Here is a 72,089-nt window from a genome sequence, read left to right as displayed (position 1 = left end):
ATGATATTGACCTATATATTAATAAGGGAAGTAAATGAACAATAACAAATAAATAAATATTATAAAGAGAAATGAATGAATAATAATAAAAATAGAAATGAATGAATAGTATCGGATATCGGTACTGGTATCAAATTTATCAAACTGAGTGTATTTTTTGTATCCGTTCGGCACCAGTATTAATCGGGTTTTACCCTCAAATACCGGTGTTGTACCCGTACTGACCGTATCAAGCCGTATTGTACTAGGTTTATTCGGTACCGGTATCCACTTTTGGGGATTTCGGTAACGGTATTTTCTGTACCGGTTGGTACCGAGCTCATCAAATCATGTAGCAACGTAGCAATGCAAGTAATTGCAAAGTTTAGATTACTTTTCATACACACAGTAAGTAAACTGTATTTCGTTTGAATGAGGTTTTATATACACAACAATTTATTTTGCTTTATTTTTTGTCTTTTTACGTAATGAATGAATTGTAGCATGCAAATTAACTTGGATATTTAGATTATTGATGAGCAAATCGTATCAAATCCTGTAATCAAACCGGTATCGTATCGGTACCAAATTTACTATACCAAATCATTTTCGGTACCAATTTGGTACCCACCTTTTGGCGTTTTCAGAATCGTTACTTTCGGTTCGACACCGGTCTAGCACCATACCTATATTTATTGACTTTTACCTTCAAATACCATATCGTATTGTACCGAGCATTTTCGGTGCCGGTACCTAATTTCAATGATTTTCCGGATCGGTACTTTCGGTGCAGTTACCGGTACCGAGCTCATCTATATTTTAACGTGTTAGCACTGTAATAACTGAACTGAAAACAACCGAATTTCCAACGTGTAGGACGTGTGGGTCCTATTATTATATATTAGGTTATTTATAAATCTGTTGATACATATATGTGGACGCGACTCGACTCGGTTCGACTTGGCTCGGTTCGACTCGGTTAGGTTCGGCTCAAGCCCGACGTCACGACATTCCTCCGTCGTGCGCCCCAGAGTTCGACACGCGGAGCACGGAGGGCCGCGAGCATTCCCGAGGCGCCACATCACCATGACATCATCATGATGATGTCATGATGATGTCACCAAGTTTGACTAATCATTTTAATTTGATTTTGAGAATTCTTGTACATGCATGAGTATGTTCAACAACTTGGGCCAATCAGGATGCAGCATGGACTTCAACAATTTGGGCCCAAGCCCATGATCAACGTAACAGGAATCATGTCGACGAAACACTTCAGTTTCGTCGACCAAGTTCAGTTTCGTCGCTGTTTCGTCGCATGTTATGTTGATTCGTCAAGCAAGTTTCTGATTCGCCAAGATTAGTTCCGTTTCGTTGTTTCTGTGTGTATAAATAGACTGTCACTAGTCTTAGAACAGAAGGGAGCACATACAGAGAGCGCACACACACACGAGAGTTAGAGAGAGTTTGCAAAATACATTTGTAAACATTGAGCTTGTAACCGAACCTTTCATACGTATTAATACAGAGGTGTTAATCGGTGAATATTGTGTGTTGTGTATTTGCGTGTTCTATCTCGGTTTGCCTTTCCGGTTGGATTCCGCACAACCGGGTTGGTTTGTACACAAGGATTAGGCGACTAGATCCTCTTAGCCGGACCTACAAGTGGTATCAGAGCCTTGGCTCTTCTCCTTGTTAAAACCGAGGTGTTCTTGTTTGTTTTTCGGGTTTGAAAAGTTTATATTTTTCTGAAAAACATTGTTTAATCGGGTTTAAATCTTGTTGTTTGCTGAAAGTTCATATAAAAACCTTGTTGTTTATCATCTTTACATGTTAAAAATGGGTTTTTGGTGAAGTTTTAAGCATTTACTCGTGTTCGGAAAGTTTCGGTTCACCGGAAACTTCATGAAGTTCATGGTGTTCTTCTTTTGTTCTTCACAGTCTACACTTTTTGATCCTTAAAAATTAAGTGTTAAGTTGTTTGTGCATTGAGAAGTGGAAAAGGATTAAAATAATCAAAGCCTTACCTGGTTGGTGAAACAACTTGTCCTGAGCCGAAAGTAGGACTGTTCTGTCAGTAAAGGATAAGGAAAAGTTTACCAACTCTCTGTCAACTTTTTGGCGAATCAAAAATTTGACGAAACAGGATTCCTTCTCGTTGAAATCCCAACTCGACGAAACATATTTTCTTTGTGTTTCGTCAATTGCCTTGTGGGCCTTGAACCTTGTTTCGTCAAGGTCAAAGCCCAAAAAGAACCTCCTTTGTTTCGTCAAACCCAAAACAAGTCAAGTAAAATCCTTGTTTCGTTAAAAAGGCCAACTAAAATTTCAAATTAAAAAATCCGTTTCGCCAAATGTTCATTAATGGGCCTTTCTTTCGTAAATAAGGAAGCCCAAAGGAACCTCCCATTTCGTCAAACATAAGTGGGCATAAGTGGGCCACCGTTTTTACCTATCCAATATTTGGGCCCATATATACCACTGTTTCGTTGACTTTTTTTTAAAAAAAAGGGCCAAAGTGAAAATCATTTCATCATTTGAGTGGTTGAAAAATCCAAAGGAAAATAATTCCTTTGTTTAATCGCAGAAGGTTAGTTGGACCAAGAAAGAAAAGTCCAAAGGAAAATAATTCCTTTGTTTAATCGGGCGTTGTTTTTGTTTCGTTGACTTTAATTTGGCACTTAGTGGGTGTGCCTCATTGAAAAAGTCTTGGTCTTAATTTAATTTTCTATTTTGACAACCGTTAATTTTAATTTTCTATTTTGACTTAGTGGGCTTGTTTGTTGAAAAAGACTTGGGATTATTTTTAAAATTCTATTTCATCAATCATTGGACTATCACAAACTTTGGACCTGTTTCGTCAAGGATTAAAGTTGTTTAATTTGTTTCGTGGAAGGAGTTCTGTTTATTCAAGTCTGTTTCGTAGAAACTTGTTTCGTCTGAAACACTTGTTTATTTTTAACAGAAGGTTTACCATTGTGATTTAACTGTTTAATTTGAGTGTGATTTTCAGGTAATCATTTTTTAGTGATCAAACATGAATCCAAGTTGGTGGGGTACCTTAAAGGCAAAAAGAGTTCCAGTGCCACAAAATCCTGAAATGTATTATGGAACTTCAAGTACTTCTTCTGCAAAATCCATTGTGCCATGCAATCCTGAGATGTATTATGGAACTTCCAGTTCTTCGTCTGCAAGACCCGGTTCACATGCTCCACTTCAAACGGCGTTTGTCACAAGCACGGATTTGTATGGCAATCCAATACAAGTTCCTGTTAAGCCAGCTCCTGTTAAGCCAGCTCCCACCACAGACTTGTATGGAAATCGATTACCCCCAGTTGCTTTACAACACCATCGTTCTACTGTAGAACCATCAGAACCATCATCTCTTGATCCAAGGAACAGTAGTGAGACAAAAACGGCGTTGTATGCCGAAATTGTCAAAGATGCAAGCAATGGTGAATCCTCGGGAAATAATGACAGTTCTGAACATGACAGAAGTTCAGATGAAGATGTTTCAACTTCAGTTGAGGGTGATACGACTTCAAGTTCAAGCGAGGATGGATCTGAATGTGAATCATCAAGGGAGGTTATTAATTCTGATGCAGAAAGGCCAACACCTGAGAGTGATTCCAGTCAGGTATGTGTCGATGAACCCTCTGCTGTAGATTGTGATAATTGTGCTAGATTTAGAGTTAAGTGTGCTGATTTAGAAGCAAACATGTCTGAGTTGCAAGGCAAACATGATGCTTTACAAGCTAGTTTGTTTGACTTGCAAGACAAACATGTTTCATTGAATGCCAAGTGGTGTGAATTGCAAAGCAAACACGAAGCTTTGCGAGAGAAATATGATGTGACGTTTATCCACAACCAGAAGTTGACCGTGGATCTTTCAAAGTGCACTGAAGCCAACATGTTTTATGAGAACCATGAAAAAGAGTTTAAATCGGTAATTGAGAACTTGAAGAAAGATAAAACCGAATTAACAAAAATGGTTTCCAGAAAACAAACTGACATTAATTTATATATATCTCGGCTTGAGATAATGCAAAAGGAGATGGCTTGTGTCAAAACAGAGAGTGAGGTGATCCAACATAAGCTAGACAGTTATTTGAGCTCTAGCTATGTGTTGGATCATATCATTGATGTTCAGAAAGAGAAACGGGATGTCACACGCATAGGCTACAAGAAATGTCCACCACCAGTGAGACACAATTATGATGCAATGCCTGACGAGGAGGATAGAACTTTCTTTGAACCATCTGTTCCTCTAGATGTTAAGGAATTTGCTACAGGACTCGGATACAAGAAAGAAGTATCATCAGATTCAGATGTATCAGCAGATACATGTGTGTCTTCTGCTGAACTGAATCAGGATCCTCCAGTTATCATTGAGGATGCTGAGTCTTCTGATGATGAATCCGATGATACTAACCCAGCAAAGTCTGATGCGGAAATCAAAGAAGAGGACATACCTCTTGAGAATCATATTCTATGTGATCCTCCTGCAAAACCCGCTAAGACTGTTGCAATCCAGTCCTCGTCTGCAAAAGAGTCGGAGAGTGTGAATTTGCTGTACACTCTTGTTGGTGATGATAAAATTTATTCCGACAAAGATTTTCCTATTAAGAATGTTAATCAATCTTTAATCAGTAAAGTCTTTGAAAATTTAACAAGTAAGTTTTTGGGAAAGACAGGATCACGTGTTACGGTAACACAGTGCCCTCTTATACCAAAGGCCAAAGTTCGAAAACAATACGGCAATCAGAAGTTACCAACGGTGCAAAAACAGCAAAATCATACCAAACTCAAAGGAAAATCAACAACTCAAACTCAAAAGAAGCCAAATCAAAAGAAAAAGAAGAATGTGAACTTTGTGAAATCTAAGGGAACGGACAAAATCGAAACTTTTGAGAACAAATCTAACTTAGATTTTGTTAAACAAGCAACAGTGTTGAAAAGAAATGAACCAGACTGTTCAAAACCTAGTACCTCGGGATCACAAAGTTCATCATCGGCAAGACGATCACATGATACTTCGGGGATTGTTGAACGAAGATCATGTTTTGAATGTGGTACAATTGGACACATAATTCGGAATTGTCCATATCTTCATAAGTTGAAAGCAAAGGTTGATGATCCCTGTGAACAAAAACATGCCGCCCAAGAGAATGGAAAAGGCAAACAGGGCGAAAACAAGAAAAAGAATCGGAAGATAACCTTCGTGAAATCAAGAGGGGCTGACAAAATTGATACTTTCGAAAACAAATCCAACAAGGATTCTGTTAAACAAAGTAAAATTTTGAAAAGAAACAGTCAAAACAACTATACACAACAAACAAACGTTTGTGATGTAGGACCAAGTACCTCAAGATCACCACGGAGTTCATCATCCAGCTATAACAGTAATGATACTCCAAGGTTTGTTGAGCGGAGATCATGCTTTGAATGCTGTGAGTATGGCCACGTCATTAAGAATTGTCCATATCTCACCAAGGGAAAGTCAAAAGTTGATGCCCCCCATGGTAACAATTACCATAAAAGATCTGTTTCACCAAAACAGGACCCTCGTCTTGTTAAACAACGAGAAAAGAAACAGAAAAAGAAGCAAAGAAAAGAAATTGAAAAGGCGTTAAAACCGGAGGTTGTCCAAACAAAATCTGTTAAATCGGATGTTAAACATGAAAAACAGAAACAGATTTGGAAACCAAAATCGGTAACTGTTTCAGGGGGAGTCATATCAATTCCGAATCATCGGGGAATGGATGTTACAATTCTCGATGATGACGGACGACCCAAGTCTGTGAAGGCTTGGGTCCCCCTCTCCAACTAATCTCTGAATGAGTGTGCAGGATGTTCCAGGAGGAACTATTGATAGTCTTAGGATTGTTGATAGTGGAGCGTCCATGCACAAGATTGGCGACATAAGGCTCCGAAATATTGTTATATCTAGGAAAATAGTGTTGCCATTGATGGAGAGAAAAGAAAAGGGAAAAGAAGACAAAAATTTCTGATGAAAGAATGTGGTTGAATGAAGTTGCAAAATTCGACCAGATGAAAAATGTGCCAAAATTTGGTTTGTATGGTTTTTGATCGGGTCCTCAGGAAAGAATACGATGAAATGTGTGCAGATGCCTTGGCGTGGATTGAACATCCGCACACCACTTCTGAAAGAGAAAGACAAAGGCCTTCCCTGGTGCAATGTGTAAGACCAGCCGGACCCGGAGGTGTTTGATCTTGTTGCTGTGAAGAGATTTCTCAGTAGCTACAAAAATCGGCTTTGAAGTCCAAACCGGGTGGATATCCAGTTTTGGAGAGCACTCAGGTTCCTTGCAATGCACGAAGCAGTTGCAGGATACGGTTTTGAATTTCTAACCTCTCCTATGCTTGTCGATATTTAAGCTGCTTTATGAATTATATCATCTCATACAACACTCTTTGGCCTGACACATTGATCTCGAATATCACCTCACACGTGATTGTTTCACTATGAAACTCGTCAATGTTGTCATGGTCCGCACCGCTTTCCGACGTGCCAACAGATTTTTCCAAAATTCGATAGATCATTAAATTTTGGTAAACGGCATTGAGGTAAAACAAGAGTAAAACCAACATCGGAAAATCATTTTTGTAAATATTTCTTTGTGTCTTTTAAATTTATTTTAGTTTATTGATTTTAGGGGGAGTAAATCCAAAATCTGAAAATCCAAAAACATCAAAAAATTTCAAAAATACAAAAACAATAGAAAAACAAAAATGAGTTTCCTGGCGAGCAAAAGAGAAAATGATAGTATATCAGTGGTCTAACCAAACCTCTTTAAACCTAAAATGAAAAACGATAAGCAGCCCTATATAAGATGTATCGGTAGGCTCACAATCATTTTAAAGTGTGCAGGGTGATATAAATCTTAAATCGACTGAAGACCAGGTGGGAACGATTCATTGGCATATGGTCTTAGTACCGAAATTTCGTTTGATAGATTGCCGAGGTTCTGAGATATTTGGTCTTTATGCTGCTTATCATATGTGTATCATGGTTGTATCTTTTACCGAAAAATAACGGGGACACAAGTCTAGATCTTCCATGATACCATACATACGTGTACATATTGCATACGACCTCAATAAGTGATAAACAATCACATGTCCAAACAAATAAGTGATAATTATCACATTTATCCGGGAGTCAAGTTCGTCTCTTTGCTGTACGAAAGTACTGACCTGTTCACGGACTTGCTTCTGTGCCCTCATGCATCGAAAATCAAGTTCCTCATCAATAAGTGATTATATCACATAGGGCTTGTTTTCAAATCAAAATAAGTGAGAATCTCACATTATATACGGTCAAACAGATGATAATCAGTATACTCATCGGTAAGATGAACCCTCGTGCATACCTTGATACGGGAATGTGTCGTGATATGGATGAACACCGGTTGGTAAGTATAAATCATACCTTAACGTATCCCCTCGCCATGATTACATCTGATAAGTTGAGCTTATGTGGACAACAATACCGATAATTGTTATAGGATGCTTATCTTAATGTTAACTAACTGAACAACAAGAGCGTTTTGGCATGACCATACACTAATACGATTTTCCTACCCTCGAAACTCACAAAAAGAATGTCTGTAAATATTTATTTACTGCTTTCAGTCTTTACTTTAGAAATATTCAAAAATACCAAAAAGATTTTAGGTGTGTTTTAATATAAATTTTCTAAAAGCCAAAAAGATTTTATTTCTATTTTATTTCGATCGTACGATGTTGGATCTCGAGTCTTCGTTACCTGAAACCTGAACGAAAACCGAATTGACTAAATCTTCATAAACGGTCGAAATTTACAAGTTTTGAAAGTTGAAAACTAAAATTGATAAATTTATTAAACTTTCAAACTGTCGGACGGTGTTTGATTGTGACATGGTCATTGGCGTGTCATTTGTTTATATTAACTATATTCCAGGCAGTTGTTCTCATTACCCGTTTAGATTTCTTGCATGTGCAGATTCTAAAGGCAAGGAGAACATGGTCGATGACAAGCTTCGGAATGAAGACACGACGTGAACGCACTCAAATGATGAAGATGATCGAGTTGCCGCTGACCATCATCAACACCACAAGGATCTCAAGCACTGAAGATCAAGTCATTCACGAGCATAACTCAAGGGGGAGCTTATGTTAAGGGGGAGTTTGTCAACACACTTTCTACATGAAACGGGGAGTTTGTTGATACACTTTCTGCTTTCAAGATGTGAAGACTTTGAAGATCCTCCGGCATACAAGACATGAAAGGCGAATCACGCGAGTAGCGTCCAAGGGGGAGTTTGTTGATACATATATGTGGACGCGACTCAACTCGGTTCGACTTGGCTCGGTTCGACTCGGTTAGGTTCGGCTCAAGCCCGACGTCACGACATTCCTCCGTCGTGCGCCCCAGAGTTCGGCACGCGGAGCACGGAGAGCCGCGAGCATTCCCGAGGCGCCACATCACCATGACATCATCATGATGATGTCATGATGATGTCACCAAGTTTGACTAATCATTTTAATTTGATTTTGAGAATTCTTGTACGTGCATGAGTATGTTCAACAACTTGGGCCAATCAGGATGCAGCATGGACTTCAACAATTTGGGCCCAAGCCCATGATCAACGTAACAGGAATCATGTCGACGAAACACTTCAGTTTCGTCGACCAAGTTCAGTTTCGTCGCTGTTTCGTCGCATGTTATGTTGATTCGTCAAGCAAGTTTCTGATTCGCCAAGATTAGTTCCGTTTCGTTGTGTCTGTGTGTATAAATAGACTGTCACTAGTCTTAGAACAGAAGGGAGCACATACAGAGAGCACACACACACGAGAGTTAGAGAGAGTTTGCAAAATACATTTGTAAACATTGAGCTTGTAACCGAACCTTTCATACGTATTAATACAGAGGTGTTAATCAGTGAATATTGTGTGTTGTGTATTTGCGTGTTCTATCTCGGTTTGCCTTTCCGGTTGGATTCCGCACAACCGGGTTGGTTTGTACACAAGGATTAGGCGACTAGATCCTCCTAGCCGGACCTACAAGTGGTATCAGAGCCTTGGCTCTTCTCCTTGTTAAAACCGATGTGTTCTTGTTTATTTTTCGGGTTTGAAAAGTTTATATTTTTCTTAAAAACATTGTTTAATCGGGTTTAAATCTTGTTGTTTGCTGAAAGTTCATATAAAAACCTTGTTGTTTATCATCTTTACATGTTAAAAATGGGTTTTTGGTGAAGTTTTAAGCATTTACTCGTGTTCGGAAAGTTTCGGTTCACCGGAAACTTCATGAAGTTCATGGTGTTCTTCTTTTGTTCTTCACAGTCTACACTTTTTGATCCTTAAAAATTAAGTGTTAAGTTGTTTGTGCATTGAGAAGTGGAAAAGGATTAAAATAATCAAAGCCTTACCTGGTTGGTGAAACAACTTGTCCTGAGCCAAAGTAGGACTGTTCTGTCAGTAAAGGATAAGGAAAAGTTTACCAACTCTCTGTCAACTTTTTGGCGAATAAAAAATTTGACGAAACAGGATTCCTTCTCGTTGAAATCCCAACTCGACGAAACATATTTTCTTTGTGTTTCGCCAATTGCCTTGTGGGCCTTGAACCTTGTTTCGTCAAGGTCAAAGCGCAAAAAGAACCTCCTTTGTTTCGTCAAACCCAAAACAAGTCAAGTAAAATCCTTGTTTTCACGACATTTTTATTTATGTTTTGACATTCGGTATCTGCTTGCCGTTACTGACATGCGCTTTGTAGTCATTGGGTCTCCGCCGCAACGCGCGGGCGGAAATTTAACTAGTTTACACTAATTTTCTTTCTCTTTTACAATAACTTATTTTATATGAATTAGTTACTAATAAAGTGTTTGTTTACTATAATAGGTTAATTAAAACTATATTAAAAAATAATATGATCGATGATGAAAAAACAAATGTAGACGATGTTGATAATGGGGATTTGAAAGGACGTTTGAGAAATGATGTAACATTGAAATGAAAACGAGAGATTGAGAAAGATGAATGGAAAATTTGAGATAACGACTAACATGGCACGTTTGTAGACATTTGAAATGTTTAGAATCAGAGATGCTCCAATGTATAAACTCACAAATACATTAAATCGACAAATCGGTTTATCCTTCATTTTCCTATTAGTCTCTCCCTCCCTGGGTTGATCTTTCGGCGTCCAAAGCCATAGGCAAGTTACAGCTCAAAAGAACTAAATTTTATTAATCACACCACTAAATACCACAAAGTTCCAACATTTTTTAAAGGTTAGCTTTTTTTTTTTTTTTTTTCAGGTTTTAAACTTTGCTAAGAAAACTAACCTATAAAAAAAAATAGAACTTGTTTGAAACCGTTTAAAAAGGAAAATAATCAACTTTATTATAACGTGTATCAATATATTGTTTGTTAATGGTAAATTAGGGTTTGCGAATGAAAGAGATGATGTTCGTATTATCGAATTGGTAATTTGCAGAAATGTTACAATGATGTATATATACATGACGGCAGGTTTTGATAACCGCCCATATCTATATTATCTATCTATAATACTAATACTAACATTAACGTTACATATTAATCTAATATAAAACAATATTAAATCTAGCTTATATTATAATCCTTCTAATTCCCTCCCGTAAGCTAGATATCGGCAACATGCAGAAGTTCCTTGAGGCGAAGAAAATCCTTAGGCTGCAGTGCCTTTGTTAGTATATCGGCAACTTGCTCCTTCGTAGTGCAGAACTTTACTTCCACTTCATCTTTCTTAATTAGATCACGTATGAAATGGTACTTCACTCTAATGTGTTTACTTTTCCCGTGATATACCGGATCTTTGGCTAAACAAATGGTAGACTTGTTGTCACAGAGGATTACTGGAGGACTATCCATATTTACTTTGAGTTCATTTAGAATTCCTTTCATCCATATTCCTTGACATCCAGCAAGTGATAGAGCTATGTATTCCGCTTCAGTCGAGGATAGTGCAACAACCTTTTGTTTTTTGGATTGCCATGCTATTGCTCCCGAACCCAAGTTGAATAGGTAATCGGATGTACTTTTACTGTCATCTATATTCCCGGTGTAGGTCCCTCGGAGGATGAGGTCAAACCTTATCCTTGTTATGTTTAACACACTAGCAAGTGCGGAATCCAAGCTAGAGTGAAAACCGAGATGAAACAAGCACAAACACAAGACACACAATATTCACCGATTAACACCACTTGTATTAATACGAATGAAAGGTTCAGTTACAAAGCTATGTTTACAAATGTGTTTTGCAAACCCTCTAAAACAGTGTGTGTGTGTTCTGTGTTATATGTCTATCTTTCTTGCTTGCTTCCTATGAAGTGAACACATTACACGGGTATATATACCCAACACAGGTCGTCTGGTCGAAGGATCAGATATGCTGATCGAAGATCAGATAGATGATCGAAAGATCATCTATCGATCTGAAACCTATCGAAGGATCCACATATACACCTCGAATGATGATATCCTTCGAGGTCCATCAATCATCCATCGAAGGCTTATCCTTCGATGAGTCATCCTTCGACAACTCATCCTTCGACACAAACATATGACAACCATTTTCTAACTGTTTGGCCAAGTCAAACCAGGAGGATGGTTGACTTGGTCAAACTTACAGGACTAACAAAGGACATCGTTATATCGTGACGAAATACAGACAAAGTATAGACACAAGTGCACCAACAAACTCCCCCTTGGCTGTAGCTTTGTCTCGATCTTTGTGTCTTCAAGTCTCTGACGTCCTTTCAAGTCTTCAATATCGGAGGATCTTCAAAGTCTTCACGTCTTGAAAGCAGAAAGTGTATCAACAAACTCCCTGTTTCATGTAGGAAGTGTGTTGACAAACTCCCCCTTAACATAAGCTCCCCCTTGAGTTATGCTCGTGAATGACTTGATCTTTACAGCTTGAGATCCTTGTGGTGTTGATGATGGTCAGCGGCAACTCGATCATCTTTATCTTTTGAGTGCCTTCACGTCGTGTCTTCATTCCAAAGCTTGTCATCGACCATGTTCTCCTTGCCTTTAGAGTCTGCACATGCAAGAAATCTAAACGCGTAATGAGAACAACTGCTTGGAATATAGTTAGCACAAACAAATGACACACGTATGACCATGTTTCAATCAAACATCGTCCGACAGTTTGAAAGTTTAATAAATTTCTCAATTTTAGATTTAACTTTCAAAAACTTGCAAATTTCAACCGTTTATGAAGATTTAGTCAATTCGGTTTTCAGTCAGGTTTCAGGTAACGAAGACTCGAGATCCAACATCGTACGATCGAAAATAAAATAGAAATAAAATCTTTTTGGCTTTTATAAAGTTTATATCAAAACACACCTAAAATCTTTTTGGTATTTTTGAATTTTTCAAATGTAAAGACTGAAAGCAGTAAATAAATATATACAGACATTCTTTTTGCGAGTTTCGAGGGTAAGAGAATCATATCAGTGTACGGTCATGCCAAAACGCTCTTGTTGTTCAGTTAGTTAACATTAAGATAAGCATCCTATAACAATTATCGGTATTGTTGTCCACTTAAGCTCAACTTATCATATGTAATCATGGCGAGGGGATACGTTAAGGTATGATTTATACTTACCGACCGGTGTTCATCCACATCACGACACATTCCCGTATCAAGGTATGCATGAGGGTTCATCTTACCGGTGAGTATACCGATTATCATCTGTTTGACCGTATATGATGTGAGATTCTCACTTATTTTGATTTGAAAACAAGCCCTATGTGATACAATCACCTATTGATGAGGAACTTGATTTTCATATGCATGAGGGCACAGGAGCAAGTTCGTGAACAGGTCAGTACTTCTGTACAGCAGAGAGACGAACTTGACTCCCGGATAAATGTGATATTTTATCACTTATTTGTTTGGACATGTGATTGTTTATCACTTATTGAGGTCGTATGCAGTATGTACACGTATGTATGGTATCATGGAAGATCTAGACTTGCGTCCCCGTTATTTTTCGGTAAAAGATACAACCATGATACCCAGATGATAAGCAGCATAAAGACCGAATATCTCAGAACATCGGCAATCTATCAAACGAAATTTCGGTACTAAGACCATATGCCAATGAATGGTTCCCACCTGGTCTTCAGTCGGTTTAAGTTTATATCACCCTGCACACTTTAAAATGATTGTGAGCCTACCGATGCATCTTATATAGAGCTGCTTATCGTTTTTCATTTAAGGTTTAAAGAGGTTTGGATAGACCACTGATGTACTATCATTTTCTCTTTTGCTCGCCAGGAAACTCATTTTTGTTTTTCTATTGTTTTTGTGTTTTTGAAATTTTTCGATGTTTTTGGATTTTCAGATTTTGGATTTACTCCCCCTAAAATCAACAAACTAAGACAAATTTAAAAGACGAAGGTATTTACAAAAATGATTTTCCGATGTTGGTTTTACTCTTGCTTGACCTTAATGCCGTTTACCAATAATAAAAAGTCAAATCTTGATTTCTCAAATGCTTTGGTAAAAAGGTCGACACGTTGGTCATCGGTGTGGACCTTAACAACATCGATTAGCCTTTTATCAAAGCAATCACGTATGAAGTGATATTTGATTTCGATGTGTTTGGTCTTTGAGTGCTGCACAGGATTTCTAGTGATCTGTAACGCAGCAGAATTATCAACGTAAATAGGAGTAGTTAGGAATTCAAAACCGTAGTCGCGTAATTGTTGTTGGATCCAAAGAACTTGGGAGCAACAACTTGAGGCAACAATGTATTCAGCTTCGCATGTTGATGTAGCGACGCACGTCTGCTTCTTGCACTGCCATGTGACTAGGCGATTTCCTAAAAACTAACATCCAGCCGTTGTGGATTTGCCGTCGATTTTGCATCCGCCAAAATCAGAATCACTGAAAGCGACCAATTCAAAGTTATTATCCCTAGGGTACCATAGACCGGTGTCAGGGTAACCCTTCAAATAACGAAAAATCCTTTTGACAGCTGCAAGATGTGAAGCCTTCGGGTTGACTTGATATCTGGCAAGCAGGCACGTTGGGTACATTATGTCTGGCCTTGATGCTGTGAGGTACATAAGAGATCCGATCATTGCGCGGTAGTATGAGTGGCTAACAGCTTCACCCTTCAAGTCTGGAGTAATTCCGTGATTTTGTGGCAGTGGGGTACCAATGGGCGTTGCATCAGACATCTGGAACCGGCTCAAGATGTCACCAACATATTTAGTCTGATGGATGAATATCCCAGACTCAGTTTGTTGCACTTGTAGGCCCAAAAAGAAAGTCATTTCCCCCATAGCACTCATCTCGAATTTATCCTGCATAATGCGCTCGAAATTCCTACACAAGACATCATTAGTAGAACCAAAAATAATATCATCAACGTATACCTGTACCAGAAGAAGATCTCCATCTTGTTCTTTGATGAAAAGAGTACAGTCAATAAGACCTCTTCGAAAACCGTTCTCTAGCAGATAGTTAGATAAGGTTGCATACCAAGCTCGCGGTGCTTGATGTAGACCATAGAGAGCTTTGTTGAGCAACCAAACCCGATCGGGATGGATAGCATCTTCAAAACCTGGAGGCTGTTCGACGTACACCTCTTCTTCAACCACACCATGTAAGAATGCACTTTTGACGTCCATCTGGTAAACCTTGAATCCTTTGAATGAGGCATAAGCCAGAAAGATCCGAATTGCTTCCAAACGTGCAACAGGTGCATAGACTTCGTTGTAGTCGATTCCTTCTATCTGACGAAAACCTTGAACGACTAAACGTGCTTTGTTCCGGATAACAACTCCGCGGTCATCCTTTTTGCATTTGAAAACCCAACGGGTACCAATCTTCTTGTAGCCAGCAGGTTTCTCTACAAGTTTCCAGACACCAAGCTTCTGGAATTGTTGCAGTTCTTCCTGCATTGCTTCAACCCAAGAGTTATCTTTCATGGCTTCTTTCCAAGTTCTTGGTTCTTCCTGTGAAACATAACACGCGAAAGACCAATCGTTTTGTTGCCCGGATTCTCGAATAGCTGCATACAGGCCTGCATTGTTGTTGTTTCACAACATGTTTCTTGTTTGAATGCCACTTTGCACATTTCCGATGATGTTTTGTTGAGGATGGGTATTATGAATCCTTGTTTCTGGATTATCTGGAACTGGAATATTTATACCCAGGTTGTTGAGATTGAGATCAACAACTAAATCAATGCCCGGAATTGACGAAGAGGATGATGCAGTAGCTTCAGCTGTTCTATGGGCATCCACTGGAGGAGTACCTTCTGAAGTACCATGAACTGCTGTTGTTGGAGCTTCTTGATCTGCATCTAGAAATTCATCATCCTCTGAAGATTCGTTCAATTCGGTTGCATCATGAAGATCCTCATTGTCGAGAGTATTATTGTTCACCGAAGATGGTTCTTGATTGACAAGAATTGGACGCACCACTGGTGAAACTGTTGCATTGTCACTCTCGAAAAACATCCTTGCCGCAGCACTTTCTTCAACGTCTTCAACATTGATCGAATTGAAAAAGTCATCGTACTCAAACATCCAAGGCTGGCCAGGACATTTGACTGGCAAAGTGTGCCTTTGTACTCTGACCTCAGACCATTCCTCGACCCTTTTAGTCTCTAGATTCCAGACTCGTAAGTTAGGGGTGGCATACCCAAGAAAGTAGCCCTCAATTGCTTTTGCCCCAAACTTTCCATTAGGATCGATGATTGTACATGGAGCTCCAAACGGTTCAAGATAAGACAAATCTGGTTTCCATTTTTGAAGAAGCTCAAAGCAGGTCTTATTGTGCCTTTTGACTGTAAGGACTCGGTTCAATGTGTAACATGCAGAGGCCACAGCTTCAGTCCAGAATGGAATGGGCAACTGTGACTCTACCAACATTGTCCTAGCAGTCTCGATCAATGTGCGGTTCTTACGTTCAGCGACGCCATTCTGTTGAGGAGTATAAGCTGCACTAAACTCATGAAGAATACCCTTTGAAGTGCAAAACTCCGCCATGGCATGATTTTTAAATTCAGTACCATTGTCGCTACGTATTCGCCTAACCTTTAACTTATACAAATTCTCAATCTGAATGATCAAGTTTTTGATAATGCCAAAGGTTTCACTCTTGTGTGCCATGAATGCCACCCAAGAAAATCTTGAATAGTCATCAGTAATCACGAGACAGTATTGATCATTCCGAATACTCTTGTTGCTTGACAGGACCGAACAAATCCATGTGCAAACGTTTAAGAGGAACTGCCACCGTGTTGATTTTCTTAGTAGGGTGCTTCTTCTTCGTTTGTTTTCCTTTTTGGCATGAAACACAGACGTCTTGAAGATGGAAATTTTTAAGAGGAACACCATTCACCAATTCATTTGAAACCAAATGATTCATTTTGCGTAAGTGAATGTGACCCATTCGTCTGTGCCAAGAGATAAAGTCTTTTTTCTGTGGCTTTGGAAACGAAACAAGTTGCTTGTGCAGACGTAGTAATAGCTTGGCTCATATCAAGGACGTACAAATCGTTTATCCTTGGAGCTGACAAGAGAATCCATTCTTTTGGAATTTTGAAGCCGGGTTTCAGCACATAACAGCCATTAGCATCAAAGTGTACTGTGAATTGCTTGTTACAAATTTGAGAAACACTAAGAAGATTGTGATCAAGTTGTTGCACAAAGTTGATCTTGTCAAAGCTGACAATCCCGTTGGATATCATTCCTTCACCCGTAATATAACCACCCTTATCTCCAGCAAAAGCAACATAACCTCCTCTAATAGATTTGACGTCGTAGAGAAGCTTCATGTCGCCTGTCATGTGCCTGGATGCCCCACTATCAACAATCCAATGACTACTGATAGTTCCTCCTGGAACACCCTGCACATGAACTCAATCAATTAGTTGGAGATGGGGACCCAAGCCATTGTGGTCTTGGGTCTTCCATTTTCATCAATAACAATAACTTCTTGTCTTTGATGATTGGTAAATTGTGATGGTCCCCCTGATTCAGTAACCGTTTTTGGTTTCCAGGTCTGTTTTGTTTTACCAGTGTTGTTCTTTAAAATTTTAACTTCATTGTTGTCTGAAGTTTTTGAATTGTCTGGTTTTACAGAAACAGCTGTTTTGTTAACCACATCGGTTTTAATCGCCTTTTCAATTTTCTTGACCTGTTGGCGTCTCTGTTTCTGTCACACCCCGATTTCCACGTGTCTCACCGGTGGGCCCGGTGGGGGATTACCGTGACGATGTTGGCAACAATATAGTCAAACCACACAATTATATAATGCACAGCGGAAGCATAAGATAAATATAAAAAAACTCAACCTCTGGTTGCAATATCAAATGTATTACAGGGGTTGAATATATCCACAGTGGATCGTAAATAAACATAAAGTATTTGTTCCATCAGATACTGCAATCAAGCTTGCGAGACTTATCACGACGCTAGGGAGCTAATACCAGCCAATTTACGTTTAGGTACCTGCACTTAATCTTTTTGGGGAAAATACGTCAGTTTACACTGGTAAATACATTCAACTGACACATTTGAAAATGTTTATTAAAATTGATTTGAAGGCACAAGGCACAAACTCTTTTATAACTTGGGAAAATTTTAATAAAATCTTGTGAACGTTTTACATGTTCTTTTATGCGTTCAGTAGCCCGGGTCGTGCCGGGTTAAAGATTTATAGACACACCACGTTTGCGTAAAACCGTAGTATAAAAACCAACGGCTACGTCTTTTAATTTAATGTCGACACTTTATACCGGGTGTACGCCTACACCGGGATGTCGATGGTCGTGGCCATTTCGTAAAATGATGCCAAGGATATCCGGGACAACGGTCATTAAACCCCCCAAAGGCTTATAAGCAACAAAACTGTTTAAATGAGCCGATCATATTATTTAATTAACCACCTAAGCGATGGAAGAATATAATGCTCAATCAAGCGGTATTAATATACCGTAACCCAAGCCCATATAGGGGAAATAAGTTAAAGTATTTACCTTTGCAAGTATATTTCCTTATTTTGGATTAAATCACCGATAGCTTTTACTGGGGCTCCTAATCTGGAACGAAGGTTTTAATTAACCTCTTAGAATCCTAACAGGTCGTTATAATGGCCGTAGCCTAGACCGGTTGGTTCCGATATATATAGATATGGTTTAATCGCGCGAAAAGGCGAAAACCGAGAATGGAGTGTGATTCTGACCCAACAAGTTCAGATACTTGTTTTATATGGGTTAATGGTTCACACTCTGGATTTTGGGGTTCAAATGATATTATTTGACCCGTATCGGCTAAATTATGAAAACTAGTTTCATAAGCCGAACCGTGCGCGCAATAGGCGAAACGGTTAACTATGAGAGTCGTACGCTTATTTCCTAAGTCAATATGCCTTAATTGGGTTGTGGTATCAGTAGGATACCTTCCGTGACGCCCGTAACGAGTTTAAGTTAGTATTATGCCACGTAGGGGCTTTTCGGTCATTTTAAAGACTTTAAAAGGGCTTTTCGAGTTCTACAGGAAATCTGAGTTTCCCGAACAGCTTATAAAGCTTAAAATACTTTATTTATTATTTAAAACCAGTAGCAACTGGAATCGGGTCAAAAGACCTTGTAGAACTCATGTTTTGGCCGAAAAGGGCATATTCGGTATTAACCGAACCGTAGCCATAACCGCAGGTTATGAGCAAGGTAAAAATTATTAAAAATCTTTAAAATTCCCAAAATATTAATTTATAACAGTGGGTAAAAGATTTGGTGACGAAATCTTGGTTTAGATAGGCGTTATGCTATTTGCGCCGTTAATTACTAAAGTTTATTTAAATTGCGCTAATTAGCATAACTCTCATTCTAGACCTCGGATTGACGTGAAACTTTAAGGACATGCTTATAATTCAATAAGCAAAGTTTTGGTCCGTTCACGTGTCCGAAATACTCGTTTTAATTTTAAAAGGTCGTTACGGTCAACTTTTAGGCGAATGACGGAATTGCGCAAAAGACTCGGATAACTCATGAACCGATCACAGAGGTTTATACCAACATGTGACCTGGTCCTAAGAGAGTCCTAAGGTATATCTATACCTCACTAAAACGGGTCAGAACTGAAGTCAAAGCAAAAGTCAAACTTTTGCGACATTCGGCTCCGAACCGGCTCAATATAGCAAATGATCGATTCAAACGAGCGCAAACAAGTTTATATACTTATTATCATGTTTTATGATTATCAAAACAGGTTCCATAACATATACATTACAGATTATGCATAAATCGCTAAAATAGCTTTCTGTTGACTTTTTAACCGCATGTTTGACTCGACATTTGACATAGTTAGAGTGGTGATCAGGGGGAACCATTTTAGAGGTTTATTACCCACATAAATACCAACTCATAACCACTTTTGATTCGTCATAAGACTGAACCATTACTGATTGATTGTAAAGTCAAACCGTAGTTACGACGGTTTGGTTCTTAGCCATTTACTAAGGAAATGTGAAACCACAAAGGGTTAGATCACTTACAGAAGTTGTGTTCTTGCTTATAGAGCAGAGAAAAGGACTTGAGAGCTCTTGCAATGATCAGAGATGTGTGTTTTTGATGTTGTGAATGTTATGTGCATAAGGTGGCTATTTATAGCAAATGCCAAGCAACTATGATCATTGCAAACACTCACAATAGTCCAGAGATGATGGGTAGGTGTCCCTGAGAGCTATGGGTCAAGTGTAGGGTGCCCATGCCTCATTGATTGAGGTTTGATCGTTCAAAGGCTCCAAAAGGCAAGTAACTACAACAATTCTGCATCTAGGCACCTTACGCGACCCGCATGGAAGTTCCATGCTCCTTTAACGCGGGTCGCCTAAAGTTCAAATATCAGGCGTGTTATTTAGGAGGCTCGCGGCCCGCCTACACTTAAGCCTAACCTTCACGCGGGTCGCGAGAGGTTAAGATTTCAGAAATTTTAAATCTTTTGTCATGATTGCGAAATCCTGGTAATTAATAACGAAATCTTTCGTAATGATTTACCTGACCTTTCGGGTTTGAAGGGGTAACTTTGCGGTTTGGCCCTCGGTTATTTACCGATAGGGGCCTCGTGTTATTTACCCGCGTTGTTAAGTCCCCGGTTAGTTTATTAATTATTTGGAAAGCCTTAATTTCCACTGTTGACGCTTTTAACCCTTCTCATACGAATTTGAGTATAACTCTTTCGTTTTAAGACGGAACTTCACGGAATTTATACAGTATATTCTAGTGAGCGTATAATACTGTTACGAAGTCTTGGGAACGTTAAAGGGTCACTCAGAGGTATAATTAAACATGTTGACACAGTTAACCCCTGTAGTTCGTAATCTCTCACTTTCTTCCGCGTTTCGCTTCCGTACGATTTATGATTTATTCGTTTGAAGGTACAAGCGTTATTTAGGGTTACTATACAGTATATTTACCCTTGTTGACGTTTATAACCCTCGAATTTATATACTTTCAAGGTTTGTCAAAATCAGTCCTTTATTTATTATCAATGCCACGTGTAAACAAATGACACGTGTTAACACATTATTGGACACAAAAATTCGAGGTGTTACATCCTCACCCCCTTAAAGTAAATCTCGACCCGAGATTTACTCAAATAAATAGGGGTACTTTTCTTTCATTGTAGCTTCGACTTCCCACGTATATTCAGGACCTCTACGAGCATCCCATTTGACTTTTACAATCGGTACGTGCTTTCTGCGAAGCTTCTTTACCTGTCGATCTTCAATCGACAAAGGTTTTTCTATAAATTTTAAGCTCTCATCTATATGCACATCTGTATGTGGAATCACCAACGATTCATCGGCGAAGCACTTCTTGAGATTGCAGATGTGGAACACGTTGTGAATTCCATTGAGCTCTTCAGGTAAGTTCAACTTATAGGCGACTGACCCGACTCGTTCAATGACCTCAAAAGGCCCTATGTATCTCGGACTCAGCTTGCCCTTCTTGCCGAAATGCATCACCCCCTTCCAGGGTGATACCTTAAGTAATACCTTTTCACCCACTTCGAAGTGAAAATCCTTACGCTTTGGATCAGCGTAGCTCTTCTGCCTATCGCGGGCAGCCTTGAGACGTTCCCGGATTTGGACAATCTTGTCCGTTGTCTGGAAAACAATCTCTGGTCCTGATAGTTGGACCTCCCCTACTTCCGCCCAACAAACAGGCGATCTGCATTTCCTACCATATAATGCCTCAAAAGGCGCAGCCTTTATGCTGGTGTGGTAGCTATTATTGTAGGAGAATTCGATCAGGGGTAGGTTCTTATCCCAGTTACCACCTAAATCGATCGCACATGCACGAAGCATGTCTTCTAGTGTTTGGATAGTACGCTCACTTTGACCGTCCGTCTGTGGATGGTAAGCCGTACTAAAGTTTAAACGCGTGCCCAAAGATTGCTGGAAACTTTTCCAGAAGTGAGATGTGTATCTAGTATCCCTGTCGGAGATAATAGACACAGGTATGCCGTGTAAGGCTACAATCTTATCAACATAAAGTTGGGCTAACATATCGGAGCTATACGTCTCCTTGATGGGTAGAAAATGAGCTGATTTAGTCAGCCTATCGACTATGACCCATATTGTATCGTTTCCTTTCCTGGTCTTGGGTAACTTGGTTATGAAGTCCATAGTTACGCATTCCCATTTCCACTCGGGAAGTTCAGGCTGTTGTAGCAAGCCAGATGGCTTTTGGTGCTCGGCCTTGACTTGAGCACAAGTCAATCACTTTGCTACGTGGGCGGCTACAGACTTTTTCAAGCCTATCCACCAATAATTTGCCTTTAAGTCTTGGTACATTTTGTCAGCACCAGGATGGACCGAGTATTTGGAACTATGGGCTTCCTGGAGAACAACATCTCGTAGTCCTCCATAAATCGGAACCCATATACGTCCGTTCAGCCTCAAGATTCCATCCTTGCTAAGAGTCAACTGCTCCTCAGTTACTCCTAGCTTTTCATTAGGGTAATTAGCTTCCAACACAGCCTCTCGCTGTGCAGCTAATATCCTTTCCATCAAATTATTCTTAACCTCAATGCTCTTGGCATTGATTCGAATGGGTTTTACCCTTTCCTTCCTGCTCAAGGCATCGGCGACCACATTCGCCTTGCCGGGATGGTACCTGATTTCACAGTCATAATCATTCAGGGTTTCCATCCAACGGCGTTGCCTCATGTTCAACTCTTTCTGGTTGAACAGGTGCTGGAGGCTTTTGTGATCAGAATAAATCACAAATTTAATGCCATAAAGGTAGTGCCTCCACAACTTAAGTGCAAATACAACGGCACCCAACTCCAAATCATGGGTGGTGTAATTCTTTTCATGCACCTTTAATTGCCTTGAAGCATAGGCAATCACCTTGCCCTTCTGCATAAGCACACACCCCATGCCTGTATGTGATGCGTCGCAGTAAACCACGAACTCATCAGTACCTTCTGGTAATGTTAACACAGGAGCGTTGCTTAGCTTCTGCTTCAGGATTTTGAAGGACTCTTGCTGCTTTGGGCCCCAAATGTACTTTTCTTTCTTCTTGGTCAAGGAAGTCAAGGGCGCAGCAATCCTTGAAAAATTTTCAATAAACCTCCGGTAGTATCCTGCTAATCCTAGGAAACTACGGATTTCGGTAGGCGTCTTTGGCTCTTGCCAGTTCATAACCGCCTCTACCTTAGCGGGATCCACTTGGATACCACGCTCGCTCACAACGTGACCTAAAAATTGAACCTCTCGTAGCCAGAATTCACATTTCGAGAATTTGGCGTAGAGTTTCTCACGCTGTAGTAATTCGAGAATGCAACGGAGGTGCTTCTCGTGGTCAGCTTGGTTCTTGGAATATATAAGGATATCGTCGATGAAGACTATGACGAATTTGTCCAGATACGGCTTGCAGACGCGATTCATGAGATCCATGAACGCAGCCGGTGCATTTGTGAGCCCAAAAGGCATCACTAGGAACTCTTAATGACCATAGCGAGTCCTAAATGCAGTCTTGTGTACATCTTCATCTCTGACCCTTAGTTGATGATAACCCGACCTCAAGTCGATCTTTGAGAAGTAGCTTGCTCCTTGCAGCTGATCGAATAGATCATCGATCCTTGGTAAAGGATATCTATTCTTTATGGTAACTTTATTTAGTTCTCTATAGTCGATGCACAACCGCATCGATCCGTCCTTCTTCTTTACAAATAGGACAGGAGCTCCCCAGGGAGATGAACTAGGTCTGATAAAACCCTTCGCTAACAGTTCATCCAACTGGGTCCTCAGTTCTTTCATTTCCGTTGGAGCTAGCCTGTAAGGTGCTCTTGCTATCGGAGCTGCTCCAGGAATGATGTCAATTCTGAACTCCACTTGTCTATCTGGCGGCAAACCAGGTAGTTCTTCGGGAAAAACCTCGGGGTATTCAGAAATGACGGGAAGATCCTCGATCTTCGGCTTTGGTTCTTTTATTATCACCTGAGCCATGTAAATTACACAGCCTCTGTTCAAACACCTTGAAGCTTTCAGCATAGATACGTCTTCGGGCAATCCGTACTGCGTATCCCCTCGAATGGTAAGTGATTCACCACTCGGAGTCTTTAGCACTATCTGCCTCTTGCCGCAAATGATTTGGGCCTGATTACGAGATAACCAGTCCATGCCTAGCACAATGTCAAAACCCGCAAGTTTGAAAGGAAGTAGAGATAAAGGAAAAGAATGGTTCCTAATGGACATTTCACATCCTTCTAGAACAGTAGAGACGGTTTCTATCGTGCCGTCTGCTAACTCTACTTCGTACTTCACGTCAAGGGTTTTGATCGGCATATTTAGTAATTGGCAAAATTTCTGGTCTACAAAGGATTTATCAGCGCCAGAATCAAATAGTACTCTTGCAAATATATTATTTACGAGAAAAGTACCTGTAAGCACATTGTCGTCCTTAACCGCTTCCTTTGCATCCATGCGAAAAACTCTCGCATTCGACTTCTTCGTCTCTTCCGCCTTCTTGGCATACTTTGGGCAATTACTCTTGATATGCCCCTTTTCATTACAACCATAGCAGGTTGCATCCTTTATCTTTTTGCACTCCACGGTCTTATGATCCTTGGACTTGCATAGCCCACAGGATGTAGTCTTTTGTTGCGACTGTGAACCAGACGCAAACCTACACTTCCCGGAGTGAGGTTTCTTGCAGACCTTGCAGTGAGGTCTTCCATCAGCTTGCCCCTCCTTCTTTGCCTCCGACCCTCTCTTGCCCTCACCGTTTCCACGGTGCTTTTTCCCAGACTTTCGTGAGGTATCATCCTCACGTTTTCGCTTTTCAGCCTCCTTGTTCCTTAGTGTCCTCAGACGGACAGCATCAAGTGTAAGAGACAAGGAGAGGTCAGTAACTGACCTGAAGGTCGTCGGCCTAGAGGCCTTCACACTGGCCTTGATCGCCGGCTCTAAGCCCCCAATGAAACGGGCAATCCTTCGAGGTTCTGGTGTCACAAGATATGGCACCAGGCGTGACATGGTGTTAAAGTTTGTCAGATATGCTTGACAATCCAGGTTTGTCATCACTAGTGAGACAAAATCCGCCTCAATCTTCTCAACCTCGTGCTGAGGGCAGTAGTTTTCTTTAATGAGAGCAATAAATTCCTCCCATGTCATTTTGTACAAAGAAGACTTACCAGATGCCTGCACCAACGCCCTCCACCATGCCAGGGCCTCGCCCTTGAATGACTGCGACACATACTTCACCACATCCCTCGCTGCACACCCGCTGATGTCCACAATAGTGTCCATCTCGTCTAGCCAGGTGATACAGTCAACCGCACCTTTTTCCCCTGTAAATTCCCGGGGCTTACATGATACAAAGTATTTGTAGGTGCAACCCTTAGCACTGGATGCATCAGTATATTCTCTATCGCGATGAACGCTGTGCTCAGTGGACGAGTGTTTGTCGTCATCTTTCTTGGGTTCAGAGGGTGGTTTGGAGTGTGTCTTTGGTTTAGAGGGTGGTTTTGACACGGTTCTGCCTTGGGACTCAGTATATTGACGATCGATAGCTGCCTGAACAGCATTGTCAATCAGAGCCTTCAGTTGTGCGCCTGTCAAATGCACTGACGCATTGTCGTAGTCATCTTCATTTGTGTGGCTGTTCTCTCCATTGGGATCCGCCATTGTAACTTGAATCTGTTACAGAAGATAACAAAATTTTATTTAGGAGATTATTATATAATTTTCTTTTATGACAATTTGTCAACCATGGTACAGAGACCATATTTGGTTAACTTTTTATTCTATTACATGCTAGGATTTGAATATATCCTATTTCAGCTATATAAATAGTATTGGCGGCATAAAGCCTAATCATGATGATGTTTTATAATATTAGTCGAGATTTCAGAGAATCAAAGGCATAGAGATTTGAACCGTAGTCCTTTTATCTCTTTCTGACAGAGAGTCATAGACTACCACTGTCTTTTGTCTTTATAAGACAATTATTATGGCCCATAGGCACTACATCTCTAATGGATGTTTTAATATAGTTGGCCCGTAGGCACTACATCTCTAATGGATGTTTTAATAATATTGGCCCGTAGGCACTACATCTCTAATGGATGTTTTAATAATATTGGCCCGTAGGCACTACATCACTAATGGATGTTTTTATAATACTTGCCCGTAGGCACTACATCTCTAATGGATGTTTTAATAATATTGGCCCGTAGGCACTACATCACAAATGGATGTTTTTATAATACTGGCCCGTAGGCACTACATCTCTAATGGATGTTTTAATAGTATTGGTCACCTTCATTGGTGATTTAACCCACGATTCATAAATCAATTAGTTGGGTTTTGAAATCCTTAAAGGATTATTGTATAAGAATGACGTGCGTGATTTTAACTAATCACATCTGCCATGATTGTTAACATGCGTACAGGGGTTAACAGGGAATCAGAATCTTTTCAATTAGGTCATACCATCTTGACTGGATCTTAAAAGACACCAAGCTAGGTTTCACCTTTCAAGATTCTTTATTTAGGCAGATCAATATAAAAGGAATGGTTTTGATTTATTTTATATATATTAAAACAAAACTCGTAACATACATTCCAAAATCTCAAATACAGTTACATACTGCCCTAAACGGGTCTTTTAAATAGTACATACCTCCATAGAGGTTTAAAATAAGTGATAAGTCCACGCAGGGACTAATACAAGATAGGTGTCCATGCAAGGACTAAAGATAAGTCCACGTAGGGACTGAATACCATAAGTTGTCCATGCAGGGACTTATTTCAAAGTAGAAATTACATTAGTACAACTATTAAGGGCTAGTGGTCACGTTTCTTCTTTTTGCCCTTTAGTAGGTTCGCCAAGCCTTTGAGAAATCCTCGGTGGCTTTTCTTTTCTTCCTCGAACTCCCTCTCCACACGATCTAGTCGATGGAGTATTTCTTCCTGTTCAGGAGGAGAGAAACGTGGTTGTGGCGCTTGATGCGGAACAGGAGGTCTGGGAGGTATTGGATACCCATGAGCTGAGTAGTCCGGTGGTCCCATGTTTCCATGTGCTCCGTCAGGGTAGCGCGCATTATATCTTGCCGACACCACATATGGGTCGCGCTCATAGCCGTAGTTGTATTGTGCTTGTGACGGTGCGAACGGGTTGTAAGCCGTTGGACCCGTATAAGCAGGTATGGGTTGGTCATACCCAAATGGTGGCGAATTTTGTGCAGCTGGTGCGGAGTTCGCCTCCTGTATAGGACTTGAAGGTCCTTCTTCTTGTAGCGGCGGGTAGTGGCTACTACTAGAATGTCGAGGAGTGCTGAAGTGGATACCCCCTCCTCCTCGTGTAGACATACGAGCATTTGTCCTCCTACGCCTCGGCGGATCAGGTATTACTGGTTGTGCCGGTGGCGGAGGTGGTGGCGTAACTGCCTCAAAGCGTGAATCCTCAGAGGGATCCTGTGGATGTCTCGGTTGTTGAGATGTTTGTTGAGGTGGCGTGTAGTACCACTCATGTCGGTCAAACATCGCTTGGAAACTGTCAGGTCCTTGATAGGGCGTTCCATGGAAGGATGACCCATCAGAAACTTCTATCGGATGCGTGGGCGTACCGCGCGCAGGTTCAGTTGGATCCTCATCTTCCTCCATGGGATCTTCAGAAAAGTGGTCTTGTGGGCCAAGCGGAACAAAACCTGAAGGTTCCTGTATGTAGTCAGCCGGATTAAACTGACCTATGTAGTAGGGAGTAGGGTCGTCATAATTCCGGTGCGAAACCGAACGTTGTAGAGGTATGAAGGAAGGTTGTGGGTTGTTGGGATCATTTTCTGAATCTGGCCCAAAGGAGTGCCGGTAGGATGGCGTCGAGCTGTGCGAAGTGGAATGCCTCGCGGGTTCGTAAAGATCTCTTCGTCGTTGTGGCTCTTCGCTCCGTGTCATCGAAGGATGTCTTGTACCAGATGGTCCAGCCTCGTTATCGTGATGTGTCACGATTTCTCCTCGGCCTCTTCTTCCCCTTCCTCTTCCTCGGAATATAACAGGTGGCATTTTCCTGCTCCAAAACTTATTAAAAATCGAATCGAAAATAAAGACAAAAAGGAGTAATAATCCGAATTTGTCCTAAGTTATTGTCTAGACTCAAGTATGTGCAATTGTGTCATTGAGATTAAACACAATAGGATGGTGTTTAATTCACTCAATGTTGGCTCTGATACCAACCTGTCACACCCCGATTTCCACGTGTCTCACCGGTGGGCCCGGTGGGGGATTACCGTGACGATGTTGGCAACAATATAGTCAAACCACACAATTATATAATGCATAGCGGAAGCATAAGATAAATATATAAACTCAACCTCTGGTTGCAATATCAAATGTATTACAGGGGTTGAATATATCCACAGTGGATCGTAAATAAACATAAAGTATTTGTTCCATCAGATACTGCAATCAAGCTTGCGAGACTTATCACGACGCTAGGGAGCTAATACCAGCCAATTTACGTTTAGGTACCTGCACTTAATCTTTTTGGGGAAAATACGTCAGTTTACACTGGTAAATACATTCAACTGACACATTTGAAAATGTTTATTAAAATTGATTTGAAGGCACAAGGCACAAACTCTTTTATAACTTGGGAAAATTATAATAAAATCTTGTGAACGTTTTACATGTTCTTTTATGCGTTCAGTAGCCCGGGTCGTGCCGGGTTAAAGATTTATAGACACACCACGTTTGCGTAAAACCGTAGTATAAAAACCAACGGCTACGTCTTTTAATTTAATGTCGACACTTTATACCGGGTGTACGCCTACACCGGGATGTCGATGGTCGTGGCCATTTCGTAAAATGATGCCAAGGATATCCGGGACAACGGTCATTAAACCCCCCAAAGGCTTATAAGCAACAAAACTGTTTAAATGAGCCGATCATATTATTTAATTAACCACCTAAGCGATGGAAGAATATAATGCTCAATCAAGCGGTATTAATATACCGTAACCCAAGCCCATATAGGGGAAATAAGTTAAAGTATTTACCTTTGCAAGTATATTTCCTTATTTTGGATTAAATCACCGATAGCTTTTACTGGGGCTCCTAATCTGGAACGAAGGTTTTAATTAACCTCTTAGAATCCTAACGGGTCGTTATAATGGCCGTAGCCTAGACCGGTTGGTTCCGATATATATAGATATGGTTTAATCGCGCGAAAAGGCGAAAACCGAGAATGGAGTGTGATTCTGACCCAACAAGTTCAGAGACTTGTTTTATATGGGTTAATGGTTCACACTCTGGATTTTGGGGTTCAAATGATATTATTTGACCCGTATCGGCTAAATTATGAAAACTAGTTTCATAAGCCGAACCGTGCGCGCAATAGGCGAAACGGTTAACTATGAGAGTCGTACGCTTATTTCCTAAGTCAATATGCCTTAATTGGGTTGTGGTATCAGTAGGATACCTTCCGTGACGCCCGTAACGAGTTTAAGTTAGTATTATGCCCCGTAGGGGCTTTTCGGTCATTTTAAAGACTTTAAAAGGGCTTTTCGAGTTCTACAGGAAATCTGAGTTTCCCGAACAGCTTATAAAGCTTAAAATACTTTATTTATTATTTAAAACCAGTAGCAACTGGAATCGGGTCAAAAGACCTTGTAGAACTCATGTTTTGGCCGAAAAGGGCATATTCGGTATTAACCGAACCGTAGCCATAACCGCAGGTTATGAGCAAGGTAAAAATTATTAAAAATCTTTAAAATTCCCAAAATATTAATTTATAATAGTGGGTAAAAGATTTGGTGACGAAATCTTGGTTTAGATAGGCGTTATGCTATTTGCGCCGTTAATTACTAAAGTTTATTTAAATTGCGCTAATTAGCATAACTCTCATTCTAGACCTCGGATTGACGTGAAACTTTAAGGACATGCTTATAATTCAATAAGCAAAGTTTTGATCCGTTCACGTGTCCGAAATACTCGTTTTAATTTTAAAAGGTCGTTACGGTCAACTTTTAGGCGAATGACGGAATTGCGCAAAAGACTCGGATAACTCATGAACCGATCACAGAGGTTTATACCAACATGTGACCTGGTCCTAAGAGAGTCCTAAGGTATATCTATACCTCACTAAAACGGGTCAGAACTGAAGTCAAAGCAAAAGTCAAACTTTTGCGACATTCGGCTCCGAACCGGCTCAATATAGCAAATGATCGATTCAAACGAGCGCAAACAAGTTTATATACTTATTATCATGTTTTATGATTATCAAAACAGGTTCCATAACATATACATTACAGATTATGCATAAATCGCTAAAATAGCTTTCTGTTGACTTTTTAACCGCATGTTTGACTCGACATTTGACATAGTTAGAGTGGTGATCAGGGGGAACCATTTTAGAGGTTTATTACCCACATAAATACCAACTCATAACCACTTTTGATTCGTCATAAGACTGAACCATTACTGATTGATTGTAAAGTCAAACCGTAGTTACGACGGTTTGGTTCTTAGCCATTTACTAAGGAAATGTGAAACCACAAAGGGTTAGATCACTTACAGAAGTTGTGTTCTTGCTTATAGAGCAGAGAAAAGGACTTGAGAGCTCTTGCAATGATCAGAGATGTGTGTTTTTGATGTTGTGAATGTTATGTGCATAAGGTGGCTATTTATAGCAAATGCCAAGCAACTATGATCATTGCAAACACTCACAATAGTCCAGAGATGATGGGTAGGTGTCCCTGAGAGCTATGGGTCAAGTGTAGGGTGCCCATGCCTCATTGATTGAGGTTTGATCGTTCAAAGGCTCCAAAAGGCAAGTAACTACAACAATTCTGCATCTGGGCACCTTACGCGACCCGCATGGAAGTTCCATGCTCCTTTAACGCGGGTCGCCTAAAGTTCAAATATCAGGCGTGTTATTTAGGAGGCTCGCGGCCCGCCTACACTTAAGCCTAACCTTCACGCGGGTCGCGAGAGGTTAAGATTTCAGAAATTTTAAATCTTTTGTCATGATTGCGAAATCCTGGTAATTAATAACGAAATCTTTCGTAATGATTTACCTGACCTTTCGGGTTTGAAGGGGTAACTTTGCGGTTTGGCCCTCGGTTATTTACCGATAGGGGCCTCGTGTTATTTACCCGCGTTGTTAAGTCCCCGGTTAGTTTATTAATTATTTGGAAAGCCTTAATTTCCACTGTTGACGCTTTTAACCCTTCTCATACGAATTTGAGTATAACTCTTTCGTTTTAAGACGGAACTTCGCGGAATTTATACAGTATATTCTAGTGAGCGTATAATACTGTTACGAAGTCTTGGGAACGTTAAAGGGTCACTCAGAGGTATAATTAAACATGTTGACACAGTTAACCCCTGTAGTTCGTAATCTCTCACTTTCTTCCGCGTTTCGCTTCCGTACGATTTATGATTTATTCGTTTGAAGGTACAAGCGTTATTTAGGGTTACTATACAGTATATTTACCCTTGTTGACGTTTATAACCCTCGAATTTATATACTTTCAAGGTTTGTCAAAATCAGTCCTTTATTTATTATCAATGCCACGTGTAAACAAATGACACGTGTTAACACATTATTGGACACAAAAATTCGAGGTGTTACAGTTTCATTTCCCTTTCTTTTACAAGTCGGGGATCTTGTTTTACCGAAATAGTTTGCCTGCGGTCAGTTTGGTCACGGGGAACATCAACTTTTCCTTTTTGTTTATGAAGATATGGACAATTTCGAATTATATGTCCAATTGTTCCACACTCAAAACATGATCTTCGTTCAACAAACCCCGAAGTATCATGTGATCGTCTTGCCGATGATGATGAACTTTGTGATCCCGAGGTACTAGGTTTTGAACTACTTGGTTCATTTCTTTTCTGTACAGTTGCTTTCTTAACAAAATCTAAGTTAGATTTGTTTTCAAACATTTCGATTTTGTCCGTTCCCGTCGATTTCACAAAGTTTACATTTTTGTTCTTCTTTTGATTCGGCTTCTTTTGTGATTGAACCGGTGATTTTCCTTTTGGCTTGGTGTGATTTTGCTGTTTTTGCACTGTTGGTAATTTCTTATTGCCATATTGTTTTCGAATTTCGGCCTTAGGAATAGGAGGACACTGTGTAACTGTAACATGTGGTCCTGTCTTTCCTAAAAACTTACTTGTCGAATTTTCAAAGACTTTACTTATTAAAGATTGATTAACATTCTTAATAGGAAAATATTTATCTGAATAAATTTTATCATCACCAACAAGAGTGTACAGCAAATTCACACTTTCTGACTCTTCTGCAGATGAGGACTTGATTGCAACAGTCTTAGCGGGTTTTGCAGGAGGATCACATAGAATATGATTCTCAAGAGGTATGTCCTCTTCTTTGATTTCCGCATCAGACTTTGCTACATCAGTATCATTGGATTCATCATCAGAAGAATCAGCATCCTCAATAATAACTGGAGGATCCTGATTCAGTTCAGCAGAAGACACACATGTATCTGCTGACACATCTGAATCTGATGATACTTCTTTCTTGTATCCGAGTCCTGTTGCAAATTCTTTAACATCTAGAGGAACAGATGGTTCAAAGAACGTTCTATCCTCCTCGTCAGGCATGGCATCATAATTGTGTCTCACTGGTGGTGGACATTTCTTGTAACCTATGCATGTGACATCCCGTTTCTCTTTCTGAACGTCAATGATGTGATCCAACACATAGCTAGAGCTCAAATAACTGTCTAGCTTAAGTTGGATCGCCTCACTTTCGGTTTTCACACAAGCCATCTCTTTTTGCATAATCTCAAGGCGAGATATATACAAATTAATATCAGTTTGTTTTCTTGAAACCATTTTAGTTAGTTCGGTTTTATCTTTCTTTAACTTTTCAATTACCGATTTAAACTCCTTTTCATGGTTTTCATAAAACATATTGGCTTCAGTGCATTTTGAAAGATCCACGGTCAACTTTTGATTGTGGATGAATGTCACATCATACTTCTCTTGCAAAGCTTCGTGTTTGCTTTGCAATTCACACCACTTGGCATTCAAAGAAACATGTTTGTCTTGCAAGTCAAACAAACTAGCTTGTAAAGCATCATGTTTGCCTTGCAACTCAGACATGTTTGCCTCTAAATCAGCACATTTAACATGCAAACTATCACAATTATCACAATTAATAGCAGTGGGTTCGTCGACACATACCTGACTTGATGAACTATCGACATTAGCCATAAAGGCTGAATGGAGAGAAGACGAAGAATAAGCAGCTTGATCCACCAAGATAGATCTTCTTTGAGTTCCTGCTGCAGCTTCCTCCAAAAGCTCATCAATATCTGCATCGACTGACGCATTTGATGTCTCGCCCACATGATCATCGCCTGAACTTGAGGATTCTTCATCTGAACTCCTGCTATATCCCGAAGAGTCTTCATCCTCAGAAGATTCACCACCATTGGCGGAAGATTCTCCACCACTGGTGTGAACTAAATCCTTAACCACTTCAGCAAAACATGCTGTTCCATCCGGAGCATCACCACTCAACTGAATTGACCAGTCACAACCTTCATCCACTTGAACCACAAGTGCCCGGTTGGCATTTGATGTTCCAACTTGGCTCTGGTTGTTGACAGGTATTAATGTACGCTCATTGTTCCTGTTCTGGTTCTGCTGGTTGCCTTGGTTTCTGAAGGGATTCTGGTTCCCATGCTGTGCTGGCTTTGTACATTCCCTTTTAAAGTGACCCCGTTCACCACAATTGAAGCACTTAACTGCCTGTTTATCGAACCCATACTTGGTGTCTTTCTTGCTTTCCAAGCTGGTTCTGCCAGTACTTTCCATGAAATCCTTTGCTCTTCTTATAGCGCTAGCAAAGGCCCACTTGATATCCATCAAGTCCATCTCTTCCTTGTCAATCTGCCGATAGTCTTCTTGTGTCAGATTAATGTTGCTAATCTGACCTTTCACTAACCCACAGTACGCGCTCACTATAGTGTTAAGCAGCTCCATGTGTTCCCTTGCTACTTCTACACTGACCTTAGAGAAACTTGAAGTGTCGAGCTGTACTGTATTTGGTTTTGATTGCTGACCAGCAGATGATGTCCCTCCATAACACGCTTGTTGTTGAGCAGGAGGAGATGGTTGTAGAGGATTTCCATACATGTCTGTGGTGGGAGCCGGCTTAACAGGAACTTGTACCGGATTGCCATACATATCCGTGCTTGTGACAAACGCCGTTTGAAGTGGAGCATGTGGACCGGTTCTTGCAGACGAAGAACTGGAAGTTCCATAATACATCTCTGGATTTTGTGGCACTGGAACTCTTTTTGCCTTTAAGGTTTCCTCCTGATCCTTGTTTTCTAAAAGCTGCACGAAGTCGTTGATGTTTGTAGTTCTCAAAACTCCGTTATACTTCAAGATTTCCAAGAAACTATTCCATTGGGAAGGCAATGCATCAGCAAACTTCTTCACCACCTCTGCTGTAGTTGTCACTACTCCAGAATTGTTCAACTCTGTAAGCAAATGATAAAACCGGCTTGTCATATCTCCCAAAGATTCCTTATCCATACACATGAAACCGTCAAATTCTTTCTTGAGAAGATCATGACGCAATTGACGTGTTGCTTCATTCCCTACTCCTCTGGTTTTCAACGCATCCCACAACTTCTTCGTTGTCTTGAAACTGACAAACTGATGGTAAATATATTTGCTTAACGCCTGAGTGAGAATGGCGTATGCTTTCTTTTCCATATCATACGTCTTCTTTTGATCTTCAGGAAGATCGGCAAACGTGCCGGCAGATGAAGCGGCAACCTCTATTGTTTGATCGAAATCTGTGGTGAAACGTAACCACAATTCTGTATTTTGCCCTAGCACGTAAGTGTAGAACCTATCAGCCCATCCCGGATATTCATTTAAGTGCATCAGCTTTGGAGGTCGATTCAAACTTCCGGTTTCGCTTTCGCTCAATAAGATACTTTGAATGCTCGGAGTTTGATTTGATACTAATGCCCATTGACCAGTCGATATGGCATTTGCTTGCGAAGATGTCGACACCGGAGATTCGGCCCATGAGGGAGATAGACTAGTATTTGTGTACTTTCCACTATCTGGAGCCGGTGTACCCCACCATGAGGGAGTTGAACCTGTACTCATGTATTTTCCACTATCTGGAGCCGGAGTTCCCCACCAACTTGGGTTCATGTTTGATAAGAAAAATGAATTCTATATAAATATCTCGAATGATAACAGCCACCGAAGGATCCCTGATCGAAAGACAAGACAAACACAGGCTTGTTAAACCTAAACAGACTAAGATCGAAGGATCAATACTTGGTCGAAGGATCAACAGTGTTCGAAAGATCACTGTTGAATTTCGAACAATGATTTCGAAAGATTCTCCAATTGAAAGATCCTTATCTTTCGAATATATATATCCTTCGACAAGATTCCCTGGATCGAAGGATAAGTCTCAGACTTCGAAGGATGTTCGAAAGATGATTATCTATCGAACTTCCTTTGATCGAAAGATGATCTTTCGACTTCGAAGGATATCCTTCGATCTCTACTGACACAGTTGACAAAGAGTGACAGGTTGGTGAAAAGGTGATGGGTTGGTAGAAAGCTTTCGGCAGAAAGGTATGTTCAGACCATACCTTTTTCACCAAAACCAATTTGACCAATAAAATATTACCAAAAATGGAAGATCCTTATCCAGAAACCGGTCACCGGAGTAAGCCGGAATTTGGCCGGAAATCACCAAGTTTCTTCAAAAACAAGTTTTTAAGTTACCCAACCCGTCCTCAAACACACCCGGTTAGTTTAGAACACGTTTTTACGTCAAGAAATGCGAGAAAAACACTAAAAACGGGTGCTAAACCATGTGAGTTTTGTCCAAACACACCAAAGTCTTGTATAAACTCGGTTTTTAACAAGGAAAAGAGCCACGGCTCTGATACCACTTGTAGGTCCCTCGGAGGATGAGGTCAAACCTTATCCTTGTTATGTTTAACACACTAGCAAGTGCGGAATCCAAGCTAGAGTGCAAACCGAGATGAAACAAGCACAAACACAAGACACACAATATTCACCGATTAACACCACTTGTATTAATACGAATGAAAGGTTCAGTTACAAAGCTATGTTTACAAATGTGTTTTGCAAACCCTCTAAAACAGTGTGTGTGTGTTCTGTGTTACATGTCTATCTTTCTTGCTTGCTTCCTATGAAGTGAACACATTACACGGGTATATATACCCAACATAGGTCGTCTGGTCGAAGGATCAGATATGCTGATCGAAGGATCAGATAGATGATCGAAAGATCATCTATCGATCTGAAACCTATCGAAGGATCCACATATACACCTCGAATGATGATATCCTTCGAGGTCCATCAATCATCCATCGAAGGCTTATCCTTCGATGAGTCATCCTTCGACAACTCATCCTTCGACATAAAGATATGACAACCATTTTCTAACTATTTGGCCAAGTCAAACCAGGAGGATGGTTGACTTGGTCAAACTTACAGGACTAACAAAGGACATCGTTATATCGTGACGAAATACAGACAAAGTACAGACACAAGTGCACCAACACCCGGCATAATCACTGTCGCTGAAACCGGTTAACTTCCCTTTACTTCCTTTTGAATATACAATCCCATGATTTATCGTTCCTTTTATGTATCTTAAAATTCGTTTACCTGCTTCCCAGTGACTTCTTTTTGGTTTCTCCATGAACCTACTTATTTTGCTAACCGCAAACATAATATCCGGTCGAGTATTTGTTAAGTACATAAGACCTCCCACTAAACTTCTATATAAGTTTTCATTTACCTCGTCTTCAAAGTCATTCTTCAAGAGTCTTTCACCATATTCCATAGGGGTGGATATTGTATTACATTTTTCCATATTGAACTTCTTGAGTAAACCTTTAGCATATTTTTGCTGAGCTAATATCACATTTCCTTCTTTATATTTAACTTCCATGCCCAGGAAGTAATGAAGCACTCCCAAGTCCGTCATTTCAAACACTTTCTTCATTGAATCTTTGAACTGTTTTATCATGTGCAGAGAATCACTAGCTATTATAAAATCGTCAACATATAAGCAAATCACCATTGTAGAATTTTCTGTGTTCTTAATAAATAGTGTATGTTCATACACACATTTCTTGAAACCGTTTGTTTCAAAAAAATTTTCTATCTTGCTATACCATGCCCTTGGGGCTTGTTTAAGTCCATATAAAGCTTTCTTGAGTTGACATACTTTCTGTTCCTCTCCCAATTTGACGTATCCTTCCGGTTGCTCGATATACACTCGTTCTTTTAAATCTCCATTTAAAAATGCCGTTTTGACATCCATTTGATGTAGGTACCACTTGTTTCGGGCCGCCAATGCCAGTATTAGCCTTACCGTATCAAAGCGTATAACTGGTGCAAACACGTCTTGATAGTCCACTCCATATTTCTGATTGTAACCTTTAACTACTAATCTCGCTTTGTACTTGTCTACATTTCCATGTTCGTCGTATTTGGTTTTGTAGATCCACTTAACTCCAATGGGTTTTTGATCCTTTGGAGGATCTACTAATTCCCATGTATCATTTTTCCTTATTGATTCCATTTCCCTATCCATTGCATCTCTCCATCTCATTTCCTTGTTGGCTTCTTTGTATGTGATCGGATCTGCATCAGCATACAATACAAAATTTGTCATGTTTTCGGAAGCTTGTTGAGAGTTATACAAATCTTCTACTTGTTCTGGTGTGAACTGTTCGGAATTGGCATATATATCGGCTAGATTTTTAGTTCTAAGTTCTGCATTCTCCGAGGAAGTTGACGATGAGGAATCAGCACCCTCATCATTCTGACTTTCTTCGTCATTGATCTCACCGCCGTGATGACCATTTTCGGGTATGTTAGGTTCATTCGCCTGAACTTCCGGTTCCTCTTCATTTTCTATAATACTAGTGTCCGGGAAGTTCAGTTGCACACTTGTATCATTCTGATGATCATTTGATCCTTTCCAGTCTTGATTTTCATCAAATATCACATCTCGGCTTATAATAGTTTTGTTGTTTATTGGATCATATAGCTTGTAGGCTTTGCTTGCTTCACTGTAACCTATCATGATTGCCTTCTCTGTTTTGTCATCAAGTTTCCCTCGGTGTTGTTTTGGAATGTGAGAATAAGCTACACATCCAAAAATTCTTAAGTGTGAAACGTTGGGTTTTCTTCCACTCCAAGCTTCTTGAGGAGTTATATTTTGCACTCCTTTGGTTGTTGCTCGATTGATGAGGTAAGTAGCACATGACACTGCTTCAGCCCAATACACGTGTGACAATCTTTTCATTTTCATCATACTACGACTAAGTTCCATGAGTGTTCTATTTTTCCGTTCCGCCACACCATTCTGCTGGGGTGTGTAACTAGTAGTGAGTTGATGATGTATGCCATTGTCTTTGAGAAAATTTTGAAACTCATGTCCACAATATTCTCCTCCCCTATCAGTACTTATAGTTTTTATCTTGGTATCTGCTTGATTCTCCACCATCCTCTTGAAAATCTTGAATTTTAACAAGGCATCCGATTTTAATTTTAGAAAATACACCCAAGTTTTCCTTGAGAAATCATCTATGAATGTGATGAAGTATCTACAACCACTTATAGATGCAGTTCTCATTGGACCACATATATCGGAATGAACTAATTGCAAGGGTTTTGTGGCATGCCATGTAGCTTGTTTAGGGAATACTTTTCGTGCATGTTTACCAAACAAACAACCCTCACATATATTCTGCAATAATTTGGCAGCCGTCTTAGGTAGCCCCTTCACTACTTCCTTTGCTCCCATATTGTGAATTGTTTCAAAATTTATATGTCGATATCGGCGATGCCACAGGACTGAGATATCTTGTGTCATTACATTACATACTCTTGGTGTAATACCATAGGTTAAGTTCAATGGAAACATTTTATTTCCGGTCATTCGAACCGAACCTACATGTTTTCCAGCAGAATCCTTAATAACACATTCATTGTTGAGAAAATTTATCTCATAACCCTTCTGCACTAATTGTCCCACGCTCAGTAAATTGTGTTTTAAACCTTCAACATAAAATACGTTGGGAACTCTCTTCTCTATTCCTCTTACTTTAATGGTTACATCACCACTTCCTAATACATTAAGCCTCTTATCATCTCCTGTTCTTACTTCTTTCTTCTCGGATTCGTTTAGTGTAATAAACAGATCTTTGTTACCTGTCATATGATTGCTACAACCACTGTCTAAATACCAGCAATCCTCTTTTGTTATCTCTTCTACATTGAATATCATAAATAGTGTCTCATCATTACCATCTTCGGACCCTTCTTTATGTAACAGAGCATTGTTGCTCTTATCATTCTCTTCATTCCTTTGACAAAAACGTGCCGTGTGACCCAGTTTTTGACAATTGTAACATCGAATTTGGCCGCTAAATCTTCCTCGTCCTCTACCTCTTCCTCTTCCATTGAAATCTGACCTAAATGATCTCGATCTAGTTTGATTTGTGCCTTGCATTTGAAATGCTTGTTCTACAGGGGATTCATCATATTGTTTCAATCTAAGTTCATGCGACTGCAGGATCCCTAATAATTCTTCAGTGGTCATGGTTGTCATGTCTTTCGATTCCTCTATGGCTACTACCACAGATTCGTACTTTCTTGTTAAACTACGAAGAATTTTCTCAACGATGCGTTGTTCCGTAATGTTTTCTTCATTTAGTCTTAATTGGTTTACTATAACAGTGGTTCTGTTTATATATTCTTCTATAGATTCACTATCTTTCATTCGTAATGCATCAAATTCACACCGTAGAGTTTGTAATTTTACCGTTTTGACTCTTTGCTCTCCCCTGTACGCCTTGTGAAGGATATTCCACGCTTCTTTTGACGTTTTGCTTGTTGCAATTCGTTCAAATACTGTCTCACTTACTGCCTGGAATATAATATGAAGGGCCTTCTTGTCTTTCTTAACTTTTTCCCTGTGAGTATTCTGGTCGTTTTCGGATGCTCCTGCTGCTAATTGGTTATATCCTTCTTCTACACTGGTCCACAGATCTTGAGATTCTAATAAAACCTTCATTTGTATGTGCCAATGATAGTAATTTTGTCCCAACAGTTTAGGGATCTGGGTTTGAATTCCGCCGTTTGTGGTTGTCATTTGTAACCAAGAGAGATTGATACGTATTTGCAGCGATTTGAAATATTTATGGTTACGGATCATTGTGGCTCTGATACCACTTTATTGTTTGTTAATGGTAAATTAGGGTTTGCGAATGAAAGAGATGATGTTCATATTATCGAATTGGTAATTTGCAGAAATGTTACAATGATGTATATATACATGACGGCAGGTTTTGATAACCGCCCATATCTATATTATCTATCTATAATACTAATACTAACATTAACATTACATATTAATCTAATATAAAACAATATTAAATCTAGCTTATATTATAATCCTTCTAATTCAATAATCTTCTTCAAAGGTGAAATTTTTATTTGTATCTTTATCAAGATAATTTTTTTATCCGGATTACCAATTCTTTTCTTTCTTTCACATTCTGTATGTTCAACAATTTTTTTTTTTTGGATTTTGAGTGTACATATAGGGTTTTGGATTTTGTTTGTTCATATGGCCTTTTAAAAGTGATTTCAATTTCAACATATCACAATTGTAAAACTTTGTTTTCAACTAATTATTGAGTACTGACCTTAGACAATTAACTGATAGCTTAGCTGATTGTATTTCAACCAAGTATAATAGAGCTCCAGGGGCAAGTATAATTGACCCTGGTATCCAAAGAATGTGTTTTCCCATGTATACATTAGTTAAAAAATTTAACCACACTTGCCCCAGGTATCCAAAGAAAGTGTTTTCCCATGTATACATTAATTAAAAAAATTTAACCACACTTGCCCCAGGTATCCTAAGAATGTGTTTTCCCATGTATACATTAATTAAAAAATTTAAGCAAGATAACAATTTGAATAGATGTTTACAAGGGAGTTTCCGGAGACCAATTCTTAGTTAAACCATAAATCACTTGGTAGACAATTAACATAAATGGATTTGCTCATCTATTCTTTTCTAATCTTAATTTGCAACTTTGATCTAGCCACCACTCAAGAAGAATTCAGCGGACCATTCTGCGGTCTCTCCGGTAACTACACACAGAACACGGACTACAGACACAACCTGGACGATGTACTCTACACCTTAATCAACACAAACAACGGGTTTGGGTTTTACAATTCAACATCTGGCCAAGCAAACGCAGCTGCCCTTTGTCGTGGAGACATCCAGCCCGAAAACTGCCGAAGATGTGTAGACGATGCTACTCGTCGAATAAGACAACAGTGTCCGGTTCAAATAGAGGCTGTCGGATGGTATGAAACTTGTTTCATAAGGTACTCGAATCGATCTATGGGTTCCATAAATGATCTGGTTGTGTTCTACGCGTGGAACGCACGTAATGTTTCGGATTCCAGCATTGTTCAATGGAATAAAGGGGTGGCGGATTTGCTGAGTGCGTTGTTACCGGAGGCTGCAGGTGGTGGGCAGTTTCGGAAATACTCTTCTCTCAACATAACGCCGCCAGGATTTTGGACAATCTATGGAATGATGCAGTGTACTCCCGAGTTATCGGAGATGGAATGCAGTGACTGCTTGTATGGAGCCGTTAGCTTGGTTCAGCCCTTAAATAGAAGCTTGGGTGCAAAACTTTTTAGGCCTAGTTGTTTTCTTCAGTACGAGAATTATTCGTTTTACGATTCGATGTGGTTTCCGCCTCCCATACCATCATCTCCCTCTCCAACATCTTCTGGCAAGTGATTTTTAGAACTTTTCTTTTTTGGATGATTGTGGACGTTTAGTTCTTTCTGGTGTTAGATTGCTAGATTTTCATGTTTACAGGTAATACTAACATTGGAATTATCGTTGGCCCAATCTTAGCGGTGGTATTCGCGATGATCATGGTTGTAGTCTTCTTTACTTTCCGCCGACGACGGTTGAAAAGGAACCTCCTATCCTCTTCATCTATTTTGGAAAGGGAAGACGAAGACAACGGAGAGATGAATTCCTTCAATCTAAGTACCATACAGGTTTCTACCAACAATTTTTCACAGGAAAATAAGCTTGGTGAAGGCGGTTTTGGTCCTGTTTACAAAGTAATAGATGATCTTCAGAATCATTAAAATGCTCTTTAACTTGAATTAGCTTTTATAGTATTTTAAAACTCACTTTGTAGGGTACACTACAAGATGGAAAAGAAATAGCAGTGAAGCGGCTAGCTAGGAACTCCAGGCAAGGACTAGTAGAGTTCAAGACCGAAGTAAACTTAATCATAAAGCTTCAACACAAGAATTTAGTTCGGCTATTGGGTTACTGTGTAAAAGGGCCTGAACGGCTTCTCATCTACGAGTTTATGGCTAACAATAGTCTTGACACCTTCCTCTTTGGTTCGTATTTGTCACAAAACCGTTGCATATGTTTAGCTTACGTGAAACTTTAACAAGTTAAATCATTAATGCAACAGATGCTAACAAGTGTAAAGAACTAGATTGGGCTAAGCGTTCCAATATTGTGATTGGAATTGCAAAGGGACTTCGATACCTACACGAAGACTCACGCCTTAAAATTATTCATCGGGATATGAAGGCGAGTAACATTCTTTTGGATAACGAGATGAATGCAAAAATATCGGATTTTGGCACTGCTAGAATTTTCGGAGGCAATCAAATGGAAGCTGCTACTGATAGAATTGTTGGTACTTAGTAAGTTCACATGTCCTCATACTTCTAACGTATATTCACTATATGCGGCAACCATGAACCATTTTCAAACAATAGCTTGGTCATCTCAATTTGTCAACCGAAAAATTTATCTCTTGAACTAGTCAAAACAGAATGGTATCATAAAACTTGTTAGCTTAAAACTGGGTATGTAATCAGTAAGTAATCGTCACTAATGCGTTTTACCACATAACTTTACCTTTATTTTGTTAAATTTGATCTTACTTTTTGTAATCTAATAACATATGACTTTTGTAAATAGTTAGACAAAAAACATGCATTCAGACATAGAACATCGTTTAGTAATTTTGAAGCGATTCATTTTGTTTCTTCACAACATATCTTTTCTTCCTGAAAATTTATACTACTGATGATGATGAATCTTGAGCATGACAGTGGATACATGGCACCAGAGTACGCGATGGAAGGACTATTCTCGACAAAATCCGACGTCTATAGTTTCGGTGTCTTGTTGTTAGAAATCGTTTCTGGACAAAGAAATAATCTTTACTTTTACCAAGATCAACCCCAAAACCTCCTCTTAATGGTAAGAAATCTACCTTTTCTTACCTCGTGTAAATCATAGGGTATATGTTGTGTATCATGAGTTTATAAATTTCAACGTACTTGATTATGATAGGCGTGGCGCTTGTGGAATGAAAACAAAGGCGAACAAATTGTAGATCATCGTCTAATTCAGACTTCTGCAATTGACGAAGCTCTTAGATGGATCAACATTGCGCTATTATGTGTTCAAGAAGACCCTCAAGACCGCCCAACCATGTCAACAATTATATAAATGCTCGAAGGTCAATGGTCTGCCAACCTACCCACGCCATCGGAACCACCATTGTCCTATGCTAGATATGCATCCGTCTCGGAACAAACTAAGACTAGTGACCTTAGTGGTGAAATCACTAATCATATACATCCTCAAGTACAAGGGTTATTGTGTATATAGTTAATATTTATTTAGATGGCGGTTACATGGCGGTTACAAAGTACGAGGACCAAAGTTGACAAAGTGGAAATTGGAAACTAACTTCATAACCGAAAGGGTGTGTCTCTCTACACACACCCATTCGAAATCAATGCAAGGCAAAGAACAAGGAGACGCAACTGTTGGATCGAGTGGCCAAGATTCAACACACCTCTTCAAGATTCAATCTCAACCACACATCCAAGAGACACGACTTTTCACGAAGAGACGCGTCTATTCACTCGTACCCGTAGGAAACTATAAATAGGATAGATTGTTTTCATTTGTAACTTACACTCTCAATTCAATTTGTACATACATTCAAGTTATTGTTTATGCAAGTTTGTTTATCACGTTCTAGAGATCAAAGATCCATTTTGGGGCCAACAATTGGTATCAGAGCGTCAGGCTCTAGGCGTGGGAATCGCAAGGCATCGCAGGGAATTCGCGATCAGGTTTCATTTTCGTTTTCAATTCGCAAGTTCAATTCATTTTTAGTTTCGGTTCTAGGGTGATCGGTTGAACCGAAGGGTTGGTTAGGAATCTAGGGTTTGTTTGATTCCGGAGTTTAGTGCGAATTACATTGTTGATTACTACGCGTTGTGGTTATTCGCGGGTTAAGATTTGAAAGTTTATTAAATTCAAGGGAATTGAATTTTACCGGTACGGGTGGTTCGTATTGGTGGACAAGAAGTTTTTTAGAAACAAAAAGTGAAGGGTTGTTTTGATTACAAGTTTGTCAAAGTGAAAATCATTTGGTCAGAAACCATGTCGGGAGCAACCGGACCGAATCAACAAATTGTAATTCAAAAGGAAGGAAGTTCTCTTTCCCAGTTTCAGTGTCCGATTCTGAAACCAACAAACTATACAGTTTGGGCTATTCGTATCAAGACGATTCTTGAAGCGAATGGTTTGTGGGAAACGATTGAACCGTCAGAAAATGCAACGGTAGACACCAAGAAAGATAAGTCTGCAATTGCATATCTGTTTCAAGCAATACCAGAAGACGTTGTATTGCAAGTTGCAAGTTGTAAAACTGCAAAAGAGATTTGGGATAATCTAAAGGTTAGACACGTTGGTGTTGATCGGGTACAAAAGGCGCGTATGCACACGCTATTGTCAGAATTTGAGTTATTGCAAATGAAGGAAGATGACACAATAGACGAGTTCACTGCAAAGATTAATAGTATTGTTACACGGGCAAGCGAGTACGGAAGGACGTTGAATCAATCCACTCTGGTACGAAAACTTCTAAACGCCGTGCCAGATAGATTTATTCAAATAGTTGCATCAATCGAGCAATACTCCGATCTAGACACAATGACGCTAGACGAAGCTATTGGTAGATTAAAAACGTATGAAGAAAGGTTAAAGTTGAAGAAAAAGGAAAGCCCCGTGAACAATCTAGAAGAACTCATGTATGCGGGTCATGGACAACATGTTGGAAATCATGGACGAGGGAGATTCCGTCCATCACGAGGCCGAGGGAGAGGCAATTATCAACATAGGGGTGAAGGAAACATCTCTTACGAGTCGGAAGGAACCGACAAACCACGAAGGAATGATAGCAAGCAAGAAACATCGGCTATGAGAGATAAGTCAAAAATCACTTGCTACAGATGTGAGAAACTTGGGCACTATGCCTATGAATGCCCAACCAAGAAAACCAAAGAAAGTGAGACACTATTGGTCGAAATAGAAGAAGATGATGATGAACCGGCACTTCTGATGTGCCTAGACGCTGAAGAGAAATAGAAACGTGAAACTTGGTCGTGTGAAACGATCAAAGGGAAAACCGTGTGATGCGGAGGAAGATAACCTGTGAAAGGTATAACAAAACAGTCCAGTGAGTGGATCAGATCAAAGCGAAGAATCCGTGAGGGAAGCAATCAATGATGAAGAACTCGTTGTGAGAGACAACCGTGAAGAGGATATTTAATCTGTGATAGATCAAGAAGAAGACGCGCGTATCCTGTGACTGGGTCAAAAGAAGAATTGTTGTGTGACACAACCGCAAGGGAGATCTGAGTGAGTTAGATTATCCAAAATCTATGCGAGATGGATGCAAGTCATGTGATATGATGGTGGGCAAGTTAATCAAGACCGGTGAAGTTCGTGTTGAGACAACTACACAAGAAAAGATTCGTGTGATACAAATCAAGTGCGGTCAAGGCAAGTGTGAAGCAAAGTATTCGTGTGAAGCAAGGTTCGTGAAGAACATGGTTCGTGAGGAGCAAGGTTCGTGAATAAGAAGATACATGTGAAGTGTTAGGTACCGAGGAGACTCGAGATGATAAAGCTACTCGGAGTTCAAGATCTACAACTTAAGGATGTTCATGATTAGGGGGGTGAATGAAATCACTAATCATATACATCCTCAAGTACAAGGGTTATTGTGTATATAGTTAATATTTATTTAGATGGCGGTTACAAAGTACGAGGACCAAAGTTGACAAAGTGGAAATTGGAAACTAACTTCATAACCGAAAGGGTGTGTCTCTCTACACACACCCATTCGAAATCAATGCAAGGCAAAGAACAAGGAGACGCAACTGTTGGATCGAGTGGCCAAGATTCAACACACCTCTTCAAGATTCAATCTCAACCACACATCCAAGAGACACGACTTTTCACGAAGAGACGCGTCTATTCACTCGTACCCGTAGGAAACTATAAATAGGATAGATTGTTTTCATTTGTAACTTACACTCTCAATTCAATTTGTACATACATTCAAGTTATTGTTTATGCAAGTTTGTTTATCACGTTCTAGAGATCAAAGATCCATTTTGGGGCCAACAAGTGGTTGACGCACATCCCTCATAACAAGTTCCACTATGTCTTCTATGTAGCTTGTTGAAGGTCGTCACCAAAAGATCGTAATTCGTTGCTTTTGTGTATACTAGTAAAATTTGTGAATCAAAAACACAAACTATCAAAGATTGTTTGAAATCAAAAGGACAAATAAATTGAACAAAGAAACAAATTAACACTAGATCATTGAAATGTTATTATCACATACCATTTAATTAGTTCATACATCGACCCATTATATATACATTATGAACCATCACAAGTTCGCAACGCTTGCTAAACACCGGTATAACCTAATTTACCTGATTACAAATCAACCCCTACCAATTATAACATAAAAAAGTTTCACCCTAAACATAATTTACAATGCAGAAATGAAATACAATTATACACAACTAATATGGGGAACAAGCTAACAACTTCTCAAAAGCGATACACGATGTATATCATGATCACATGGATAATCATATCGATCTATTAACGCACGTCTTGGCCTTTTGTCAACAAAAAGAAAATTCTGCCCCATGTATATATGAACTATGACATAAAACAATATGTATCAGTATACTGTAATTCATCTTTTAAGTGCAGATGCACTATACTAAGTGTTGATTCAGGCCCCAAAATACATACACTCAACACACACTATTTGGGACTTTTCTATATATCTCAAACTCCAAATAACAATTACAAGGGTGCTAAAAATGAAAGCATGATACTACTATTTATAATAAACAAACAAGAAAAAAACACATGCTAAATAAAGCCACTAGTTGCTGAATTTTAGAGCTACTCCAACGTTCCCAAGCTCACACGATCACACCCAACAAACCCGGTACTACTAACTACCCGATCAAAACAAACAACACATACTCATAACTTATCCAAAGGATCACTGACCGTGGACCGTGAATAAAACGATTAACACAACACTAAGTGCAATGCAAAAATTATCTTGGAACCATCTCAGAATTAGTAACATCATTTACAGAAACTAGTGGTGACTCGGATCTGTTACTATCCTCCTTTGAAGCATCAATAGTACTGTGATAGAAAAATGCAGGCTCTAGTGGTACTTGTAGAGTGAGGGAGGAACTACCGAGCATCAAAACGACTTGAGACATAGTTGGTCTGTCGATGGCATTTTTTTGAACACATAATAATGCTATGTGAACGCTTCTAAAGATGTCATTTAAAGAATTTGGCCCTTTCAACAATACGGGGTCGATTATGTTTGCTAGTGTTCCATCTCGCCAACTTTTCCAGGCCTAGAAGAGATCAATATATTTTTTTATGATATGATGTAACATTGCAAAAAAAACAATGAAAACATATACCGGTTTCAATTTCGAAATGAATCAAACACTTACATAGCTGAGTAGGTAGACACCATCCTCTTGTTGGAAATTTTGGTTGCTTTGACCTGTTATAATTTCTAACACCAACACTCCAAAGCTAAAAACATCTAATTTGATTGAGAAATGACCATGCATGACGTATTCAGGTGCCATATAACCACTGCAAGATTGAATCAAGAGAATAAAAGTTAATACTTATAAGAGGACTATGATAACATAATAAGCCACAACACTTGCATCTGATAATGTTTTATTAACTTGTAAGAAAGTAGGTGGTGAACACTATGTCGTTAAAACTATGTCCCTTTAATTAAATATGCGAACTATTATGTCACGTGTGTTTGGAAATAATCAATAATCTAGGCTCAAATTGTTGTATACTTACTAGGTTCCGACAACCCTGCCAGTATTGCCTTGTGTTTCATTAGGTTTAAACAATCTTGCCATTCCAAAATCTGTGATTTTAGCATTCATATCATTATCCAACAAAACATTACTAGCTTTGAGATCACGATGGAGGATTCTTAGACGTGAGTCTTCATGAAGGTAAAGTAGTCCTCGAGCAACACCTTCTATTATGTTGTATCTTTTTTCCCAATCGAGAAGTGCGCTCTTAGTTGGATCTGCAAATTTACACGTTAAAAACACATTAAAAATACTTCATTACCAAATTCATTTGTGCATTGAGAAGAGTTTCATTACCGAACAAAAACTTATCTAGGCTTGAATTTGGCAAATAATCGTATATGAGGAGTCTTTCCTTTTCTTCTAGGCAGAAGCCAAGCAACCCAACTAAATTACGATGGTGAAGTTTAGCGACCAAAAGTACTTCATTCTTGAATTGTTGTTCACCTTGTCCAGAATCTCTTGATAACCTTTTCACCGCTATTAGTCTTCCATCTTCTAGTTCTCCCTTGATAACATTAGGCCACAATTGTTTATTCCATTCGTTTTACATGATGAAATTGAACCCTACTCCAGTGTCGTTTATAAAAAATAATTAAATTACCTTGTAAACTGATCCAAATCCACCTTCTCCGATCTTATTATCTTCACTAAAATCATTTGTTGCTGCTAACACTGTATCCAAACTGTATTCCAAAAATTCCAGAATGCTGATTTCCGTAATTTTACCTAGGGGGATTGGGAACAACAATATCAAGGTTTAGGTTTCATTCATCGTGAACCAACAAACCACAACAATCTTTTGGTGTGTTCAGTTTCACTACCAAAATGGTTTTACTAGTGTTATTCCCTTTGTAGTAAAACTAAGATATGTTTTGGGTGAATGGTAAAGATTATATTCAAAAACTTACTTTCTAAACTTGCTTGAAGCAATTTCTTCTTCCTGAATATTGCGAGGTTGCAAATAGTAACGGCTATTATAGCACATGCAGCGGTTGTTATAACGATAGATGACACTATTCGAGTCAGGTTTTTTGGTTTTCCTCCTGTCACTATAGTAAAAGAATAGTGGTCACATAAATGTTTGGTAGATTAGTTTAAATGGCTCACATACCTACAAATTGTCTTTTGGAGTCTTTTTTAACAAAACCCATGGTAACATTCTTAACCATACCTTTGTATTAAAAACTTGCCAAAAATAGATGTAATGTTAGATTTATTTCAAAACTCAGTAACTTTCTATTAATAACTCAACATCAAAACAATTCTTAGTAATTATAAATATAAGTTCGCTACTTCTCTAATTTCTTGATAAAGTAATCAAATTTGGTCAGGATTGACTCTTAAAAGACGAATATTGGGGTTTAATTTAATCATAAAAGTGCCAAACCAACAAATTACAAACAAATGACAGGTAAACGGGTAACAAGTTATGCCGCAACCCCCCCTTTTGAATTGCAAAACTGATCCTATCAAAGACGAGCCACTCTTAAGGGTACGTCAAGAAATTACTATTTATAACCCGCTGGACCTTGTTCAGATCATTTAGGTAATTAGACATGTACTTAAAAATATATAAGCTCACGATTCAACAACACTTTGACATATACAAATGTGTGTAAAGTAAATTTAGTAGTCCATAGATTACTATTAAAAATGAAAATATAGTGTACCAGATGGAGGTGGAGGTGGAGGAGGAGGACGTGGAGGAAGAACCGCAACGTCGTTATAAAACCGATTCGCTTCATACCTTAAATTGCACAGAGGGAGAAGCACCCTCGCCCCAGTTTTCCCGTAACAACATTTAGCAAGTTGGCCAACCGCGTCCTCCAAGCAATTAGTACACTGTTGATTCGATAGATCCGGAGTACACTGCACAAGTCCATACGTGACAGTGGCATTAGGTCCTATCACTGTGCCAGTAGCATACTTAAGCAGACCGCCATCAGCCGCTTCAGCTGTAAGATTTTCAAACAACTTCACCACATCCTGATGGAATCGGGCACCGTCAGTGGCGTTATTCGGACTAGCATGCGTTATAAAGTTTTTTATTTGAGTTTTCCCCAAAACAGTCACATTGGAATACTTGACCATACAATTATCATAATATACAGCTGAATCCATCTGATTGGGGCACTCCTGCCTCAATCTCACAATAGACCTATTCAAGCAATCACCACATGCATTCCTTTCGGTGTCACCTCGGCAAAGGGCGATGGCATTGGCTGTGTCCGGTTTCGGCCTGAAGAGCTGTTGAAGAAACCATACCCAGAGTTGGTGGTGGGAAGAATGGCGAGTGCCCGATCGAGATTTGTTCCGAAAGTACTGTCGGAAGTGTAATTGAAACCTATTTCACATAGTTTATCAACGAAATCAGTATCAGTTTGAGCTAGCACGGAATATATGAAAATAAATGAGAAAAACAAATGAGTGAGTTTTGACATGATTCTGCCACTGTTGTTGATGGTAGGAAAGAAGGTGGTGAGTTAGCCATTCCTCGTGAAGCTTATATAGAAGAAGAAACAAAGTCACAATTGAGTTAATTAGTAAACCGATTAAACAAGGACACGTTATACGATAGGGACAGACTGATAAAATCTTTTGAAAATTCATATTGCGGAAATTAAAGGGAAAATTACGAGAATATACTTTTTATTTTTTTATTTTTATTATTTTTTTTTGAAATTTTATTAAAAAACAGAGATCAAGCCCAACAAGTCCGACACAACACCACAACTTACAACATTTACAAAGGAAATTTACACCATATAGTTGAATAGAATTTTTCTTGACTTTCAGCCTATTAAAACTAAACCAGCTAGTTATTATCTCTCACTTGTGGCCTAGTGGTAGGAGACTTGGATTTTCCAATGTAGACTCAAGTTCAATTCCCACTTGTGTTATATTGGGCTGGATATTGGGCAATGATGGTGACAACCCCACCGAGGGGGTTCGATCCTGAGGCGCACCCCGGTTTTCATCCGGCTGTTATTTCAGCGAGACAACTCGTGTGGAGGCAGTACGGTTTCCGGGGGAACGCCGTAACCAAGTCTGGCCAACCTAGCGCGGACCTGGTTAAGACAACGTAAGTCTCAGAGCCGTCCCCGAAAACTCTTGAAAAAATTTAGGCTGGCGACGAAAAAAATTGGGCCAAAAATTATGGCTAAGGGTAAGTGAATTACAAAAACAAAAACAAAAACATAGTGATGGAACAAAGACTCGAACTTGAGACCTTTACATTATTTTGAGATGGTTTATGCCACTACACCACCAATATATTTTTGCATAACAAACGAATGAATATACTAAATATATACAAGCTTATAAAGACTTTTCAGGCCCTTTGAAATCTTGGGCCTCGGGCGTCGGCACGGGTTTGCCGGACCCAGAGTCGGCCCTGGTAAGTCTGGGCAGACTTGGCTAGGGTCGCCGATTAGACAGTGTGATATTGGGTCTCTCAAAAAGAAAGTCACCGTTCAAAAAAAAAACAAGCTAATCATTGTGCGGCACCTAAGATCTCAAAAAATAAGGTCCTCACTTTAACAAAAATAAATCTAAATACTATATATATATATATATAGGGAGGGGCTCATGCGAGAACCACCCTTATTGTGAGAACCTTGAGAACCAATGTGAACACAACCTAAAATAGCTAAAAAAAACCTAAAAAAAACCTAACCCCCCCCCCCCTAAAAAAAACCTAAACCCCCCCACCCCCCCCCCCAAAGCTAAATGCTAAAAACTAAAACCCCCAAAAAAACAAAAAAAAAACATAACTACATAACGTTATTTTACTAAATTGTGAAAATAACGTTAAAAGAGTCGGATGGTTAATCATGCATCATGTGGTAGCGTTGATAGTCGAAAGACAAGGGGGTACATACACTAATCGGCATTTGTCTCAATTGGTGAGTGTTATGTGCCTTATGTCTAAGGCTTGATACAAAACTACAATCGACGGAGGTTTCACTGGAAGCAACTTCTCTATTTCTACGGGATAGAGGTAAGACTGTCTACATCTTACCCTCCTCAAACCCTACACTACAAGAAAAGACCACTATTAGCGGCGACAGGCCAGCTGTCGCCGCTATTGGTCGATCAACGTCAAACCCAAACCCCAGCCGTTGATCATTATTCATTATTCTGATCTAACGGTTGGGGATTAAAAAGGCAATACCGGCGACCGAATAGGATCAATAGCGGAGACATTCTTTCTCCGCTAAAGGTAGGTGTCCCACTTTAATCCCCAGCCAAACATATCTTATCCTGGTTAACCCTAGTTAACCTAATAGCGGCGACAATCGATCAGTAGCGGCGACAGCCCATCGCCGGTAAAACTCTTTCCGTAAAAAGCCTATACAGCGCGATTTCTTCCCTCCTCCTTCACTTTTCCCCCCAAATCTCTTCATCTTACCGCCGGAGAACCGCATTTTTTCATCAAATCGGTTAGTTTAACTTATTTTTTGTTAAACCTCTTCTCTATTTTGTTATTTACATGTTATAGACTTTAATTTTTGCTCGTTTTTGTGTATATTTATATTTATGGAAGAAAATTCGGATCACCACCATCACCTCTCCGGTCACCACCATCACTTCTCCGGTCACCACCTCGTCTCCGCGGTCTACATCTACTTGAAAGCTTGAAATTACGGTTAGTTTTATATGATTTATTTCAAAGTTTAGAAATTGTATAATTTTTTGTTTAGTTATGTAAATGTATATGTAAGAATGTATGTTTGTATGTAAATGTTTGTGAAAATGTATAATGCAGGTGTATTTGGTGAAAATGAGTATATGTAGGTGTATGTAGGTGTATGTATATGTATGTAGGTGTATGTAAGGATGTATATTTGTATGTAAATGTTTGTGAAAATGTATAATGTAGGTGTATTTGGTGAAAATGAGTATATGTAGGTGTATGTATTTGTGTATGTAGGTGTATGTATGTGTATGTAGGTGTATGTAACGATGTATATTTGTATGTAAATGTTTGTGAAAATGTATAATGTAGGTGTAATTGGTGAAAATGAGTATATGTAGGTGTAGGTGTATGTATTTGTGTAGTCTCACTAAAAAAAGTTATTGTAATTTATATTGATTTGTATTTGATAAACACTTGTTTGAAATATTTATTTGAATTTGAGTTACACTTGTTGTACTTTCCCTTAATTTCTATTAGATACACATGCTGTAACATTTGTAACTTTACAGGGATTATGTTTTCGGTATTGCTTATATTCGCTTATCTGATGGCGGATGTGGCCCCATGGGGACATGGGGGTGACGGTGCTGGTGATCCACCGCCTCCTGGTGGATTTCGTGGCACGCACGAGACTGACGGTAAGTTTTTTACTAAATTATTTTGTAGTCCTTATATCTTATATATATTATAAATGTTGTTACTAATTATTTTGTTTTAATTGCAGCGGTTCCCCCGAAGAGTTGTATTTGTATAAAACATGGTATGTAATTGTAAAATGTAAGTTTGTGAGTTGTAAATGTAAGGAAATCGAGATCACTAATGTTTTGCAAGGAAATTAACATGTGTGACGACATAGGAAGCATCCAACCCTAGACAATTTTCCGTCGTTTCTCGACTTAAGACCCAAAAGCACTCTTAGGCAAATGTAGGGGCCAAGAGTGAGGCTTCCTTAAACCCATTAGATCTAACATTTCGCTTCCCGGTCTAAATGTATACGTGATTAATGGTGCTTAAGTTTCACCCTATTCGTAACATGATCATTCCTTAGTTTTGTTTCAATATACCACATAGTACATGTATTTTCCCCAAACTTGTGAAAACAAGAAAATGTTTAAAAGTGGGGACATGAACTCACTGTTTTGGCGTCTTCAGCGTCTAAACTGTCTAAACTCCATCGGTGTCTGCTTTGTATGCGACGTGACCTATAAATGTTCTATGTATGTTATTCACCTAAACTTGTAACTAACTAGGTACAAATTACCATCTTGAGTTATGTATTTGTTTTGTTTTGATCGTATATATTCGTCACATCTTGAAATATAAGTAGAACATATCCAAATCTAAGTATAACATATACAAAGACATGATTAAGTTGACAGTAAGTTTATTGAGTTCACTATAGTCGATGATTATAGATGAAATATAAGTAGAATATATACAAATCTAAGTATAACATATACAAATACATGATTAATTAGACAATATGATTGATTCAGAAAAAAATACCTAGATGAAGAAGAAATCAATGTAGATGAGCAGGGGATGAATTAGTTGCGAATGTAGAAGGATCGGCTTAGATTTAGGGTTTTTGATTTGCCATAAAGATTGAAAGGAGAGGTTGTAAACATTATGGAAGGTATTTTGTGAATGAAATTAGGGTGAGGAAAAAAGTGGACATACGATCCTTTGGTTTTAGCGCTCAAAATCAGTCAAGTTTGAGTATCACTCTGCCATGTGACAATAATTGGTGTAAGAGGCTGAAAGGTGACCATAGTTTTTGCTTTAGTATAAGGTATAAATTTAATGTAAACTTTTTATGTAACCAATTATGACTTTTGAGTCGTTCTAAGTCTATAACCTGATATATCTATGTTTGTCTTATTTGACAAGAATCTCGATAAGTATTAGACCACCAACTTTCACTCCACATCACTGGCACATCATAAACTAACTGTCACCTTATTGACACATCACCACACCATTTTCCTTCACTTTTTTTCATTAACCACTACTATGGTTTCACTAGTTTTCACTCACCCATTTCATTTTTTAATCATTATCCACTTTTTAAATCTTTTTTTATATAAACTAATTTACTTAAAAAATTGAATAAAATCACACTCATATTAAAATAACTAAAATAAAAATGCATAAACACTAAATTCGTAAATTAAAAATACATTAAGCATAAGAGTAGTAGAATAATAATAAATTAAAATCAATGGCGTCTTCATCACATGCACCATAAGACTGACGGCGTCGGACTTTTGTTGTTTGAGGGCTAACAATTGTTTGATACTCTCATCGAGTTTATTCATTTTGGCTCCGAGATAAATAGTTATAGTTTTATAAAATTTTGAAAAAGATGAAGAGAAAAGAGGGTTGAAAATGTGTGTTGTGTTTAAAAATAGCAAGTGGGGTAAGTGTTATATACATTTCTGATTTTTATAAAATTACTCTTTTTATGGTTGAATAGTCAAGTGACCGTTGGAGTGGTCCCTACATGCACAACCCGTCCTCATGACATAGCGAGCCTCATGAGAAGCCCCCTAACGCCGGCCAGCTAACCACCTGACAAAGGGGTAAGCCGATAATAAACCGTTTAATGAAAGGCTAGAAATCATATAGTTTATAATGACACAATAAACTAGTTTGTCGTACGTACTTTTTTTACACATGTGAGATTATTCTTTTTAACTTTTTTTGTTTATCCGCAGGAACAATGCATAAAATTTAAGTTTTTTTTTTTTTTTTTTCTTTATCTCCATCTCATCTATAAATAATCATCCTTTTCTAAATCTATCTTTTATGTTTTGTTAATTATTCTATGCCATATTCTCCATCTCTATCTCTACAATATCTTTTACTACAATTTATTTATCTTTCTTCCAGGTTTGAGGTACAAACTGAAATACTTGAGATAAAATCTTTAAACTTTGAAGATATAAATAATGACTTTCTATATAAATAAAGATTTTTATTTTTTTGGAGATGGATATGGAGATTCCTGAATGCATAAGAAATATAAGATAAATATAAAATAGAGATATTGATCCCAATGTGAATACTATGTAATAAATATAAAATGTGAATGCTATGTGGGGTATTTTTCGCATAAAACTTTTAGGAGTTTCTACCTTTAAACTTTCGTACACAATAAAAAACCTTGTTTGGTTGAAGGAACTTGAAGTTTTAGGTTAGGAGCTTGAAGCTTTTGCTTGAACGCTTCTACTAGTAGCGTTTAGAAGGAGTTACAAGCTTTTAGGGAAAAATGACTATTTTAACCTCTAAATATAATAAATTTTTTAATGCACAAACTTTTTAAATTTTTAGTTATGTCCGTTTTGATCATCTTATACATTTTATTAAAAGATACAGCTACTCTTTCAAACACCAAATATATCTAAAAAGTTACAACTACTAGCTATCAGCTTCCAGCCACCAGCAACAGCCAAAAACTACTTTTGCCAAGCATACTCGTAGTATGAATAGTGAATTTCTATATAAATAAAGTTGGATAGTGGAAGAAAAATAATGATTGATAAGTGACATGTAAACGAACCAACGAAGCAACATCATCCAACCAAAAGCCATGAACACGTATCTTGGAAAATATTAGCATTCATTGATTCTTGACCCAGGTCAAGCAACCGCGTAGTCTTTCTTATCAACCAAATCAAAGAGTACCGAACACGGTGGTGATCGGATGCCTGATTAGAAAAGAAAAGACATTTTCATATTGATTAAGTTTCGGGCTATTTTACAACAGTAACATATTTTTATATTCCAAGAAAGTGTTTTTTAGAAGAGCATTGTTTTAACAGAAAAACAAATCAACCGTAAAAGGATAGCCCCCTAGAACGAACAACATCAACAAGATACAAAATGTATATGCGACCAAAGATACACAATACACCTCCCTCATAGCAAGAATGGATTGGATACACCCACGGCTATAGAATGCAATAAAACACAGATTGTCTCCCGTGTAAACAAATACAACTAAAAACTGTAAATATTTATTAATAACTTCACCTTGTAGTTAAATCTGGTTCGACAAGTGGACCGGTAACACGACTGGTTTGTTGTACGATCTAGTCGGTGAAAGTAATACGTTTGTTATTTAAAAGCAATAAATAAACAAGTAAAAAATATTGTTGGCGCGTACATGTCCATTGTATATTACTAGCATAGTAGCATGCTTGTAAAAGTCACGCCTAGGCTCCGAGTACTCCTCGAGTGCTTGCTACAAGGTAGGCTGCCGAGGCCCAAGTACTGATCGCCTACGTCGATAACTCCCCGGGTAATCTCCGCCTATGACGAGTACTTCTCGAGTACTCTCAAATTCAACTAGAGAGCGCCTAGCGACTTTTACAACCATGATTACTAGTTTATACCCCGTCCGCGTTGCGGGGCGCTAGGCCAAATATTTCTCTACCAACTAAAACAAAACACTATCATAGTTTTGAGAGAAAAAAAATAAAACAATGAGAAAACTGTAATTTTAAACTAAGTGCAAAACTGTAATTTGTCATGACCAATGAGCGAGCGCTAGCGAATAAAAATTACAATGAGTCGACCAATTAAAACAAAACACTATCATAGGTTTGCAAGAAAAAAAAACGAAAACGATGGCAAGACTGTAATTTTGAACCGAGGGAAAATCGTAAGTTTGACTGGGGTAAATTCACAATTTATCAAAAGCTACAATGATGGCAAAATTGTAAATTTGAACCGGGGGCAAAATCGTAATTTTGAACTGGGGAGGCAAAATCGTAATTCTAAGTTGAGGTAAAATCGTAATTTATTCGGGTCAATCGAGAAATGACAGGCAGCTCCCCTCTATGGCTTTTGTGTATATATAAATTTGATTTGTTATGTAAAAATAAATATATAGGTTAAACTAACCATAAGATGTCTATACGTTTATAAGATATTAATCAAGTCAAAATGTAATCATCTGAAACATTATACAAAGCAGTAGCCGGAAGACATGGCCGTTCCGTGATTGTATGGTGGATTGGCAACGAAGACTTCGTCCAAGGCTCATACAAGATCACACCCCATGGTCGCTAGTACAGTCGCACTGTGAAGCGACAGACTTAGTTCAAGCCAAGTAATCTACATACACAAGATCATTAATGCAACAAAGATATGTTATAAAATATAGAGTTAATTGCTCGGATGGTCCCTGTGGTTTTACGTTTTTTCACGTTTAGTCCCCACCTTTTGAAAATAGCATGTATGCTCACTATGGTTTGTCATTTTGTTACTCGGATAGTCCCCCAACATTTACTCTGGGGACTATCCGAGTAACAAAATGACAAACCATAGGGAGCATACCTGCTATTTTCAAACTAATTGACATCTACTCAGGGACTATCCGAGTAACAAAATGACAAACCATAGGGAGCATATCTGCTATTTTCAAAAGGTGGGGACTAAACGTGAAAAAACTTGAAACCACAGGGACCATCCGAGCAATTAACTCTAAAATATAAGGAGTCATACATATACTCTATAAACAAAAATAAATTTTAAAATCCTACAAGATTTTGTAAAAAAATGTACCTCTTCATATAATTGGCTTTTATAAAACATGTTTGTCAAGGATAAGTCTTTCCCCAAAATGTATGTTTCAAAATTGGTAACAGGGAAATATCCAGCAAAAGAGGAACACAAACAAATAAACATTTCCTTTAAAATCTCACACATAACCAAACCATCAATAGAGTTTGTGAAGAGTGGGATAGGAGTAACATCCCCTCCGTCCCGATTGATAGAAAGGTTTCATTCTTTGAGATCCCTAGCTCCCATCCAACTAAAGAGGAATAAAAAGAAAACTAATACCATGGTTATATAATAGATACTTTACTGTCTGAGCATTTTGCCTCAGGCTCTCTCCTTATTGTTTAACTCACATCGCATTAGCATCACATCAACGCCATGTAAGCAAGTATAGGGGATGTATTATTAACTTGTAAGGTATGGAATATAATCTCTCTCATCATTAATTTTATTTTGATTTATAAACATTAACAAATTAAAATAAAATTGCTTAAGTAAAAAAAAATATTTATGATAAAACATAAAAAGTACCATTAAACTAGAACTAGACCACTAGCTCACGATTTTCTAGTGTATAATAAATTCTGTATACATTAATATTTTTTTTTTTAAAAAAAGAAAATACACCATAAAAGCGAATACTAGTATCATATTGCTATAGTTTATTTTTATTTTTAATTTAAAAAAGTTACATTTTACGTGATTACCGGTGTTTATGTTTCTGCTACATCGAGCAACTACCCTTCAACGTATGTGTATTTATAATAATAATTTTTTAACTGAGGATATAAAAAAGCAAATCAAGTAAAAGAATAAACAAAATTAAATATCTAGCTATTTTTTAAATGAAATAAAATAAAGTAGTCAACATATGTGTATTTATAATAATAATTTTTTAACGGAGGAAATAAAAAAGCAAATCAAGTAAAAGAATAAACAAAATTAAATATCTAGCTATTTTTTAAATGAAATAAAATAAAGGAGAAAAAAAAGTAAAAACTATGGTAAAATAAAGGAATTACTTTAAATTATTATTATTGTTAATGTTAATTTGACTAAAATAGTGTGATGACATTGGTTAGTTGCTTGCTTTAGTAGAATTTTTTGGGTTAGGTATGCTTAACTCCAAAATATCCTATCAATTTTTTTTGAACGACAAGCCAATCACTGTAAAATCAGGCGCTATAATCAAGGTCGATTATTCGACCGTCGCCAGCCCCTTGGCTCTCTTCAGATACGTGGAAACCCAACCTCCACCCGCCCGAAGGCATAACATCTGAATAATCGGTAAAAACCACGCCTCCCATCCAAGTCGAACCGGCACCACCCGTATTCTCTCTTCACACCTGGATGTGCAGAAAATAATAAGGAGAGTGGTAAACTTGGCATATGAACTATGGTAAACTTGGATGGTTTCAACACTTGTGGGTTGTTTAAACCTTATCAAAACAGAAAGTTGATGTTTGCATCTCTAAACTCATGAGAATCAAGCATACATAAGCTCTCAAACCAGGGACTTGATTAGAGACAAGGTAGGTACAAGATTGTATAAGTTAAACAAGTTCATAAAAATTTAAATAAGATTTCTTCCAAAACAGAAAGTTTGGACCTTAAAATGGTGATGTTCCACCTTAGTTTACCATGGTAAACTTGTGAAAACTATAACACCCATAATTAATAAAGACAATATTTTGATACTTTGCGGAAAATAGGCCCGGATTTTTTTTTAACTATACACAATATAACATCACTTTCATATAGTTGAACCACCAGCTAATACAAAACTACATACACGACGCGCTAGGATTTTTATAAAATTTCTGCATGACCCGTTCGTTTAACGAACAACCCTTGCGAAAACCAAAACCTGTGTTAATAACCAATGATTTATAACCAACATAACTTTTTAAAATATTGACGAACTGGCAATATGCTAAAACAAAACACAGTAGAGTACAAAAGACTAGACTCGATAGGTTCAATAACCAAAACATATAATTGTTGGGCAAATCACAACCCAATCCTCCTCTTATTGGCCCGCTCCCAAGACTTGATCACTCCCTCCTTAGATCAGCCAAATTCTTAACCACATTCAACTTGAGTAACTCGTAGGTCACTCCCATCGTTCTTTTGTCATTCAGTTCCAGCTTATTAACTCGGATCTCATTTCATTTATCCCTAGTTGCTCAGTGTCCCATCTGTTCTTGAAGTCCATTCCTATATTAGAATCACTAAATCCATTTACTCTTCACTTGTAATTCACCTAAGATGTACAACACCATAAGTTAGTCATAACAATGTTTGGATTTGTTAATAAAACATTTGTATTTAATTAACACAATTTATAAAACTTGACAACAAGGCTCCTTAACTCCCAAATACGGGATTCAAACTTCCTTATGTTTAAGCTTGCATAACAGCTTTCCCCACGTACTTACTAAGTACGTGACTCACAAACCTGCAGACAAATAATCATTATCTCAATCCCCTTTTAATATTACAAAAATCCCATACTTGATACTTACCACCCCTTGGTTTAATCACCAACCCTGTTTCCATTAATCTTATCCCTATTAGTTCCAATTCCTTTACTTCGTATATTAGACAAACTAAATATATATAAAGATCACATACCTTATACTCAGTACTCAATATTAACGATCTTGTGGTAAGTCTACACTGCTTATTACTCCCAATATCTGCATCTTACTCCCATCACCTTGTTTTTTATTTAATCATACTAATAAACTCGGATATTTCTATCATCGACAATAATTACCATTATCACACAACTTCGTACTAAGATTAACCCTCCTTTACAATTCTTACCGCACACCATATAAATATTTTCACAAAGGTATTTGTATATTTAATAAAACATGCTACTTGAGTAAAGCGTCACTCACTTTTTCCCATAGAGGTGTTGCCGTCCATGCCATCCTCGTGACCCGTTGTTTCCCATCTATGTCATACCTGCTAAACAACAAGTCAACTTGCAAATCATTAGAACACATAAAGACCATTCACCCCCTTTTTAATACGTAAGTATTATTTATCCAACTCGTTATATGTGTTCTTGAAGATTTTCACCATTAGTCTATTAATTAGGTCAACCCTACCCATTTGACCCGTTTTCACCCATTAGTGCAAGTGCTTGCAATGCTCTTAAAGCAAGTACTTTAAACACTTCTAATATACTAAGTTAGATACACATAAACAACTAAAACTAACCATTTATGTTTAGTTCTAACGTGTTCTAACATCCTTCTTTATTTAGTTTTACAAAAACTTTATTTTAGTGCACCACTATTCTGCGCTACTGTTGTATTCGGCCTATTAGACCCTTGTACAGTTTTAGTTGGTTCGACATCTTCAAATATGATATGTAAAACATTCTTATATCTTTTCAACCCAAAAAAATATCACCCCAATTGGAATTTTCTATGATTTTATATGATTTTCAGAAGAAATAGGACTGATTCATAAATCAACTAATAATTCAGTTTTAAACCAATCTGCTAAGCTGTTTTGTACTGCAGTTTTCGTATATCTATCATTTTTATTTCCTCTCATTCTAAACATATTTAGAAAATTTACTCCTAGGGCTTTCCAACCATATAAAGAACACCCCAAACGGACACTCGGTTGATTTTATATGATTTTTCGAAGTCTGCCCAAAATCTGATTAAAAAGCTGCGAAAATCATGTTTGTGGTGCTTCTAACTTCGACCCAAACCATAAAACGCAGCCCTCTTTTATGGTTAAAACTTATGTTGAACTCTTATAAAGGGTTAGGAACATCAAACACATTTATTATATATCAATGAATGGTAAAACATTACAAATTTGCAAACAATCATTCCAAAACCATCCAATTTCCAAAATCCCCAATTTAAATCAAGAACCCTAATATTCATAGATCAAGTACAACCATAGCTAATCATCAAAGAGGTAATTACAACTTACTAACATAAACATAAAGTCATAAAATTCAGATTATAGTCATATCTTGTTCAAATAACAAGAAACCCTAACATACATATTAATCAACAATGGAACTTCTAAGTATCATCAACATCAACATGAAATAACTATAATAGAATCATCTGTAATTTATGAATAGATCATCTATCACCAAAAACCTTAACTTTCATCATGATTACACTTTCAACTCAAGAACACATGAAAATCTAGGGTTTTTGTATAGATATTACTTACCAGGCTTCTACACAACAAAGGATGTTTATAAGCTCTTCAATTTCTTTAATCAATCACCTAAAATTGATGTATTGAAGCTTCCCATCGATTTTCTTCTTGACCCATGGCTCCCATGGCACCCACACAAAGATACGTATTTTCTTTTTTCTGGAATTCTCTACACCTCAGGTTAATAGAGAATCTTTCACAATTTGGCAAGATAAGCCCCTCCATTTTCAAACCTCTTTATTCTTGCAATCCTTGTTAAGTTTTATAACTCTACCATAATTTAAATACTAAATGTAGCTTAACATGGTAAACAAGGTTAAGCTATTAAAATTAAGTCACTAAATTCTCAAATAGAATTTCTCATTTTATAATTAACTAGTTCAACATACATAAAATGCTACATAAATCAAGATGTGTCAATATATGAACATCCCAAAATTTGGGATGTTACAAATCTACCCCCCTTAAAATGGGTTTCGCCCTCGAAACCGGATTATACTAAATACATAAGTTATAACTCAATGATTCACCCGAAACTTTCATGTACAATCATTAAGTTATAGATCACAAAGCTTGGAATGAATTTTTTTTTTCAATCTATTCCTCTGTAATACTTAACATTAGCATCAACTGTTTAAGTGATGAACCACGTACCTCGTTATTGGTGAGAATTCTCTTATCATGTTTTAGTTAAGTATCATCCATTTTTCTTGGATGATTCAACTCTTGTATAACCGATCTAACCTGTTAAATACTAGACATTTTCATATAGGACATATTCTCAACATATATTCGCTTTCACCAATTGTAATCATATAAATCCTATAACAAGCTTCATTGTGCACTCATTAAATGGGTCACCATATATCCATGTTATTCACGTAACATGTCTAAATTCTTATATACTATCACACAAACCTTAATGTTAATCCATATTTTGATCATGTAATCTCATAAGTAAGCCATTTATGTGTCTCTTTAGGACTTGAATATTACTCAACTATATAAGTCTATTCTTTTAATGACATTATACTACTGCATCTATTTTGGTTTTAATGAGCCTTGAATCTCACTTGCTTCTTTATTTACATAGCAAGTATGCATGTATCAACATGAAGGATAATACATTACCCTACGTTATGGTCTTATGGTAATAATCAATCACCATCCCACTTGTTTGCTCCCTTAAGCTTAAGCAAGGAGTTATTCTATTATCCTGCTATTATCAAAACTAAAGTATCTGTTAAATGGATTTCTCATTTAGAATTTACTTACGTGCGCGATCAAGTAGAGCATCATCCATGCTTGTTTGAGTCTCGTTGCACACCACCTATGCAACTTGCACCCTCTTTCAGCTTTTCGCTCTCAGTACCTCTTAGCCACCACACACACATATTTTATAGGTTTCTTGCTAAAATACTGCAATAACTTAACACAATTGTCCATAGCAATATATAAATTATCATTTTCCTTATTTATCCATACCTCTAACATTTCAAGTGCCCCTAGAATTCTCACAAATACGTTGATTAAGGCTTCCAATTTTGTGTTATTCGCTTCTATTGAGATTGAACGATCTTGTATTAACTACATCTTCTTTGGCCATCATTCGACCCCAAGCACCTGAACCTCCATCTTCTTATCCACTGTTACAATCCTTACCATACTCACATTCTTGTGATGCTTTATCTACTTTGCGAGGCTTTTCACCTCTTTTTTTTTGTCATTCCACCTGTACCATACTTCTTTATTTAAATATAATTAAAAATACATGTCCCATATTAAGCACGAGTTCTAATATGAACCCCTTCTTTTATATGAGGTTACACAACCTCTAGTGTATACATTATTTCAATCTGCCTTTTCTTGGTGTTGCAACTGATTTGAGAGCAATTTGAGAGTGTATAGGACTTGGGAAAGTGAAAATGGGAGGATGGAGGCTTGTTTATAAAGAGAGGAGGCAGAGTTTGTGTTTAATAAAGGTTAAATGGTGATTGGGGAGTGAAAATGGTGGCCAATCCATGCACAAGTAGCAGCATTCTTCAGATCGAGGACTCTGGCAGCCCGAGAAGGAAAAGGGCAAGGGGCTCGCGCCCCGCGGCGCTACCTTTAGTTCCAACAACTTTTTTTATTACATTTTGGTCCCTGAACTTTCTTTTGTTATTATTTTATGCTATAACTTTGCATTTATGACATGTTTTCAAGCACGAAACGCGTATGTAAGTGTAATTCAAGTATCATGAATGTAAGCGTGAATAATTTCACGTATAAAAAGTGTTGATTTGCGTATAAACACATATTTAAACGATCGAATGGGCGAATAACAAGTATGTATAAAACATAAATTTCATTATGATCAAAGTCTCGAATTAGAAAACTGGAAATAGAATACGAACATGATACGAATACAAGTTTCTATAAATAGAACTACGATTGCACTTTCTAAATAAGGAAGGTACAAAATGCGAAACGTTACACCCGACTAGTCCTGACTAGACCGACTACTCCCCGATGTTGACCGATTTTGACCGCTAGTGACTAACTGAGTCTACCAAGGAAAAATTCTCCTTGGAGGGGTTTCGAGGACTGACTACTTGCCAAGTAGAAGTCCTTGGAATCCTACTTTTACAACACTGCCAACCCCTAATATGCCATTACCAGTAAGACCAACACTTCTAACACGGGGTGATTATGCACTCCTTGTTATAATCCGTAAGTATGTAATAAATTATGTATGACCGGTGTATAGTACTATTAATAGTAACCGAATCATCTCTTTCATGCTTGAAGTTAGGTGTTTGGAAGCAAGGTTGGAGGAGAAAGCGGTGATAGTACAATCACATCTCTTTCTGAAGATGTGAAGACCGAACAATCACAAGCTACATTGAAAGGGAGTTTGTTGATGCACTTTCTGTGATCGTTTGTGTTTGTGCGAGGTTCCTGAAGTCAAATGACATTCCTCTGCCGTTTGACTTGGGTTTACAGTTCCAAACGACAAATAATATCCAAACTACATGTTTTGTAGTTTGGAACCGAGATGTAGTTTAAAAATATCCAAACTACATGTGGTGTAGTTTGGAAAAGTTTCGAAACTACATATGGTATCACTTGAAAAGTCCAAACAACATACATGTGTCTTTTGATATTTAGATGTAATTTGGAAATTTAGGGGTAGTTTGGAATTTATTTGATGTCGTTAAGTAGCTGGGTGTCAAAATATATATACCCAGTTGCCTTTAGGAACAAGTAGCTTGAATTAGCATTTGAGAGACAGAGAGGGTTTGAGAGCTTTTTTGTTGTAAATCACACAGAACTCTGTTCGAATCAATATATGAACATTTGAAGTGAATATCTTGTGTTTATTGATTCTTATCTTGCTCGGTATGGGGTGTAACTTGGATTCCGCACTCGTTACACCATTCGAAACAAGAAATCCTTGTGTTAAAGATCCGATTTCAGGACCTACATTTTGTGAGTGTTTGCATATGGAAGAAAAATGCGTGGAATGTGTTTTTATGGATAAAGATAGAGATGGAGTTTTTTTAAAAGATTAATAAAATAAAAAGATGAAAGGTTTTTTTTTTTGGCTAAACTATAGAGATGAAGAGAAGAACCCAATGTGTGTGCTCTTATCGTTGTAGTCATTGACGTGGCTGTCAGCATGGCTAAATCGAGCTTTGGTAAGCTGTTGGTGAACCTCTTATTGGTGATTCGTCAGTAATCTGTTGGTAAGAATATATACCTCAATTCCGATGACGGTGAAATTTTCTATATTATATCGATTATACCATCCATCAATCACACATGGATAATTTTTTTCTCGCATGCCATGTTTGCCAATGGAGTAATACCTACGAATTACCGACATATCTCACTTTCACCGAGATGCGTTTGACATCCGTCACTCAAAGCCTTTTAGAAGAAAATCATTAACCCACAAACCTAAATGAAAAGTTGAGAAGCTCCAACTACAGAGAACAACCAAATTATTAGTTTGATCTCTTGAGAAGGGGAGAAGGCGAGAAGCATTCATTTTTTGGCCCACTTCTTCTTTGTAAAAGTAAAATTTGTTAATCGGTAAGGTTCATGGTGTGGAATAGCACCCCATGCCACATCACCCTCATAACGCCCCGCACACCGTTGTTGGGCGCATATTAAAAAACTATTTTATTTTATTTTAAAACCTTATAATTACTCATTTAAACCACAACTCATTCTATAACTATCACACAACTCAGTATATATCCTTCCACTCTCAATATTTTTTTTCATTAATTTTCAAATGGCAAGATGTTGGATTGATGAAGTGGATATCGTTTTGGCAACGTTGTGGGTGCATGTCGTCGAGCAAGGGCTGCCTCAAGGTTTGTTTCTTGTTCTGGAACACAGTTTTTAGACATTTCCATCAACATGTGTGTGAAATCCATCGTAATGTTGATCAAATAACCTCAAGGTTTGTGGCCATCTGCACAAAGTCTGCAGGATTTGAGATGCTCTTTAACAATGCGTTGAAGGGAGAAGAGGGTTTAATTAAGGATGAATCGATTGACGCGACCCATGAGTGACGCGACCCATGATTGACGCGCCCATGGCAAGTTCCTACGTCTTCACAACACTCATTGTGGTCCTGTTTCGGCTTTTGAGAACCCATGATTAGTGTAGTGAAGCTGTTTTTTTTTTTTTTTTAATTTCGTACCTTTTTTAAGTATGTAGTTTTAAATTTCATTATATATTTTTAAAATTTAGTTATCTAATTTATAATTTAATTAAGCGTTATATATTTTACAATTCTTTTTTTATTTTACTATGTGATGTTAATTTAATGTTAAAAATATTCATACTTTAAAATACGAACAATTTTTTCGTAAAATCTCGTCAATCAAAATTAAATTAAAAAACATAATTGAATAATAATGACTGAGGTTTTACGAGACTTATTACACTGCAGTTTAAGGTGATGAGCTATAAAGCGCCTCTGTCTACATGGCGCAGGGGTGGCGTGTTTATCCATACCATGTAGCCTAACCATGTAAGGGTTTTGTTAATTTATTTATGATTAAGTTAATTATTTAGGCATATTTGATGTGTGTGTCTATATGCACATATTTGAAGTTTTAGAACGAATATTGATATGTGAGTCACTAAAGATGTCCATGATAGTATATAAAAAAGTCGTACTTTTTCCAGTTAATTTATTCATCACTACAACAAAGATATGAAGTAGTTGTGCATGAGACAATCGGGTAAAATAATAATTTTTTATCGCATTTATAAAAATGCCTAGAAACATTTACACTGAAAATTTCATATTTGTAAAGCATCCAACATAACTCAGCAAAAATAATTTATAGTGATAGTTTTTATTGCAAGTGTTTCTATTGGGCTAGCGTTCAGCGTGGGCTTATGGTCTCTATAGTTATAAAAAAAACAAGGAGTAAACTGCCATTTTGGTTTCTGAGGTTTGGTTACTTTTGCCATTTTAGTGCAAAACTCAAACCTTTTGCATTTGGGTCCCTGTGGTTTCAGTTTTATTGCCATTTTGGTCCAAAAATAAATCAAGTCATAGTTGTCTTATAAAATCCTGCAATTTTGTCATTTTCTTCAGGGGCAAATCAGGTCATATTTGTCTTATAAAATATGGTATTTATTTATAAAAAAGAAATGATCATTTTGCCCCTGCGAAAAATGACAAAATAACAGGATTTTATAAGACAAATATAACCTGATTTCATTTTTCGACCAAAATGGTAATAAAACTGAAACCACACAGGGACCCAGATGCAAAAAGTTTGAGTTTTGGACTAAAGTGGCAAAATTGACCAAACCACAGGGACCAAAATGGCAGTTTACTCAAAAACAAGGCTAAAGAATAGAGCTACTGAGAATGTTTCTTCGTCTCTAGTGATGATCAATTTTGTTGTCTGATGGTTATTTTTCGCATCTTGAGTATGATTTGATTTCAATCATGGTTATTTCTGAGAACTACTCTTCAAGATAACTATTTAAACAACCTCCTTTTCGTTAAAATTTATATCGGAATGCTCAGAAATAAAATAAAATAAACAATACCGTGTATTTTTGTATTACCGAGCTCTTAGTTATTTAAGAATAATCAAAACATTATTATTTATTAAAGTAAATAGTATAATCCTTCATACATTTTCTCAATACGATTACAAACTAATGACAGGTAGACGAGCAACAAGCTGCGCCGCTACCCCTTTCTGAATAGCAAACCCTACCCTGCTAAATAAGGAAACACAAAATTTAAATAATGAAAGGGGTGGGGTGGTGACAACTTATTGTCTTCAACAAAGAAAGAATTCAATCTGCAAGACCCACACCCGATGCCCCTTCGCGATTGAGCCTATCGTGCTCCTTTCACGGCGAAAGGGAGGTGTTCTATGCCTGTCAGCCAACTTGGCGCGGCTTCCGCGCACCCTTTACCCTCTCATAACACACACTTTAATAAATGTATGTAAACATAGGTGTAATCTGTGCATCAAGATCTGTATTACTATTCTAATATCTTATATAGTACATCCAGCTGTTAGGCAAGTCGCATGCGTCGCAATATACATTAGATGATTAGAATAATTACTATTACTATATAATACAAAAAGCAACTTGAGTTGCCATTGCATCACTAAACGTCACATTCTTTCCAATTCAAAAGCAACATGTCCGCTTGGTAGTTTGCATCGATAAAATCCAACCGACAGTTCCATATACGATGGTTTGATGCAAACATCACCGGCGAGTACAACCGGGATGCTTATGTTTCTGTATGTTATTTTTTAGAGTCTAAAGGGTCAACTTGGTTTATGAACCATCGTTGACAAAAAAACGTCGTGCCTCTACAATTGAAACCAAATTGACTCACCGTAGTGACGATACACTTGACAACCATAAAACGCGCCCGTTTGGAAAGAAGAATAACCAATCCGACACGTCTCCTCCAATACCGATTCCCCGGTCAGTTGTCACCGACTCACCATTTCAAAGCCCTATATAACCCAACCGTCATCAAAAATCTCCTGCCCTGACATTTTCGATACGGTAGTAGCGTGGTGGTGGGGCGTCGTTAGCGGTATTGCGTTTATGGATGATGAAGAGGAGAGCGAGATGAAACAAAGGATGTGGTATTCTTTCTGCTTCTCAATTCGAAATCAGCTATTTCCGATTGAAGCTTCTTGAACAAAATCATCGCATAATAAGGAAAAGAGAAGATACAATGACGGCAGTAAATAGAAAGGCACTATTCTGTGAATTGTTTATCCTAGGCTTATATTATAATTTTCAATGAAGCCTTATTTTCGTCCCTCACCAGTCATCATTATATTATTCTTACTTAATTCTTTATTTTCATTTTAAATTGAACTTAAATATTCAATTAAATAAAATTTCACCATCGTGACTACGGACGGGTGGGTTACCGGGTTTTCTCCAGAATTGGTGATGGACTCGGGTTACTCTCGGAATCCAGTGGGTGCATCGAGAATGCTCGAGATTGATTTTAAGTAAATAAGGAAATAACCCCTTTTTTGTGTACTACATCAATAGGTACCGTTTAATTTGATTCCTTCGTTTTTGTTTACGGAATAGGTACCATTTAATTTGATTCCTTCAATTTTGTTTACGGAATATAATGAATATTGATTTTGTTATTACTTGATTTAAGTTAAGTTAATTTAAGATTTGTTTAGTGTTTTATATTTTATCGTAAAATTTATTAGTTTTAACTCTTAGGGTTTTTTTTTTTTTTTTTTTTTTTTTGTATTTATCTGTTTATCTTACCAAATGCGAATGTGCAGTTGTGAATTGCATATTTTTAGCTGCATTTTGATATAAATTTTCTTCAAAACAAGTTGTAAGTACTAATGTATAATTAAAATGCAAATGGCGCCCTCACAGGTTTTACAATTCACTTATTACAAATTAATATGGTAAATTACACGTCTTAATTCATTAAATTTTATTTGTATTTGTTGGGATTGAACCCTATCAGAGGAACAGATAATTAAAGCCAAAACTGGATCAGAGCAGTGGATCTTGAATAAGCAGATGTTGATATACAAATCTCTCCCCTTGAAAGTGATTACAACTACTGATGACCTCCTATCTGCTGATCTTGTTAAACTGCTGACCCATAACTGCTGCTCAACTAAAGATCTGATGGAAGACTAAAGTCCTGCTGATTCAATCTACTGCCTTGAGTCAAGCACTGCTGATCCGGACAAGTGCTGCTGGGTTCACAGCAGTAGAAGGTTGCAGCAGCTGTTCTAAAGTCTGTTTTGTAATAGAATGTATTAGCAGCAGTTAACACAAGCAGTGTCTGTATAGATCAGAGGTTAGAGTTTGTTAGGAGGTTAGATGTCACTTTCATGGTGACGTCAGCAAAGATGCTCAGTAGTTTGCAAGTGCCTATAAATAGTTCAGTACTTGGTACTGTTCTATTAGCTCTTTGCATCATTCGTCTTCTTTGCACGAACAAACTACTGAGCTCTGGCTGAGGGGCAGTTTGCATTCTTACATCAATCATTGTAATCGTAGTTGAAATAAATTCAATCTTTCGGTTCTCTGTGTAAAGATGTTTGATAAAAGTATTACTCTCGTTTGATTGTATGCAAAGTTTGTTTTCATTATAAATTCCGCTGCACACTCATCCATTTTCATCTTATTTTCAAACATAAAATACAATCAAAATCAAACTCAGATCCAACAATTGGTATCAGAGCTTGGACAGTCAAATTTGATTTAACAATCATTTTGACATAAATAGTTCAGCTCAAAACAGTTGATACTGATCGTTTGTTCGTCGTTGAAAAACAGAGTAAGGATTAATCACCATTAAAGTTGATTTCTCAGTACCTGTAAAACAACAAGAATGACGTCACAATCTCAGGACGATAAAAACAACATTAGTTCTCTTTTTAAACCACCTATGCTAAAAAGAAATGAGTACAACATCTGGCAGAGGAGGATGGGTCACATCCTCGCTCAACAAAGCACAGGTTGTTGGAAGTCTGTCATCTTTGGTCCTCATGTTCCTACAGTGCCAAGCGCTGAAGATGCTAAAAAACAAGTTCCAAAACCTGTTGAAAATTATACTGAAACGGATTATCAAAAATTTGAACTAGATGCTAAAGCGTTTAGTATCATAGCATCAGCGCTGCCCAACGAAATATATGCTGGATTGTTACATTGTGACAATGCCAAAGAGTTGTGGGACACGCTTAAGGAACAGTTTGGAGGTACCGAAGAAGTCATAGAAAACAATAGGGAAATCCTGAACCAACAGTATGAAACATTTTGTCATGTTAAAGGCGAATCACTGACGCAACAATTTGAGCGTTTCAGTTGTCTCATCAGTGAAGTGAACTGAGGCTTGTTAAAACCACTTTTACAAACTCAACTCAAAACAGCAGGTTCCTCAGGTCACTGCCAGAAAAATGGGACACAATTGCTTTTGTCACCCGAAATTCACCTGAGTTCAAGGATCTGACCTTGACCCAACTCCATGGTCGACTCCTGACCTACGAAAGGGAGTTGAACCAGAAAAGGAAGTTACAAGAGTCAGGGAAAACCGTTGAGGATTATTCATTCGGTAACACTGCTCTTCTGGGTCAAGAAGAATCTGGTGGTAGTGGTAAGGATCAGGGTTATGATCACTTCATTGATATAACTGCTGGTGCAAACTTT

The 72,089-nt window shown here is 38.1% G+C and overlaps 1 protein-coding gene and 2 pseudogenes across 1 annotated transcript; 2 read left to right on the top strand and 1 right to left on the bottom strand.

Annotated features, from left to right (window-relative positions):
* Window positions 1-40,628: 40,628 nt before the first annotated feature.
* Window positions 40,629-43,316, top strand: LOC110942497 (annotated as a pseudogene).
* A 786-nt stretch (window positions 43,317-44,102) lies between these two features.
* LOC118479298 lies at window positions 44,103-45,089 on the top strand. The gene has a single exon (XM_035989813.1). It carries the CDS (start codon window positions 44,103-44,105, stop codon window positions 45,087-45,089), a length of 987 nt encoding a protein of 328 aa, XP_035845706.1.
* Window positions 45,090-46,605: 1,516 nt separating this feature from the next.
* Window positions 46,606-50,388, bottom strand: LOC110939715 (annotated as a pseudogene).
* Between the last annotated feature and the right edge of the window lie 21,701 nt (window positions 50,389-72,089).

The sequence above is a fragment of the Helianthus annuus genome, chromosome 5, assembly GCF_002127325.2.
Source record: "Helianthus annuus cultivar XRQ/B chromosome 5, HanXRQr2.0-SUNRISE, whole genome shotgun sequence".
In the NCBI taxonomy this organism is placed as follows: domain Eukaryota; kingdom Viridiplantae; phylum Streptophyta; class Magnoliopsida; order Asterales; family Asteraceae; genus Helianthus; species Helianthus annuus.
Note: the sequence above shows the minus strand (reverse complement) of the source record. Positions and strands in the feature narration are given on the sequence as shown.

Excerpts from the sequence above, each read along its gene's own strand:
- LOC118479298 (XM_035989813.1), top strand. The coding sequence starts at position 44,103 with ATGTCGGGAGCAACCGGACCGAATCAACAAATTGTAATTCAAAAGGAA.